Source organism: Acomys minous (assembly GCF_964271855.1).
Source record: "Acomys minous genome assembly, chromosome: 17".
Lineage (NCBI taxonomy): Eukaryota > Metazoa > Chordata > Mammalia > Rodentia > Muridae > Acomys > Acomys minous.
The window spans coordinates 59483238-59555028 of NC_140500.1; the positions used below are offsets into that span (position 1 = coordinate 59483238).

At 48.0% G+C, this 71791-nt stretch overlaps 3 long non-coding RNA genes and 1 pseudogene across 4 annotated transcripts; 1 reads left to right on the top strand and 3 right to left on the bottom strand.

The window, feature by feature from the left end:
• Positions 1 to 1393: 1393 nt before the first annotated feature.
• LOC311588212 lies at positions 1394 to 12471 on the bottom strand. Its single transcript, XR_014776111.1, has 3 exons — positions 12389 to 12471; positions 12086 to 12247; positions 1394 to 1996 (listed from the first exon to the last, which is right to left on the bottom strand). It is a non-coding gene; the product is annotated as an uncharacterized lncRNA (long non-coding RNA).
• Positions 12472 to 21394: 8923 nt separating this feature from the next.
• LOC311588132 (cofilin-1-like) lies at positions 21395 to 22535 on the top strand (annotated as a pseudogene). Its single transcript has one exon. The product of its transcript is annotated as a cofilin-1-like (transcript).
• A 15349-nt stretch (positions 22536 to 37884) lies between these two features.
• Positions 37885 to 40513, bottom strand: LOC311588134. Its single transcript, XR_014776098.1, has 3 exons — positions 40012 to 40513; positions 39336 to 39517; positions 37885 to 38390 (listed from the first exon to the last, which is right to left on the bottom strand). It is a non-coding gene; the product is annotated as an uncharacterized lncRNA (long non-coding RNA).
• Positions 40514 to 40569: 56 nt separating this feature from the next.
• On the bottom strand, positions 40570 to 43804 carry LOC311588133. The gene is made up of 5 exons (XR_014776097.1): positions 43758 to 43804; positions 43473 to 43592; positions 42202 to 42299; positions 41481 to 41542; positions 40570 to 40938 (listed from the first exon to the last, which is right to left on the bottom strand). It is a non-coding gene; the product is annotated as an uncharacterized lncRNA (long non-coding RNA).
• Between the last annotated feature and the right edge of the window lie 27987 nt (positions 43805 to 71791).

The window sequence follows — 71791 nt, forward strand, 5'->3', positions numbered from 1 at the left end:
GAATGAGTGAGTGAATGCATTAATGAATGAATGAAGATAAGTCCGTTTCTCCTAAGTACCCCACAAGGTAGGTACTTGACCTACAGTCCAGACGAAGAGTGAGGTCACACTATACATGCGTCTTATCTCTGGGCTCATCTTCTCTTCCTTCCTGTTCTCTGAGCCCAATTATCTCCTAGGTGATACAGATTCCATTATGAAGCCAAGGAGTTCTCCTCCTCGTGTTTAAGATGTGAGGAAGACACAGTCCAGCTCGGTCACTGTGTTTGCAGCCAGCTCTCACAGGTCCAAGGGTGCCATTTGCCAAACCCCTGATTGTCTAAGTGTTGAGCGCTTCTTCTGGCTTGGCTCTGTAGCATGGACATATTTGTTTCCCAAGCTGCCTGCCATATGGTGCCCTCAGATCTAAGTGAACAAATCTGGAGCCAGATGAGCAGATCAGTTGAGAACCCTGCAATGCCCCTGGACCATTTCACCAAGACTTCTGCCTACCTCTTCTGCCAGCTCCTTCCTCAACTGTGCCAGGGATAAGTAAAAGATGGGGGCTTTGTTATTATGTATAGGAACAGGCACAACCAAATAGGCACGATGCGATACACCTCTGAACTGTGGGGAAGAGCCAGAGGTCCCCTAAAAAAATCTCCCAGTGTTTCAGCACCTCCTTCACCCACTTTATCTGGCTCTGTTGGCTCCCCATCTGCCATTAAAAGATAAGACCATTACAAAGAGACTTTCAGTCGTCTACTGACTGCAGTAGAACAGAGGGAGACCCCAAGACAAGGTGTGTGTCTGTAAAGGGTGACACAGAACCTACGGGAGCAGGAGAGTAGCTCCTGGGGGCTTCCCAAAAGAGGAGACATGTGAGTGCAAGACATGGCAGGGACGAAGTGTATGACAGTGACTGGCAGAGACCTGGGGGCTGGTGCAGGCCTGGTGCACACAGCAAAGACGGGGAGGGTGAGGGGCTTAGCCCCCACAGGAAGCCCCAGCTTGTTGTTGGGTAACTTCTCCTCCTGTTTTCTGGGAACAAGCTATTTGCAGAAGAGGGGGAGGGAGCCCTTAAAGGCTTCCAGATGGGGGGCCCCCTGCCTGAGACCGTCTCCGGGCCGCCATGAAGTCTGTAAGTCTGTGTGTGCATGCTTTCTAAGAATCCCAGCACATGTCAGTCTGGAAGGCTCTGGGGAGGTCTTCTAAGCCGTTCTCTTATTCTGTGATCTCACTCTCCTCAAGGTTTGGAGGCCATACCATCCTTTATTAACAGCTTTATTCTCACGATGTCTTGGGTGGCTGCATAGAGAGCTGGGGAGAGGGCTCCGCGGGTAAAACGTTCGCGCCACACAACAAGAAGACCTAAGTCCAATTTCCCCAGGTCCCACGTAGAAAAGCTGTGCTTTCTACTCAGAATCCCAGAGCTGGGGAGGTGGAGACAGGTGACTTTCGGGGTCACTGGGCCAGCCAGCCTAGCCTACCCAGAGAGTTCCGGGGCAATGGGAGACCCTGTCCCAAAGATCAAGAGGACAGCTCCTGCGGAAGACATCTGAAATTGACTTCCGGCTTCTACAGTGTACCCAGTGTGACAGGCGGGACGGGAGCACGAGAGTTGCAGAGACACAGCTCTGTCCCTCCTATTCACTGCCCTCTCCGCAAGTCTTTTCATAAACCACCACATCTTCTCCACCCACTTGATCTGGCCTGTGTGGCAGGTAGGGCGAAGGTCCTGTCTCCTTCCCAAGAGGGAAGATGCATAAGAGAAAGTCGAGCAAGCCCAGAACCTCTGCAGAGAGGGACAGGGGTTTGAGGGCACGAAAGGAAGAATGGTGGCAATCAGGGGACGAGGATTAGGGCCACGAAGGATAGGCTGGCCCTCGTGCAGAAGTCTCCAGCTCAATCAATGACTAGCTTGCTTCTGAATGGCCGGCCATCCCACCTCTCCAGCCATCTTCCGGTGTTCACACTCAGGGCCATTCAACTGCTTGGCTCTTCCCCGCTGTCCATCCTGAAAACAGAGATGCTGTGTACTTGCAACCCCCATACCGGCTTCCTTGGGTTTGGGGGTGGGGCGGGGGAAGAAGCCCAGGAGGGACTGTAGAAGGCCTGGGGGAGGGGCATGGGTGTCACGCTCAGCCCTTCTTGTTTATGTCCTGCTGGAGTGGTGTGGAGAGGATCTTTGCAGGGAAAGCTCTGTCCCTGGGGGCCAAGCAGCTGTAATAGCAGGTAGCACTGCCCTTGGGTTCGACCTTGGAGATGGAAGGATTCTCCCAGGCCTGGCTACCATAAAGGTCTGGCTTGGTTGATAGGCAAGCCTACTGCCTGCTCCAAGTCTCAGCAAGAGCAGCAGTTTCTCCCCTGATAGCCTGCCCTGTCCCAGAAGCTCAAACAATGGCCTCTGGTGAGAGGCCATTTCCTATGAGTTTATGGGAAACACCAGGATGGGCCAGGCTGCAGAACCACAGCAACCTCTTGAGGCCATGCAGTTGACTGTCCTGATCAGCAGCCAGGCTTGGACCCAACTGGGAACATTCAGTTCTACCCACCCCCCCATCCCTCATCCCCCACCCCCACCCCGCCAGGGGTTCCCCTTAGAAGACAAAGTGAACTTTGGAATTGAGAGAGGCCAAGATTTACTCATCGTCTCTGCCCGAGAGCCTGAGGAGCTATTCTGGGACTCTAAAAGAGTCCTGTCCTGATCAAGTGGCACATGAGGGTCTGACCCAGAGAGTTCTCATCCTTAGACAGGACCCATCACAGGAAGCCAGTGAACATATCCCTGAAGCAGAGACCAGAGCTTGAATGTGGCCTCTTGGGCATGGCGTAGCCCATGCAGGGGTGTCCGCACCAGGCTTTTGCCTTCCCAGCAAGCCGTGTACATCTAGGCAGAGGTTTGGTTCCCTACTGGCAACAGATTGAAGCAGAAGGATCCAAAGAGGGCTCTGGTTCCTGTGAGTCTGCTCAGGCCTCCGTGTGCCTTGGGGCACGCTCTGTTCTATACACAGTAGTCCTGAGTAAACCTAACTGCCTGGGCTCCTTTCTGTAGCTGCACCTCCCTGGAACCTCCCCGACAGGTGTCCCTGCTTCCCCAGAGCTCTCCCCTGGTCCTCCCCACAGGGACCCTCCTTGCAGCTTGCCTGACCTCCCAGCCTGGCCAATCTGTTCTATCGTAGTCACCCTCTGCTTAATGGCACCTGCCTCTGCCTTCCTTTGTGCCAGAGACAGGCTTCTGCTCACCCTGGGCCTCAGTTTCCTTTTTCTAATGGGAGTGGGAACCACAGAGAAACTTAGTCCCACTTCAATTCTGGATTCCGTGAGTGTTAAGGCAGGCAATTTGAGGGACAAACACATGCAGATGAATATGCAAATGAGCGTCTCTAGGATTTATGAGAAGCCTCCATTCCAAAGGGAGGGGACAGCCTCAGCCAGGCTGGGCCCACTAAATCCTGGTCCATGTCAGTGCCGTAAAGCACCGTGATGAAGGTAGCTGCCAGAGAAGGCCCTGATTTATAGTTGCCCAGGCCTCCTCCCCACAGCCATGCAGGCAAGCATCACAGGACACAGGGATGAGAAAGGATTTATGATGCCCACTTTCCCACCCCAGCACCAGGCAATGAGAGAGTAGGCACGGAAGGTGACTTTCACCTTTCAAGGCAGCACAAGTTTCAGGCACAGCAGCCTCTCACACCACTCAGCAGAGACGGAAGATGGGAGGGACCCCATAGGCCCCTGCTGTATCCTTAGCCACTCTGAGAGGGACCCCATAGGCCCCTGCTGTATCCTTAGCCACTCTGAGAGGGACCCCATAGGCCCCTGCCATATCTCAGCTACTCTGAGAGAAACTCTGAGATTCCTGACACGCCCTTACCCACACTGCCAGTTCTAGATGGCCACCCAGTGTCCTGCCCATGCTGTTTAGCCCTTATACTGCCACCAACTGTCACCTTTCTTTCCTTGAGCAGGGACTGGACAATGTCATCAGCTTTGGAGTGCTCCAGGTATAGAAGACACGAAGGGACCTAGTTCTCCTTCCTTTACTTCCCACACACCAGATACAAATACAAGCATAACACACACACACACACACACACACACACACACACACACACACACACCATACACAACTCGGAGAAGGTAGCACCAACTCCTCACGTGCCTCACTGCAGGATCTTGGACCGACTCACCATTCACTCAGCCAGTGTTATCACATCAGGGTGCCCTACTGAGCACAGTGAAGGTACCCAAGACAGAAACCTCAGGAGTGAAACTGTCTGTCCCCTGAGGTAGTTATTAGGGCTATGGCCCCTGGCTGTAAGGGTCTCTGTCTCTCTGTACCATCCTTGCCTCCGGGTGTTACCTATCTATAAACAAAATCTCAAGTCCAATTTGCATATTTAAAAAAAGCATCCAAAAGATCCTTGTATAAAGAAAGGACTCCTTTGATGATGGAGACTTAATCCAAAGCCTGGTTCAGGTAACTATCTGCTAAGTTGCGTGTTGGGAATTGAAGGTTCTACCTGAGTACCACTGAGTCCTCCAGGTCTGTCTCCAGCTCTGTGGCATTTCCTCACTCTATAGGAGGCCTCTGGCCATGCTCCTTGGATCCTTTAAATAACCCATACTTCTCTCTGGCTCCGCTCAAGCAAAGCCTAAGTCCAGTTAGCTCAAATTGATGGAGTGCATCTCTGACACCTAAGAAGTCATTTTTAATAGATGCCAAACTGCAAAGACATCTCCACTGACTGATTTGATCTAGCAACTGGTGCCCACCAGAGTGGCAGAGTATGGGGAAACCCCAGGATGAGTGAAAAGGCTAGGGATGGAGGGACAAAGCCCATGCCCCTGACCTGCGCTGTGCTTGGCTGAGAGGTGCCAGGTGCAAACAGCATGACCACAAAGAACTGAACACCTTGGCAGCTGCCCAAAGTCCCTTGCTTAGGGACTTAGTCCCTTTGGGGACTAAGTTTTTGATATATGAATACTGGAGGATACAACACAGCATTGGAGATGTGCTTCAAACCAACTAACAGGCCACTTTGTAAGCCAGACTGTCACCCCCTGTACCACCAATGGCTGGAAAGAGAAAAATATTAGCACCCAAAATTGCGAATCTCACCTCCTCTGCCAGTGGAGTCTCATATGTCCCCAGCTGGCCTCAAATTCACAGGGTAGTGAAGGATGACTTTGAACTTCTGATTTTCCTGCCTCCACTTTCTAAGTGTTGGGATTATAGAAATGCACCAGCCTGCCCAGTTTATGAAGCACTGGGCATCAAACACGGGGCTTTGACTACTGATTAAGCTATCTCTCTAGAAAAAAAATTGCACAACTGCAGAGATTGCTCAGTGGTTAAGAGCACTAGCTCTTGCGGAATGCCTGGCTTTGATTCTCAGCATCTACATGGCGGCTCACAACTGTCCGTGACTCCCTCTTCAGACCTGCGAGAGCACCAGGCATGCACATTGGTGCACATACGTACACGCATGCAAAAACACTCATACACATTCAATAAAAAGGAAAAAATGTTTAAATTTTTCAAAAGAATTCACATGCCTCATCCCCCTATGGGACAGGCTTACAGGCGAAGGTGAGAGAGCAGAGTTGGGGACGCTGAGCGTGTATTGTCTTCACGGCTGCCATGTTGTCTCCCTCCTCCAGGAACCTGAGAGAATTTGAAATATGGGTAAATAGTGGACAGGAGAGATACTGAAGGACAAACTGTTTAAACATGAAGTAGACATAGCCGCTAAAGAAAGGCCACATATAAAAGGAATTGCAGACATAGATGCCAGCTTTGCCTGAGCCAGGCACCATCCAGCATGGCTCTGGGAGGCTGATGTGCTTCTTATGGCCCCATGGCCAAGGTGCACCCAGTAGGAAATAGAGCTGGGACTTTAGGCACCTGTTAGACCAAGAAAGACGGAAGGAAGAGCCCAAGCCCGACTCTGGCACTTGAAGGAATGGAGCGAGGTGGGTGGAAGTGTCTGGGCTTCACAAATCATCCGGTTTTAATGTAAAGGCTGGTTTTCCTGAGTCAGCGGCTTGATGACTAAAGCTCAAGATGGATGGCTTTGTTTTGCCTGCTTAGAGGTATTCTGTAGCCCTTCCCTCCGCTCCATGGCATAGACTCCACAGAACCCTCCCCCACTGCAGCCCGGGATGAAAGCTGGTGTCCAGGGCCGCCCACAAAGGCTGGGACCACTCTCTACAGCAAGAGTCGGGAGCCTGGCAGACTCTGGTGGCTGAAGGGGGTTCAAACTCCTGAGGCATGAGACTAGAGAGGAATCTGGGTTGCATATGTCCTGAGGGATTTTTGCCATCAACTCTTAGCTCTAGACTACGGAGGTACGTGGCATTGGCTCTGAGCTATCCGACCAGGCTGGAGCTGGGGCTGGAGGAAAACAGAGAGCTTGGGAGGAACGGGGGGGGTAAGAGAGGAAAACTGGTGAAGTGGGCTCAGGAGTATTGCTTGTATGGGTATTAGTAGGGCAGCTTTTTTCCAGCGAGGACCGGACTTGGGCAGACACATGCACCATGGACCCAGAGCCAGTGACTGAGACCCCTGGCACATACCAGCTGTGGTGCCTTAGATGGTAGATTGAAGATGCTGAGGCTGAGAACAACTAAGCAGTTTGTTCACAGTCGCATATCTAGTGGCCAGCAGAACTCAAAGAGAAACTGAGGCATTACCAAAGCCTGTTAGCATCTGGATCAGAGGACCAAGTCTCTCTAAGTGCTGCTAATCTCTGACCACACACTCCAAATAGCAGCTGCTTGCCCTTTCAGGAGTGTGTGCTTTCCTAGCCACTTCATGCATCTTGAGGTGTCTATGTCCTGCCTTCTACTGAGCATGTCTTCTATTCCACGTGATTTTTCTCACCTCCAGATGGGAGTGTTTCGCTGTCAGTGATAACGCCTCCCACCACAGCAGCCAACAAAGCTCTAAAGAGATTGCTTCGTTCACCTGGATCCCATATAAAGGTGGTGTTGAGCAGGCCTCCAGCCATGCCACCAGGGTATGGTGCATGAGAGAGAAAGAAATCTTCATTGTTTTAAGCTGCAGAGATTTGAGGCTTGTTACTGCAGCGTAACTTACCTCATCCTGACTGATTCACCTCCTTTGCCGGGAGGAAGAAACAAGTAAGCTCTCAATGTTCACAAATGCGTTCACCCAAGGAAAAGGACCGGAAGTCAGTTTCTATCAATCACACCATTGTGTTTCAGAGGTGTGGTAAAGATTTCCTGGCTCTAGACTAAGGAGAGCTTGCAGACAGCAGGGGGGCAAATCTGGCCCATCTGAGGCTTAGAGAGCAGATGCAAGGAAGCCCAGATGCAGGCTGGAGCTGGGAGTGCCCATCCCTCTTCCAGGGGGAGTCAGAGCCTGGGCTTGAGGAAGGCTGGACTCCCCACTCCCTGACAGCTGACCATCTGCTGTCCTTCTCCAAGCAATTGCAGATGGGCAACTTGGAGATTCGCTGAGTACGCTGGTGCCCAGACACTCAGCGTAGAGTTAGAATTCTTCCTCCAGGCAAACACTGTACACAGTTGTATGAGGTTCCAGGGAGCAGGAGATCTGAGGACATAAACCTGCTCTGAGTAGGCTCGAGCCCTGTGGGAAAGTGGGCAACGTATAACATGCCCTGGGCTGGGGAAATGGCTCAGTACGTAAAGCACAAAGACCTGAGCTTGAATCCACATAAAGCCAGGTGGGCTTAAACATCTGGAATCCCAGCCCTTCTACAGAGAGATGAGAGGCAAAGGCAGGAGAATCCCTGCTAGCCTGGCATGCGCAGCACACTGTGCTTCTTCTAGAAGATTCTGAGTGTGCTGGGTACTGCTGGGAGGGAGTAGGTAGGTCTTCTCAGACAGCCCTGCCGCTGGCAACATTATCAACTTGGAAGTTCAGCCTGAAAGCAAGAGCTAGCCGCTTATTAACCTGGGTTGTTATTGGTCAGAAGAAGACTATGGATCCTACAAGTTCAGCCTTCAAAATCAGCAGATGCTCAAGGCCAGCAAGATGCTCAAGGATAACGGCATTTGCTGGCAAGCCTAAGGACCTGAGTTCAATCCTCAGGACCCACAAGGTGGAAAGAGACATGTTCTCTGGCCTCAACACAAGCCCAGTGGCACGCTCCTCGAATGAATGAATGAATGAATGAATGAATGTAGTAAAACATTTTTAAAGAGCAGATGAACGTGGCTCTGATTCGTAATTCTGCCATGTGCCTGATGAATGAACATGGGCAAGGGATTTAAATAGTGCGTCTCAGACAGCGAAGCACTTGCCTTGCCTTTGTGAAAACTGAGTTGGAGTTCCCCAGAATCAACGTGGGTTTTTTGTTTGTTTGTTTCCTTTTGTTGAGACAAGGTATCTCTATTATAATGTCCTGGAGCTCACTATATAGATGACGTTGGCCTTGAACTCCAAGAGATCTGTTTGCCTCTGCCTACCAAGTGCTGGGACTAACGGCACACAACACCGTGCCCAATGAGAAGCTACATTGTTTTAAGTGAGGTTCTAGGTGTGACAGTACATGCTTGTAATCTCAGCACTAGGGAGAAGGAGACAGGCGGAAACCTGGAGCTTTCTGTCTAGCCAGCTCTGTCTCCCAGGCAAGGCTCAGGCCAGTGAGAGACACTATCTCAAAAACAAAACAAAACAAAACAAAAAACAAACAAACAAACAAAAACAAGGTGGCTAGGCTCCTGAAGAATGTCACAGGAGGTTGTCCTGTGGCCTTTAACACATGAACACAAGCACTCCCACACACAAAGGGAGTGAAGCACAGGGTCTGTCGGCCAAGGGCACACAAAAGCATACTGGAAGCATTTAGTGTGTACTTAAGAAAGACTGCTGGGAGTGGAAACAAATGGCCAGTTTGGTCGACTCAAAAGGCAAAGAAAGGATGGGGGGCCAAGTGGGATAGAGTCTACAAGACCCGGAGACCTCACAGCCAGCAGTTCTGAGCCAGCACAGTACCACCTCGGGCAGACATCAGAACGCATTTATTCAGTGTCCAGAACAGAGTGGAAAGCAGCCCTGGGAAGGAAGGCTCTCACTCACTGTCTCCATCCATCTCTGTCAGCACCCTTTGTTTCTGCAGTTTCATTGTGCGCTTCCTTTTCTGACCCTCAAGCGTGCTTGTGTTGCAGAAGTCAGCGGGGCATCCAGGCCACTCTGCCTGGAAAGCCCAGCAAACTGCCAGCTCCAAGAGTCCCAAGAGACCCAGAGAGGCCCAGGATAAACTAAGAAGGGCACAGGCCTTCAGAGCTCCAGGAAAGAAAAGAGGTCCCTCTTCCCGCATGGAAGGTAGCTGCCACAAACCCGGTCACATCCTGGCTGTTCCAGCGAAGGTCAGCTTAGGCTTAGGAAAGTTGATATGTGGACAGTACAACTTTCATGCCGAGAAGGCAGAAAAGGGCATGTTCCAGAACCTCCTCACCACCATCCCCCGACACCTAGAAATGATATGCCTGTGTATACACTTAAGAATAGATGCATACAAGACAATAAAGTCAGGACAATCTTTACAAATGAACGTATGAAAAGGAAGCCAGCTGGGAACTGACAGCAGAGAATGTTTGCTGCAGGCAATGCTGCTGTGGCAAGACTAGGCTCCCTGGCCTAGGCTATGGCTCAGGAAAGAGCATTTGTCTAGCAGGCTCAAGGCCCTGAGTCTGATCTGACTCTTAGCAACAAATTCAAAATAATATGTACACACACACACACACACACACACACACACACACACACACACTACACACACTACACACACACATACACACACTCACACAAACATATGCACACGCGCGCACACACACACACACACACACACACACACACGCACACGCACGAGCACGAGCACGAGCACCAGGGAACCATGAACACATAGCATGCCCACTAGTAGGTAAAGCATGGAAGGCCACTGTACCCACCAATCTACCCACATGTCTGGAATCATACTGCTTGTCCTTGCCCATAAAGAGTTGCCACCCAAGAAAGAAATGCCTCCCTGCACAGATGTGGAGTTCAGAAGACCCAAGATATGGGCATCTGCAGGGCACCTGTCTCAGAGCTCTGGACCCCATTATCTGCTGCCTGGCAGAGGAGGCATTTGGGGGGGCATGCCCCAGAAGAGCCAGCTGTGCAGCCAGATTATCTACCAAGAGAATGGAAACCAAATGTACAGCTTCCAAACAGGGAGGGGAACGTTCCTCAGAAAACAAGAGTGAAGGGGAAATAAAGAGACAAGAAGGGGCTGGAGGGAGGGCGTGGCTCTGGATGGATGGCTGTTCTTCAGCCCAACCGCGTTCAGTTCCCACATGGCAGCTCACAACCGTCTGTGGCTCCAGTTCCAAGGGCTCCATCGTCCTCTCCTGGCCACCTCTGGCATGAGGCAAACACAAGATGCACATGTATACATGCAGGCAAGACAGTCACACATAAAATAATTTTTTTTTAAAAAAAGAACAAAAACAAAAGAAATTACCCCATGGTAAATATAGAACTGAGGAATTGGGTCAACCCACCAAAACTCTTAGCAAGGAGCAAGTGGTGGCTGGGTTAAGCGTCTAGTCAAAATCAGAATTCCACAGTGGCTTTCCCCTGTTAGTTCACCCAAAAGCTATTTATAAATGGAATATGTATCTGTGAGGTATAAATAAAGTTTTAAAGACATGCTCATCTCAAACGCTACCCAAAGGGAGGTTTGTTGTGGTTAATTTACCAGTATGGCCTAATAACATTTATAATTAGGCCTATAATTATTATTACTGCAGTGTTTTCTAACCCGCTAGCGATCAATCAAGACACAGACATGTGTTATATTTTGAAATAGCCTTAGTTAACCTGAGGCAGGGCAGATATTAATCTCCTAAACTACTTCCCATAGTGGAGCAGGTATGGGATACCTGCCCCAAGCCCAGTCCATCTGCTTCTAATAATTTCTATCAAGCTACCTCCCATCCATAATCCCAAATGCTTGCTAATTATCATCATCTGGGCCATCTCCATGCATGCCGGCGATGTGCTTCTCCTCCACCTCTCCTCTCCTCCTGTCTCTTCCCCCCCTAAGATTCTCTCTGTCTCCCCAAGCCCTGGAACCTTAGACACACCTATCCCATTTGCCTTGTCCAGGTGTGATGGCCTGTTATTGGTCAAACGGCTTGGGACGCAGAGACAGCAAGCAGTAATTGGCATCAAAATACGTCAGACCAACCTCCAACAGAGGTCAGTGAAATCGTGTAGAATAAAGCGCAGAATGGTCCCTTCAAATGGAGCAGCAGTGTTAGTATACACAGCTGGCAGGGTGGATGCGAACTGAGCCCCGTTGACCAATATTTAGAGAAACTGTCAGCGCTGGTGACTCTCTAGAATGGCGGGAGCAAGCAGCCAGCCAGGGTTAGGACTGCAAGATGCCAGAACAACAAAATTACAGGAGCTTTGACAAACAGAGCCACATAGTACTTTGTATCTCAAACTACAGAGTACGAGCCCCTTTCAAGTACACATGATCAGTGGGCCACTTGACTTGAACTTCAAGTCACAGAAGTATCTGTGTGATACAGACTTCATGTCCTGGTTAGCCAGAGTATTAAAACCACGTCCTGTGCCCTAAAAAAAAAAAAAAAAAGGAAAAAAAAAATCAAGCCGACACCTAAGCAACAAAGGAGATAGTGAGGCAGTTATAACCAACTCATGAATATTCTAGCACCAGGAGGGCAAGGGGGAGGAGCCACAGGAGGGCAAGGGGGAGGGGCCTCAGGAGGGCAAGGGAGAGGAGCCACAGTCTCACAGCATGTCTAGACCTAAACTTGTTGATTAGAAATCAAGAACTAATTTAAGTAAGTGGACCGAGGATTCAACTCAGGAAGTTAAAAATAAAACAACCAGAAGGAGGAAGAAAAGGAGAAGAATCAGCATGAAAGCCAAAAATAATCAAATAAAAGGAACAAAAACTGAAAGCGGGTTAATGAAATAAAAAGTGGTTGCTTCAAAAACAAAGGCTAATGAGGTTTCTGGATCTCTGGTAAAGGCTGAGAAGGAAAAGCCAGCCAGGGCATTGTAAAGAAAATATTTCCTTCAAGATTTCCTTACTCTCAGAAATGGCCAAGCAGACATGACCGGGAACACATGGAGTTCTTTGGGGTCTTGTGGGAACTCCTTTGGACTTCATCATCCCTTCCGTTTTCTGGCTTTGGTGTTCAGCACACGGGCCTCCTGCTGACCCTGGGTACTCTGTCTCTCAGGGGACAGCACCTAGAGAGATTAGAGAGCTCGCTTGCAAGCAGGCTTCCTGCTCAGAAACCAGCATCTTGGCCTTCTTACTTTATCTGTATCTCACGGTCCAGGCTGCGCTCACCCATTACCCCAGACCCATTATTGTCCCAGAATACTGACGTGCTTAAAGCAGCCTGTGTAGTCCTGAGCCAGCCTGCTCTGTCCCCTGCTCCATCTCCTCCTGACTGGCCCTGAGAATCCCATCTGTTCCCTTTCACAGCTTCAGCTTCATGGGTACACTGTGGCTCCTCCTTGCTGGAGCTGTAAAAGCTGCCTTCTCAAGGACAGGCAGCTCCTGTGGGCTACTGCTGCCTCTGCTGCTTTCGGTGCACATGAAGAGTCATAAAAGCTACATCTTAAAAGAACTCTGCCATTATTCTGGAAGGAGAAAAAAAAAAGAAAGTAAGAAAATAGGTGAGAGAGAAAACATAAGAATTGAATGATTTCAGTGTGTGTGTGCGCGCACATGTGTGTGTGCACACGTGCATATGCAAAGGCAACCTTGTCATTCTTCAAGTGTCCTCTATCTTTTGTTTAAAACAGTCTTTTATTAGCCAGGAACCCACCAAAGTGGCCAAGCTAGCAGGCAATCAGGGCCTGGCTAATCTCCCGTCTCACTATCACTGGGATTGCAGGTGTATGCGTCTGGGTTATGTGGGTACTGGGACTCTGAACTCAGGCAAGGCAAGAGTTTTGTCTGCTGAGCCAACTCCTTTGTCATGAATGATCACCTTTAATGAAAAGGAATCACACTTATTCTCCTTATAAAATTTTTTGCATGTTAATGACGCATTTTAAAATTCTTTAACTGCTTGAGAGTAGAAGCTCACAACCAGGCTAACGAGAGTTGAGCTAGAATCAGACTTCTCTGGAGTTTTAAGTTTAAAAAAAGAAAAGAAAAGAAAGAAGGGAAGAAAAGAAAAAAAGCATATTTTAATAAATATATTATCTACAAAGTCACAAAAGTAAAAGACCCTCAGGCACAAAACTGGGTTCCATTAGTAACAGAAATGGAAAGACATTTTTCAAACATTCAGACATGTAGAGTAATAATGCTCACCCAGCCATTTAGAAGCCTTTGTTCTGACTAACGCACTAGCTGAAGAGAGAACAAATGGGAAAACAAGTACAAATTAAGTTACAAACTGGAATTAACCAAGCTGTATTTTTTAAAAGATATCACATGATTCTTAGGTTTTTAAATTTTATTTTGCATGTGTGAGTGTATGTCTGCATGTATGAATACATACCACATGCATGCAGTGCCTTCAGAGACCATAAAAGGACATTGGGTCCCTTGGAACTGGAGTTTACAGATGGTTGAGTCACCATCTGGGTGCAGGGAAGTGAACTTTGAACTTTGGGAGAAACAACAACCTGAGCTCCTAACTGCTGAGGCATTTCTGCAGTCCCTTAACAGGATTTGGCCAAGTAACATGAATGTTCAAAGCAATCGTTGGAAGAGAAAAATGAGTCATGTAAAAAGAAGAAGAATCTTAACCTACAATGTTAAAAATGGGAGGTGAGTGTGGGAGGAAGTTAAAGGCGTGAAGTCGTCGTCCACAGGAAGTAACTGAACGTTGTGTAAAGAATCTGTGTGTGTACCTGTGTGTGCGTGTCAATGTGTGTGTGTGTGTGTCTGTCTAATTGTGTGTGACTATGTCTCTGTGTGTCTCTGTGTGTATTATGTATATGTTTATGTATGTGTATGTGTCTCCTTGTTTGTTTGTGTATCTATACGTATGTCGTTGTGTTTGTGTATCTTTCATGTGTATCTATGTGCATGTGTGTGCTTCTGTGTGTGTGTGTGTGTGTGTGTGTGTTTCAAAGGAAGCAGAAGTAGTACACACACACACACACACACACACACACACAGCTGAAGTTTAAAAGAAATTGAACAGAATCACAGTCATAAAAGAAGGTTGAAAGTGTTGCCTTACCACTCATGAAATACCAGATGGATGCATACTAAGAACACAGAAAGGTTTAAAAAAAAACAACTCTTTTTTATTTAATGGAGCTGTGTCAAAGTGAGGTCCCTAGAACCAGACAGCATAGATTGGCTTTCAGTGGCCGAAGAGCATTTACATTTGATAATATCTTAATGCTGCAAGGGAGCCCTCCTTCAACTCCCCCGAGGGGGGGGAACCAGCATGGTGTATGAACCCTAACCACAGGGAACAACAAAAGAAAAACTGAAGAAACAGAAAGAAGCCACTGTGGAGGGGAGATGGTTTGAATCGCCTCAGAGCCAAGGAAGAGATCAAAACTGTAATTGATGATTGTTGGAGAAACAATGGATCTCTGGGACGCGACTGTAAAAAGGCTAACTGCATATAGTTTTGTGTTTCTCATTAAACAGGGGAAAAAATTAAATTAACTAAATGCTCTACTCAAAAAGCAAGCTGGAGCCCCCAAAGTAAACATTTAAACAGCTAGAGGAAAGATCTGAAGATAATGAATTAGATGGCCGTGAGTTAAAAACAATAAGCTTGCAGTGTGGACGTAAGGAGTCCAAGAATTGAGTCCTTATAAAGAATAGCAATTGGTTATGGGGCATTGCATTTAATGAGTGGATGCTCTAGAGAGACAGCAGCGATGGGGAGGAGGAGGAGAGGGGAAGGGGAGAGAGGAAAAGAGAGGAGAAATAGGAGAGAGGGGAAAGGGAGATGGAAGAGGGGGACGAAGAGAAGGAAAAGAGAGGGAAGAGGGGAAAAAGAGGAGACAGGAGAGAAAAGAAATGAGGAGGGAAGAGAAATTGAGAGGAGAATAGAAGAGAAGGGAAGAGAGAAAGGGGGAAAGAGAGACTACCAGCTCACATGATGGTGGAGGCTGGGAGCCTCCGTGGTGCATCCGGCTTTGTTGTCACCTGCCCCTTGTTCCTTGCTAGAAACAGAGGTGGCACATAAGGACACAGGGTACAGAGATAGATGGACCTAGGACAAAACACTTAGCTCTCAAGTCTGAATCTTGAATGAACACCTTTTTCAGAAAAGTAGGGAAGGAAAGAAGGCAGGGGGGCTACAGAGGATTGCCCTAGGTAAATGAAAATGCAGGCAGCTCAGTGAGCAGCGTCCCTCTTCCCTTTGCTCAGTCTCTACTGACAGGTGTCTGTTGCCTAATATAGTTCTGTCGGTGGCTTCATCTGTTACTGCCTTCTTTCTCTTTAAGCAGCAATTGTTTCAAATTTAAAGTTATTCAAGGAAAGTACAAAGAGCTTTTTGCCCTAAACCACTTGAGGATAACTTGCCAATGGAGTGTTCCCTGACCCTCCTACAACTTGAGTGACGTTCCTTAAAGGAAGATATCCCCCCAAGCAATCACAACAAGACCATAGGGACCAAAAAAATAACACTGCTGCATCTCTGCCATTAATTGCTGCCATGGGGCGCTGTTCCATGAGACCAGTGAGTAAGGGGTCTGACTTCATGTTTAGCATCATGCCTTGTGTCTAGTTTAGCTCTGTCTCCTCGCTCTCCTTAGGCACCTCACCCTTTCTCTGCCTTCTTAACCTTGCAAGCGATAGAAGATACGGGCCCCTAATGTGAAGACGTTTCTTTCATTTGGGTTGACCTGGTGTTCAGAATGATTCCAGACCTTTTTATCGCTGAGGAATAACATGATTTCGACTAATTAAGAGAAGGTCTGTCCCAGCCAAATGGCACTTCTTCCTGTTTGGTCAATCAGGACTTTGTAGGAGAGGGGAGAGGCTCTCTCTCTCTCTCTCTCTCTCTCTCTCTCTCTCTCTCTCTCTCTCTCTCTCTCTCTCTCTCTCCATCTCCCTCTCTCTGCCTGGCTATAGTTCTCACGTTAAAGATATTCTGTGGCTAGATCACTCACTGTGAGTAAGCAAATTGATATTTTGGTTGGTTGGTTGGTTTATTTTTGTGAAAGTATCTTATGTTTCTCTGGCTGGTCTAGAACTTACTCCATGTTAACATGACCTTGAACTTCTGATTCTTGCCCCTTCACCTCCCAAGTGCTGGATGGCAGAGGGGCTCCACTGCACAGCTTAATGACAGTTTTTAAATGGTTGTTTTCTTTCTTCCTGCCTTCAATGTTGAATGCTGGATTGAACCCAGGCCTATACCCATGCCAGGCAAGCTTTAGCACTGAACTGCAGCTGCAGTTCCCAAATGGTAATTTTTTTAAAACACCTGTTTTTTTTTTGACAATTTCATATGTGAGTAATGTATTTATATCATTTCCCCTCCCTTCTCCCCTCAACAACTCCTCCCACTTCACCCCTGTTCCCTCTCAGATTCATGACTTCTTCTTTAATTATTATTATTATTACATAGACATTTGTATATGCACACATGTATTTGACCTGCTGTACATACAAGTGTAGATATAGAGACACACACAAGCATATATAACCTGCTGAATCCACTTAATGTTGTTCATATGTATATGTGTTTAGAGGAAAACCTATCAGGAGGATTATCTCTGGATAAGATTAATTCATTCTCTCTCTCTCTCTCTCTCTCTCTCTCTCTCTCTCTCTCTCTCTCTCTCTCTCTCTCTCTCTCTCCCCCCATTAATTGCCTTCATCTAGGTAGTTGTTCATTTAGGATTAGGACTTGTGAGATTTTCATCATTCATGTTTGGAATGTCAACTGGTGATGTCATTGTTCAGGTCTTGTTTAGGGGACCATATTGTTGACACTTCATGAGTGCAGCCTCTCTGTTGTAAACAGAAGACACTACCTTGAGACAAATGCCCTAGTCCTCTGGCTCACCAAGGCTCTATGCTGCCCCTTCTGAGATGTTGCTGAGGTGTAGAGGTCATGTTGTGGATGCATCAGTTAAGGCCAGGCACCCCCATGGTCTCTGTATTTGGAACAGTCATGATCTCCATCTGCCATGGTCTCTATCATCTGCCATGGTCTTCATCATCTGCCATGGTCTCCATCATCTGCCATGATCTCCATCATCTGCCATGGTCTGTCATGGTCTCCATCAGCTGTCATGGTCTCCGTCATCTGCCATGGTCTCCATCAACTGCCCCAATGACCCTTGTTAAAATTCCACCTGCCTTCCTACCTGGTTGGCATTCTACTCTTAAAACAAAGTCTTTTACCATTTAAAATTCACTTATTTGTTTATACCAGTATGGATGCATGTACTTCTGCTTTCTTTAACTATTCAAAAACCAATAAGCCCCAGTTTGCTCCCTGTGGTGTGATAAACATCATGGGGCGTGGATACTTAGAGAGGAAAGGATTTCTCTCTACACTTCCAGGTCACAGCCTATCACTGAGGGAAGTTCAGAGAGGAACTCTAGCAGAAACCAAGAGCTGAATCATTCAGGCTCCTGTTAACTAGCTTCCTTACACAGTCCAAGCACTGCATAGTGATGTTGCCACTCACAGTGTTCTGATCCCTCCCACACCAATCTCCAGTCAAGACAATCCCTCACAGACAGGACCCCAGGCCAATGGAGGCAATTCCTGGGTTGAGGTTCTTTCTTCCTGGAGGTGGTGCGAGGTTTGTGTCAAGTTGTCAATTAAAACTAATCAACACCCAATCCATCTCCATTCTTGTCTTTTGTGTTATATTGTCCCGGGCTTGGCCCGTGGCAGTCATTTTCATCTAGGCTTTATTTCCTTCTGACCTGGAATTCTCTGAACACTTCTCTATGGTACAAAACATGCTCGATGTTCATGGTGTGCTTCTTGTGCATAGGCCTTGGCATCTGCCACGCCATCTAAAGCTGCGGTTCTCTGTGGTGAAGGTCCTCAAAGCCGGGGCTGGAGGGAGGGGTATTCACAGATGTCAGGCTGGATCACGAAGTCAAGAGCCCGCTGATCATTTAGGTGACCTAAATATTGTCCCCAGTGATGCCCACTTCCTGGATTTCAAGTTCACAGAGAATCTCCTCTTCACAGCTATGAACCAAGCTTTGCGCCTCACTCCTAACAAACAGATACAATGCAGGAGAAGAAAGGCCATTTTCAAGGTTAGGTTACAAAAATACTATGATGTCCAACCTCACCCCTCACATTTATTTATGATTTTTAAAGATTTTTTTAGATTATAATTGCATCATTTCTCTCTTCCCCACCCTCCTCTCACATACCTGTGTACCTTAGTCTTTCAAATTCATTGCCTTTCCTTTCACTAATTCTTTTTTTTATTTTTTAATTACTTTTCTTTCTTACATATACATTTATATTATTACACGCATATATAATAAACTGCATACGGCAAGAAGAGCCACGAAACAGTCAGGAATTATATGGGTGTTACATTCATAGTGTTTTGGCTATTTGTATTTGGTAACCTTGAAGAAAACATCTCGGCAAGTCACCAATTTTTGTTACAAGTACCTGCTCCACAGTCATCCTAACTGTCACACTCTGCCCCTACCCTAAACCTGTCTAACCCCTGAGCTTCCCTCCCCTTCCTCCAGCTACAACAATGCCCTCTTGGCTCTTGGTCTCCTGGTTCTCAAGTGTCCTCACTGCTCCCCGTCTCTTCCTCTCTCACTCCCCTCCCCCTGATTTCACGGCCCAGTTCATTCTGGACTCTTCCAGGTGTCTTCGGATGTTCTGCTCCTCATATCTACAATAAACCTTCTCCTCAACCATCCCTAGGAGAGTCACGTCTTCATTTTTTCATTCACCCACCCATTTATAAATGAAGCCACCCCTCCTAGCTCACTGCTCTGCCGATTAAACACATCAGGAAAAGGTAGACAAATTAAAACACCCTGGTCCTGAACAAGGACTCAGTAGAAGAGCTCACCAGGAAAAACATGTGTATGTAGCTCACTCTTAAGATGAAAATTAGATTTATTCCTTTCTTATACTTGTATTTCTCCCATGATTTATGGCAAATGGTGTGAAGGCACATTTTTTACTACTTTTTTTTTTTTTTTTTTTTTGAAGAAAGGCCTATTGAGCGTATTTATCAGCTCTGTTGGGTTTTCTTGTTTTGTTTTGTTTCTGCTTTGTTTTGTTTGACTTCATTGTTTTCTTTATTACTTTCTTTCTTTTCTGTTTCGGTGCATTTTGTTCTGAAGTTTCTTCAGTTGAAAGCTTTTTTTATTATTATTATTTAATAACAAAGTCCTTCTTGCCCATTTATTTTTCCAAAAGAACTTTGTATTCTCTTCAAGTTCAGAAAAAAAATAATCCTATGGGGACATTTATCGGAATTTTATTAAAGATATAAATTAATTTGCGGTGAAGTGACATTTTCACATATTGGCTCTTCCCCACATCGTGCCTTCTCAGTTATTCCTGTTTTATGTCTTTGGGTAAAGCCATAAAAGCTTTATTCCTAAGGGTCCCACACAGCTCTCTACAGTACAAGCTAAGGAGATTTTCATTCTAACCTTTGCTATTTTACATATGCTAAAGACACGCTTGATTTTGTTAACTGAACTTACAGCCCCTTCCTCTATGAGCCATCTTCCCTAGAAGTTTCAAAGTAAAAAAAAAAAAAATTACTACATGCAGTCTCAATCACCTCATGTCCTGTTTCTTAGCGTCTTTGATGTCTTAAATGACTGTGTTAGTGTGAGGTTTAGTCCAGTGCTTGACTCTGAGTGCTCTGCTTGTAAGGCTATATGCAGAGGTCTCATGTGCCCTCCACCTGATTTCCTACAAAGCTGCGTCACAGCCAGGAAGTGACACCACCAGCTTGCTAATCACATGAAGATTTCCCTGATCCTAGCCATGCTCCTGGCTGTGTGCATTTTAATACCGTGGAATTCTACTATCTGTTAAAGACTGTTCCATCCACTGCTACAGTGAAGACATAGGAGACATCAGACCTTTCAAAACACCCCACAGTGGTCTTGTATAGCTACACATTCCCTGTCTCCTACACCCTGCCCCCACTCCCGACTCCTGACAACCTCTACTCTGTTTTCCGCTACTGTAATTTTGTCATTTCCAAAACATTTTATAAATGAAACATATAGTGTATAATGTTCCACGGATTGGCCTTTTTGATTCACTATGATTCCCTGGCAGTTTGATCCTTCACATCAACATAGGTTGGGTCCTTTTTAACCCTATGTATAGATGTACCACAGTTTGTATCACCATTTACCTGGAAGTGCATCTGGTTAAGGTCACAATGGATATAGAGGCCCTTGAGAAGACTTTTCCTGTGCCTACTTATCATCTGTACACCCTCTCCATGTAAAACGCTGTTCATAACTTCCTTGTTTTATGATTGGATTTTTTTTTACTTGTTAAGCTCTGAGGGTTCTTTACATATTCAGGTCAATAGTCAGTCCCAACTGTGGTTTCTAAGTATCCTCGCCCCCCCCCCCCCAGTCTGTAGTTTGTCTTTCCATTCTCCTCACATGAGCTGCTTGTTTTGACAAGGTTTGAGATAACATATTATTTTTATTTTATGGTTCATGGGTTGGCATAAGACTTAAGAGTTCTTTGCCTGGCCACACATCTCAAGATCTACTGTTCTAAAAGTCTTATAGTTCTGTGTTTGCATTCTAGTGAGAGGTGGGACATTTGACAAGGTCCATGCCTCTCTGATGACAAAGATTCTCAGAGATATTGTGCAGGGGGGGGACTACATTAACTTGATACACAGTGTTTATTTTTAAGGCTCAGATTATTATTAATTTTCTATATGTGTGCCTGTGTGTATTTGTGTGTACATAAGTGCAGTGCCCACTGAGGCCAGAAGAGGGCGTCAGATCCCCTGGAGCTGGAGTTGTATATGGATTTGAAACACCTGATGTAGGTGCTAGGAACTGAACTCAAGGTCCTCTGGAAGATCAGCGAGTACTCTTAGCCACTGAGCCATCTAGCCCCATGCCTCATCCTCGGGTCAAACCAAGAATGTACTCTTTCCCTTGTGCCAACACAGTGCTACAGGTTCTACTCCTGAAATGAGGCAAGAGGAAAGGGTCAAAGCCATATGGCTTAGAACAAAACTGTCTCTACTCACAGCAACATGGATGACTTTACAGAAAACTGTGTGTGCTTTCTGTAAAAAAAAAAAAAAACCGTGGAGCTACACGAATGCAGGAAGGTTAAAGAACAAAAGATCCACACCAAAAAACCAGGCCTGGATGTTGCAGATGAGAGATGGCAACTGTAAACATGACATCCCTTGGTTCAGTCGGATCCCGGCAGCAGCTGCGGCGGCTCATTTCTTCGGTAGCTCTCTCTAGCTCCCTTTCATTTCCGGAAACATGCCTCTGGTGTGGCTGTCTCTGATGGTGTCATCAAGGTGTTCAATGACATGAAAGTTCACAAGTCCTCCACGCCAGAAGAAGTGAAGAAACGCAAGAAGTCCGTGCTCTTCTGCCTGAGTGAGGACATGAAGAACATCATCCTGGAGGAGGGCAAGGAGATCCTGGTAGGAGACGTGGGGCCGACTGTGGACGACCCCTACACCACTTTTGTCAAGATGCTGCCAGACAAGGACTGCCACTACGCTCTGTATGATGCAACCTATGAGACCAAGGAGAGCAAGAAGGAGGATCTGGTGTTCATCTTCTGGGCCCCTGAGAGTGCACCCCTTAAGAGCAAAATGATCTATGCCAGCTCCAAGGATGCCATCAAGAAAAAGCTGACAGGAATCAAGCATGAATGACAAGCGAACTGCAACGAGGAGGTCAGGGACCGCTGCACCCTGGCAGAAAAACTAGGTGGCAGTGCTGTCATCTCCCTGGAGGGCAAGCCCTTGTGAGCCGCCTCCAGCCCCCTGCCTGGAGCATCTAGCAGCCCCAGACCTGCTCTTGGGTGTTGCAGGCTGCCTCTTTCCTGCCAGACCAAGGGGCTGGGGGGATCACAGCAGGGAGAGGGCAATCCCTTCACCCCAGTTGGCAAACGTCCCTCCCACCCCCTGGAGTGTCCTCTTCCCTTCATCCCTGATGGTTCTGGCCTTCCCAAACTGCTTTTGATCTTCTGATTCCTCTTGGGTTGAAGCAGATCAAGTTCCGTCCTATGCACCCAGTTTGGGGGGAGCCTGTTTTGTTTCTGTTTTTTTTAATGACTCCCCAACTCCTCATCTCTCCCCATCCCATGCTGCCAACTTGTAACCACGATAGTGACTCTGTTCTTGTCTGATTAGTTCTGTGTGTAAATGAAATGTGGAAATGAACCCACCCCACCCCACCCCCACACCAACTGGTTGCTCCTCCCTTTCCCTTGATCTTGGCGTCTCATGGAAGCAGACCAGTAAGGGACCTTCAATTAAAAAAAACAAAAAATAAAAAAACAAAAAGCAAAAAACAATAAAAAGGCTAATTAACAAAAACAAACAAACAAAAAAAACATGACATTCCTTATAACCACAAAGAAAATGGAATAATTGGGTTTTTATTTCCCAGAGCAAGTATGGATAAAAATTATAGGTCTGTAATTAGGAATCTATATGATGACAAATTTAATCAAAGAAAACCCCAAAGTATACAATATTAGTGGATTAGATGGCACTGCATAATGAAGAAGCCAGTTACTTCCCAATTGATTCATACCAGTAAAGTCTAGTGCACTGCTTATCAGAATCCTAGCAAATTCATTTGCAGACACACAACTCATTCTGAAGTGAACGAAAAGTCTAAGCCTTAAAGCACACACACACAGAACCTTAAGAAACCAAAATTCAAGTGTGAGAATCACTTACCTGATTCTGTCCTGAGCGCTGTATATATATATATGTGTGTGTGCATATGTATATGATTTATTGGAATGCCTTACAGGCTGCAGTCCAACTAATCGAACAATGGCTAGTTGTGAGCAGAAAGTTCAAGAACCCAGTATTTGCTCAGTCCCACTGGGCTGGTTGTCTCAGCTGGTCTTCTGCATATGCCAGAATCTCAAGGAAGTAGGCTTCAATGCCCGTGAAAGAACGGGTGTGCTAGCAAGGTGAGGGCGAGTAGGCAAAGAGAGAAAGCCTCCTTCTTCCATGCCCTTATAGAGACTTCCAGAAGAAGGTGTACTCTACAGTAAAGGTGAGTCTTCCCGCCTGAAGCTCGGAACTGAAGGCCTGCGTCTTCCAGCCTTAGGTGCTGATCGAAGGCACATCTCTTCCTGCTTCAAGATCTGGGTCAGAGGTGTGTGTCTTCCTACCTCAAAGGTCTGGACTAGAAACAGAATCATTCACTTCAAACCAAGCAGAAAATCTCTCACAGGTGTGCCCTCCATTTCTGAATTGTAGTTCGTTCCAGTGTAGTCAAGTTGACAGCCCACAAAAGCCAGCATAGCCTTCACCTAGTTTCTTTTTAAATAAAGAACATGGAACATAAAATTTCACTCCCATGGTTGAAAAAAATAAATGGAAATAGTGGTATATTTTTGGTAGTTTTTGTTTTATATAAGTTATACCTTATTTCTTGATTTCAATAAATTTTTTTATCTTGTTAAATGTAGCTGAGTTGGGGAGATGACTCGGCAGAGGAGAATTGCTTGCTGCCCAAGTGTGAGGTCCTAAGTGTAGACTTCAGCACCCACAAAAAGCTGGTTACAGCTATGCACAAGTACTTGTAACCACAGCATGCTGAGGCAAGGACAGGAGGAATCACTGGAATTTATTGCCTGCTGGTCTGGCTCCTTATTCAGAGAGAGACCCTGTCTTAATTACTGCTCTATTGCTGTGAGAAGACATCATGACCAAGGCAACTTACAGAAGAAAGCATCTACTCGGGGGCTTTCTTACAATTTCAAAGGAATACTCCATCATCACCATGACAGGGAATATGGCGGCAGGCATACAGGCATGGTGCTAGAGAAGAAACTAAGAGCTCACATCTGCAAGTTGCAGGCCCAGGGAGAGCAAGACTGAGTGAGTATGGCCATGGACTTTTGAGACCTCAAAGCCCACCTCCAGTGACGTACCTCCTCCATCAAGGCCACACCCCTTCATCCTTCCTTAATAATCCACCAACTTCAAAGCAAATACTCAAAGATATGAGCCTATGGCGCCTCTCCGCATTCAAACCCCCACAGACATGACCTGTGGAGCATGATAGAGCAGGGCACCCAAAGTCCTCTGCTGGCATCCGTGAGCATGTGCACTCAGGTATGCACAGTGCATCTCTCCTTACTCCCCCTACAAACACATACACACCCAAATGTAATCATCGTGACGTGTCTAGGTGGCATCTCTTTTTAGGATCTTGCCTAGAACATGGTAAAAACCCATCTGGATACACACTTGGATTCTCCTTTTGCAGCACAAGATGGGGCTGAGCCATCCTACATTTCCTCAGGGGGTAACTGGCTGATGAGGGTCACATGCTGGTCTCTCGGTAGCCTGAGAGAACGGGGTTCTGGCTTGCTCGGATCCGTCATCGTAAGGCTATTTCTGTCACAAAGATGTCCAGTGCAGGGAGTTCCACAAGCAGAAAGGGGTTTGCAGGGGGCCTTGTTTCTCTGCTTGTGCCCTCAGTCAGCATTTTAACTCTATTCACTCATGCTCGTGGAAGAGCTGCTTGTGTTTATCTTTCATATCTCTAGAGTAATTTTCCAGTGCTAACCTCTGCCTCTCACCTCCTTTGAGTATCGAGTTTTAAGTTCCTTCCCAGTCCTTCCTTGAACCTTTAGTTTTCAGGTAGATGGACTAAACCCAACGATGGCTGCCAACCAGTTCTCCTGAAGCAAGCAACCGTGTGCTTTTTATCAAGATGGCGCAAGTCTCCTCCCCACACCTCCGCTGACTCTGTTATAACCAGTAAGGTGTGACAAAGAGGCTATCCTTGAGCACGTTCTGGAGCTCCCAGGGTTGGGAAATTTACTAACTCAAACTTAACAACTGATATTGACGTCTTCATCTCCAGCGCTGAACACCAGGGAACTCTGATGTCACTCACCATAAAAATTTCCTGACGGCAACCTGAAATGTTTTTATCTAGCTTCTTCATCCTCTCTCTAACTGGAACGCCTTTCCCAATAAGCCTTTCCCTTCCCACTTTGGGGATCCAGATGCCCTACAGAGACCAAACCATAAGTTTGGGGTTGGCGGAGGGCAGGGCATGATTCTCTAGCCACCAGGAGCCAGGTGGCTAAGGGGAGCCAAATTCAGAGGAACTCCTTGGCAGGCATCTTGGTGGCCCACCCATCTTGGAACAAAAGGTTCAAAAGATTGAGAAGGAACATAAAAGTTAGTATTTACATGTAAGGAGGCGAGGAGCAGAGGTAGCACTATGAAAAAAAAAATGGAATTCCGGATCCCAGCAGGATGGTACCATGTCTTAGGGCAGACCCCACCCACATGAGGCAAAGAAGTGCCTGGTTAAGCCTTGCATCCTTTCTACAGAGCATCGAGCAAAGGGCAGCTCATTGGCCCTCTCCTCAGTATCCGGTACTCGCCTGCTTCCCCTCTCCTCGCTTTGTTCTTTTCGCCTCCAGTAGCTTCATCTTGTTTCTCTCTCCTCCTTCTATTCAGTTATTCGTGAAGACCACACCTTTTGTTTTTTTTTTTTTTTTTTTTTTTTTTTTTTTTTTTTTTTTTGAAGTTTCTGTAGACTGTCAAGAGTTCTAAAGACTTCTAAAATTGTGCTGGTTGCTCCCTGCACCTCTGAGTCATCGGATTGATTGATGTTTCCTTTCTCACGTTCTGCAGTTTGTCTTTTTCAATTTTTTTTCTTTTCTTTTTTTCTTTTCTTTTCTTTGTTTCTTTCTTTTCTTTTTTTTCTTTTTTCTTTTTTTCTTTTTCTTTTTTGTAGACCAACTCATTGTTTTTCCTTTTTATTCATTTTCAAAATAAAAGAGACACACTGAGACCCTGTTTTAGAAACAGAAAACAAATGTGCATGCTTTCCTTGGCCCTGCCAATGTCCGTTTGGAGTCATTGTGCCTTCCCTAACTGTAGCGATGGGCCACTGTGGGATTGGTTTGTCTTGCAAGGTTGCAGCCCAAGTCTGAATCTGATTCCTAGACTTTCAGTTACATGTTATTACATGTGCTTCTGTGCCACAGGGAAGTTTTTTTTCCAACCCCTGAAACTTCCAGAATCTCTGGAGTCTATGAGGGTTTTTTTTTATTATAAATTGCTATGAGGCCCCTCTGTGCTTCTCTGGGACGGTCTGTCCCCACCATTGTGCCCACCCACAATGCTCTATGGTTTGCTAGGAGTTTCAGCTTCCTGAAGAATGTGGAATCATCAACGGCCAGGCAGAGTGAGCGGGTCCAGGCAACAGTGGGACAGCATGCTCATTTCTTTCATTAGTCTGTCTCAGTGTATGTTTGGAGAGATATGGGAGAGACTTCGTCTCACTCAATAGGAGTGTGTTTGTGTCACCTGTTTACAATGTGACACAGTTGTGCATGCACATGCATGTATATGTATGTGTTCAGGTATTCCACGTGCATGTGAAAGCCAGAGGTCAATGGCAGATATCTTTTCAATCCCTCTCTACCTTATTTTGAGTGTCAAGCAGAACCCGGAGCTTGCTGGTTTGACTAGATTATCTAGCCACCAAGCTTTAGGGACCCTACAGTCTCTGTCCCACTAGTGCTGGCATCTCAGCCACACACTAGTTTCCCTAACTTTCTTCTAAGTGTTGGAGATGGAACTTAGGACCTCATCCTTACATAGCTAATGTTTTACTGGCTACGCTGTCTCTCCCACCCCTAATTTTGGGATACGGTTTTATCTGTGTTGTCCAGTCAATTCCTCTTACCATCTGATAGCACTTCCATTTTTCAATCATGTAGTAATTCTCCAAACCCCATGTGCTAGTTAGCTTTTGTCAACTTGACACAAACCTAGACACCTCTGGGAAGAAAGAGCCTCGGCTGAGGAAGTGCCTCCCACAGATTGGCCTATCTGTGGTCATATCTGTGGAACGTTTTCTTGATTGTTAGTCGACATGAGGGGGCAACTAACTATTGGTGGCCCCAAGCCTCAGCGGGTGTCCTTGATTGTTATAAAAAAACTAAGCAAGCCATGGAGAACAGGCCAGTAAGCAGCCTTCCTTCTTGGTCTCTGCTTCAGTTCCTGCCTCCAGATTCCAGCTTGTGTTCCTGTCCAGTGATGGACAGTGGAGTGGAAGTATAAGATGAAATCAGCCCTTTCCTCCCACCGTTGCTTTTGGTTGTGGTATTTATCACAGAAGAAGAAAGTACCAGGATGAAGTACAGAAAGAAGCGGAGCCATCTGTGGATTCGACCACATGACGTAGCTGATGAGCTTTCATGGCCGCTGCTTGGTTATTTACTGCTGCATAACAGTCACCTCAAAGTTTACTGACCTAAGACAGCAAGCATCTTTTTGCACAGGATTCTGTAAGCTAACAGCACCCATATCACTGTAGAACGCTGGTTGGTGCTTTCCCTATCTGAGGGTTCTCCTGGGCCAGAGCATCCAAGATGGTCAAGTAGGATATCTACTGCCTGGGTTGGTCCCACTGGAAGTAGCTGGGGTTCTACCACTGTTTCTTTCTCTTTTCCTCCCTGATATAACACTCCATCCCCACCACACCCCCTTACATGACACTCTACTTCCTTGCACAGATGTGGGTCTGGTTTTTCATCTTCACTTGGAAATAGAAACAGACGATTAGCAATTGCCAGACATCTGGGGGCAATTCCCCGTGTAAAAACCCAGAAGTAAACAAACAAAAGGAGAATTTAGAAAAAAACAAAAATCACAAGGAAAGCAGAGGAAAACATCGAAAATACACAACTAACATTCTCCAAGAAATGAAAGAAAATACTGCATCAATGAAGCCAAAAGAGAGTCCGCGTGAAGGAGAAACCAGGGGCCATGCAGAACCACTAAAGGCTGGGTGCAGGAAAACCTGCATCACAACAGTTGGGGGCTACATTTTAAAAAGTAACTTTTGTAATAAAGGAAAAAAAGATAAAGATATGGACAATACAATAGAAGACCCCCAAAATTAGCAAATTCAGAAGATGCCTTTTCCATATACAGTAAAGAGAGAAAACAGTAAAAAATATACTATAAGAGAGGGGGGGGAGAAGAGATGAGAACACAGGAGAAAGTGTGTGCATGTACATGTGTGCATGCATGTGTGTGCACGTATGCAGAGAAGACTGAGATAGAGGTAGAAATAGAGGAGAGGAGAAGTGGAAAAGCAGCAGGAGAAAGAAAGGAAGGAAGAAAAGAAAGGTACCTCATGGCCACAAAAAAAATTGTGCTATTAAAGAAAGTAACTCTCCAAATTGAAGTTCAGTTAAAAAATAAAATAAAATAAAATAAACAACCCACACTAGGGCCCACTGCCGTGTTTTAGAATAACATCAATACAGAAAGAATCCTGCTCCTCCTTGACAGAAAAGGCAGCCCAGAGCATGGAGGTGGTGGTGGGAGCATCTCACTCAGAAGTAGGAGAGTCAGAGCAGCATCTCCTCACATTTCCCTCTGTGGCTCCATTTCTCACGAAGCTAATGAACATACACATTATCAAAGCCAGAGACTGTTAAGGAGAAAACGCCTCATGGGATTTAATTAGCAAACAGGATGGAGCGGGACCTAGAGAATGTCAGGGTCTTAGTATGGGAGGCAGGATGAGGCTGTGCAGAAGCCATTGAAAGAACTGAGACAAGACGGAGCAGCAGACACACAGATTCCAAACCAACACAACTCAAAAGTAAAGCAACAAACTATCTAGTAGGTTTGACCAATCAGAAAACTGTATGAAAGGTATTTTACATATCTTGGAAAGGAATGAAATACCTTAGATGTCCAAAGAAACCTAAATAAAAAGAGAAAAAAAAACAACAACAAGGCAATTACCAACTTCATGAAAAATGAAAAGTCATAGTTGAATGGACTGTAATCAGATTACACCATTTGTGTCCATTGTAAGCACAATTTATAGCCACAGCTAAACTCTAAAAAAAATGTTTTAACTAAGACCTTTATATCTTACCTGAGAGTTTATAGCCTCCCTCTGCAGAGGGTCTCCTTTCAGGAGAGTGATATTTGATGTCAGGCCATCATATCTCTAGCTGTTTTTTTTCAGTCAACCAAAAAAAACAAAGTATGCAGACTTCTCCATTCTTTTAGGTCACCACTGAGAGGGGTGGGCTATAGGGCCCCCCAAAACTGAAGATGAATTTGACAAATTTCTTTTTTATTAATATATATTGTATTAATTTATTCCTCTTACATCTCAATTGTTATCCCATCCCTTGTAACCTCCCATTCCTCCCTCCCTCTCGCTTTCCCCCTATTCCCCTCCTCTATGACTGTGACTGAGGGGGACCTTCTCCCCCTGTATATGCTCATGGGATATCGAGTCTCTTCTTGGTAGCCTGCTATCCTTCCTCTGAGTGCCACCAGGCCTCCCCATCCAGGGGACGTGGTCAACAAATTTCTTGATTCAGCTCTCAGCCAACACCTGGAGTCTGTTCACAGCGCACTTGTCACACAACTGAACTCTAGGCCGACTGCTGAGGTCAGTGCCTGGCTCTTCATAACTGTCCTCCAAGCTCACGCTTCAGCAAGGCCACTCGGTGGGTTGAAGGAATGAGTGGGTTTGTAAGCTTCGTGGACGGTTCTTGCCCTCGCTGAGTGGTGTGAACACAGCAAGGCTTTGTTAACTCACACTAACATGGCCCTTCTTACCACATGAGCCATTTGTCAGTGGCTCAGCATCACAAGGAACTTGCTAGAACTACAGATTCATGGGCTCCATCCGAGACCCGGGGGGGTGGGGGGGGAGGGGAGGGGCCAGCAATCCATCTGTTGAGAAGCCTCCAGGTGCTTCTGACAGTTCAAACGTGAGCAGCTGCCCAGTTATTCTCACACATGGGTACATGCGAGTGAGGCAGAGGCAGGCAGGACAAGAATACCAGCAGAAGCTCCATGTGCACTTTGCTGAGTGGGGTCCCCACTGCTTGATGGCTGGACTCAAGGCAGTTTCTTCTAGAGCAATGTGACCTGATTTGGTTCTGCAGTGGACAACAGTTAGTACAGAGAGTACTGGGTGCTCAGCCCTGCAGGGAACATTGCTAACAGCCCCACTAAGACTCAGGGAACAGCATGAAACAGAGGGCAGAAAGAATGTAAGAGTGCAAGGGGAGGAATGCTGTGACTGCTCTTCTCAACATGGCATGGCCATTGCACTCATGGACCCATAGCAGCTATGGTAACCTGCTATCCACCACACACCTGTGGTTACCTGTCACACAGCTGTTGTTACCTGTCACATAGCTGTGGCTACCTGTCACACAGCTGTGGCTACCTGTCACACACCTGTGGCTACCTGTCACACAGCTGTGATTACCTGTCACACAGCTGTGGCTACTTGTCACACAGCTGTGGTTACCTGTCACACAGTGTGGCTACCTGTCAAACCGCTGTGGTTACCTGTCACACAGCTGTGGCTACCTGTCACAGCACCTGTGGTTACCTGTCACACAGTTGTGGTTACCTGTCACACAGCTGTGGCTACTTGTCACACAGCTGTGGTTACCTGTCACACAGTGTGGCTACCTGTCAAACAGCTGTGGTTACCTGTCACACAGCTGTGGCTACCTGTCACAGCACCTGTGGTTACCTGTCACACAGTTGTGGTTACCTGTCACAGCACCTGTGGTTACCTGTCACACAGCTGTGATTACCTGTCACACAGCTGTGGCTACTTGTCACACAGCTGTGGTTACCTGTCACACAGTGTGGCTACCTGTCAAACAGCTGTGGTTACCTGTCACACAGCTGTGGCTACCTGTCACACAGCTGTGGCTACCTGTCACACAGCTGTGGTTACCTGTCACACAGCTGTGGCTACCTGTCACAGCACCTGTGGTTACCTGTCACAGCACCTGTGGTTACTTGCACAAGATGAAGTCAATAAGACGAGTCAACACTTCAGCTAGGATCACTGATCAAGAAGCTGGGAAAGGGGCATGCTGGGGGATATGGGGTAGTGGGAGAGGGGAGTTGAGAGTAGGTAGGCTCAAAATATGTTGTGTGCATGTACAAAGTTCTCAAAGAGTAATTTAAGCTGTTCAAAAAAATAAAGCCTTTTTTTAAAGGAAGGAAGGAAAGAAGGAAGAAAGAAAGGAAAGAAGGAAGGAAGGAAGTGGCCTGGTGTTCCTGAGTCCTATAGAGCACCTGTGGCAACAGTCCTGGGCTTCAGCAGCTGTTTCCAGGTGAGAGAGGAAGATCCTGGACCAGAGAAGCCAAAGAGGGCCTTGGTATCTCACAGCTGAAACCTCGGGGAGGGGGAGTGATAGACAAGGTGACCCAGGACCTGAAGGACAGGGTCAAGTTCTTCTGCAAAGGCCTGGAGCACCCTGCCTCTCCAGACCTCCCTCCCTCGCCTGCCTCCTCCTCTCTTCCTCCTCAGCCTTCGAGGCAGAGCCAGTCAGCAGCCAGCCAGCTCCTGGGCAGATTTATGGCTTTGTGCCATGAATAATGCAGGAGCCCGGCTCCCAGACAGGAGCAGGCTGTAAATCATTGCCAACACTGTGCCAGACTGCTTAATCAGCCATCCCGAGGTACCTCTGCAGACAGAAGGAGGGCACCCTGGCCACATTCAGGACTCCATTAATAAGACCCAAGGCTACAACCACTGACCTTTCCCAGCTAGACTCACAGCACAGCCCTGAAGAGCAGAGAGCCCCTGGAAGGGAAAACAGAAGGGCATGGATACGGGAGGAAGCTGGACCAGCCACAATCCACCAGACATGCCTGCTCCTAAGTGCAGGGCCTCTGTGCCAACTTGCAGAGGTCATTGCTTTCACTGCATAAGGGCATCAGAAGGAGGTGTGCAGATGTGCATGGGCTGAAACACACCCCAGACATCACCCACCAAGCCCTGCACTGCCTGAGATCTGTGCCCCACCACAAGGGGAAACCTGTTTATGATTTGTTCAAAGGTGTCCTCACAATGACAGATACACACTAGAACTTCCTTCCCAGCCCTCTTTCCTTGTCCGCTGTGTTAAACCAGCCTCCCCCCAGAACCTCAGCTTCCCTAGCTCAGGGACCAAGCCCCTGGTACCCCTCTCCATGCACCATCTCTTCCGAGCACAGTCGTCCCTAGACTGCATCTCTAAGACATGGGAACAGAAGTCCAGTTCTGCCCGGCACACACAAGCTGCAGACACAGAGCCATGGGTGCAATTCTGCAGGAGACAGTTTTCCTCAAGGTTGTTCTGAGGTCCCTGATTGTCAACACAAGGGATCCTGTCACTCTGGAGACACAGACAGTCCCGATCAACCTACAGCCAACGGGCAAGTATGGACATCTCCTTCCGTGTGTTTGCCACCAAGGTGCATTTCCCACTAGGCCCCTTTGGGTGAGTGTTAACCATACTCTAGAAGACAGACCTTAGACGGGAGGGCTAATCAACCTATTAAAACTCTGACTCATACAGCTGCCAGTGACCCTGATTCTCCACTGGCAAGAAGCCTGTTGCCTACAATAAAAGGGTATGTCCGGGCTGAGGAGCAGAATGGGTATGCCCAGGGGAGCCGACATCTGAAAATAGAGCTAAGAATTTTAGAAATGCATGGAGTCCCCCCCCCCAAACCATGTCTCCTGTCACATGACCTATTCGGTGTCTCCGGAAATCTTACATGGAAAATTGGACTGAAGCAGGGAGCCATTCCTTCCCCAGGGAGGCTGGCGGGCGGGCTGGAAGATGCTGATGAGAGCCTTCCGGTGGACTGGGGACGGTGGTTCCCTTGGACCCGCAATCTCATTCATGGGGCGAGGTTACCAGCTCTGGGAAATATCCTTGAGAGCCATTGATGGGAGGTTGGAGGGCTGTCTGCCCTGGCCAGTCAGTCACTTCCTGTCTTGGCCACTCTTCCTTTTCTAGATCATTGATGACTCCAAGAACCTCATGGCTCAGCACTAGCCCGAAGCCACCAAACAGAGTTTAGCAGCATCTCTGAGATGCCAAGGCAAACCGAAGCCCCCAACTTCCCTCTCCCTTACGAAACAATGTCACATCCTTTTGCGAGAAGCACAGGCTCTATCCTTGGTGGGCGCCTGATTTGTGGCCTTGCTGTTGGCTCCATAAAGCATTTGCTGCTGCACAGCCCCTGTGGTCAGACTCCATGGAGCAGGTAAGTCTACGGTCCATTCTCTATCTCTGAGTGAGTCACTTAGCCAGTCAACAAACATCCGGGGCAGTTACAATTTGTAGTGTGTGAAGATGAGCGATAATGGGCACCTTGGAGAAAATATGGCAGTCCCCTTCCAAGCACTCTACATGAATCAGCCCACGCCAGCCTGAAAGCTGGAAAGGGAGACATTGTTTTTTATTCATATCGTTTTCATTTTACTGACAGCTGAGACACAGATAGGTTCAGTCACTTGCCTAAGGCTGCATAGTAAAGCGGCAGACAGATTTTAACCCTCCCCGCACCTGATTCCGGGTTCCACTCATCCTCTGAGCAGCTCCAAAGCCTGCTCCTTGGACGAGGTGTCCTCTCTCAGGGAGTCCTGGACTGTGAGTGTGGTCTACCAAGGCTCCAGTACTGCCCTGCTAGCTCTGCCAATTCTGATGCCATATGTACCCAGGCTTTCCCCCAGGAGAGAGGTGTCAGAGGACAGAGGACGTGATGTTCCCAGGGAACAGCATGGTGTTTGTTCCCCATGGCTGTCATGTGGATCAGGTGGGCCATGAGGTCACAGGACGAGCTGAGGGCTGTGTCTGCCCATTCATACCCTGAGGCCAGGGTATATAGGTTCCCGGCTCATGGGCCATGGAGAGCCACTGATGCTACAAGCGGGAATGCCATACGAGCCCAAGCAGAGGGAGGTCCTGGACTGGGTTGGCCTGTGGCTGAGGACCCGGTGGTGGCCACTTCCTGGGCCTGGCCTGGCCTCTGCCTGCCCTGGCCTGGGGTGGGGCCAGGGGAGCCGGCCGGCTGTCTCCAGATGATTAAGGAGCTGGCAGCTAAGGCATGGTCCTGGAGCGGGAGCCAGAACAGCGCAGTCCGCTCTCTTTCTCTTTTGGCACCAGCCAGGCCTATTGATGTTTATCAGCCTATGTTTATTATTCTTAACGCTGTTCAGGATGTTCCTCCCGGCTGGGGAGACTAAAGCAAGCCAGTGGGAGAACGTGGGGCCATGACCTTGAACCTTGGCCCTGCTGCCACCCAGGCTGTGTCAAAGCCCCCATTTGGCCCAGCCACCTCATCCAACAGATTAAAAAGTTAAGGCCAGAAAGGAGGGGAGGTGGTTTACCTGAGGTCATGGCTGAACTGGCTGTGGAAGATTAGTTACGCAGGGAACTGAGCCTGAATCAGCTAAATTCCTATGACCGGTGCTTGGTGCCTCCGTCCTGCAATTGTCACATGTTTGCTAGGGAAGTGGGTTCTGGAAGATGGAGAAGGAGTTATGCAGAGGATGAAGGCTGAGATGGAGGCAGGGAGTTGGTAGGAAGGCTGCCGCGGGCAGGACAAAACAGAACAGATAAGAATCTCCCCTATAGTGATAGTGTACAGCTAGGAACTATCTAGAAAGCAATGAAAAGGTAGGTAGAGGCAGGAACTGTGCCTAAAACCCAAGATCTGGGGAGATGGTTGAGTTGGTGGGTAAGTGCTTGTGCTGCAAGCATGAGGCCCCAACTTTAATTCCCAGAGACCTCATGATTCACCAGGCATGGTGGCACTAAGGCAGAGACAGGAGGATCCCTATAGCTCCAGACTAGACTGATGGCTGGATAGATCTTGAGGAACAATGTCTTGAGATTGCCCACCACCTATGCACACACACACACACACACACACACACACACACACACACATGCGCATGCGCATGCACACACACGCATGCACACGCATGCACAAGTACACTCGAGCATACACAGAGAGAAAGAAGGAGAGGGAGAGAGGGAGGGAAGAAAGGAAGGAGGGAGGGAGGGAGGGAGGGAGGGAGGGAGGGGAGATGGAGGGGGCAGTCCTAACTCCTTTCTAAGCCTGAGATCTTCTTGAGTGACATCTGCAGGCTTTCGTGAGCAGAGACACTGTGACCACCTGTCTCAAGATCCTGTTCACCTTGTCCCTGTTGCCTCGGACTGCACTCAAACAGTTGTGTTCTGCCCAGCAGGCTGGGAGGACACCAGGGTGCTGTTCTAACCTCTCCCCGGGCACTGTCAGTCTCCAGGGCGTCCCCTCAGGCCTTCCCTCTGTTTCCTGTTGCTATAGCAGAATGCCTGAGAATGGATCATTTATAAAGGACAGAATCTCCTTCTGTCTGGAAGTGAGAGAGGCCAAGGTTGAGGTGGCAGCATCCAACCAAGCCGTGTTACAGGCACAACCCTCCACGTGCCAAGCACTGGTGGTACATGACCTGGGAACACGGACAGCTCTCCATCTGGCAGAGGAACAGTTCCACAGTTGCCTGCATATTGACATTACTCCATGACCTGGCCCGCTCCCACATCTTAACGCTGTTACAATAATAGCGACATGACAACGTGAGCTCTCCACCCTTAGCATGGTCAGGGGCAACAGTGGACCGAGAACTTGTTGATGAAGGCCATTCAGGGGAGTTAGATTCGTATGGAACCTACAAGCAAATAGGGCTAAAGCCTCTATCCCACTGACTGTGACCCAAGAGCCAGCCAGAACATTCTTTGCCCTGACCACCTCCACCGGAGATCCACAGGGGTGAGGCATTCCACTCCCCAAGCCCACATGGTGGCGCTCCAGCCCTGGCTCATAAGGCCCCTCCTGTGCCCCCATCTTCTCACAGTCATCGCCATCCTGAGCCTTCCCAGAGTGTAGGCCGCTTCCTGAATGTCTTCCTCAAGGGAATCCCATTTGGTTCTGAGAGCCTGGGTGGCAAAGCTCGTAGGTCCAGCACAGTGCAGTAGCTTCTGCTCCAAGTCAGGCTCGAGCTAACTCTAAACCCTGAGTTTCAAAACCCAAAGCTGCTTTTCCTGGACCTGAGGTCATTTGCTCCCTGCCAGGAACATGGCAGAGTATCGCCCACGAAGAGAAGTGACAAGTCTGGCAGGGCAGTGGACAGAGAGCTTAGGAACCAAGGGAGCATCGGCTGAGTGAGAGAAAAGCTGGACCGGGCTGAGGTGCTGCCTCACTTGTCTTGTCTCACTGACAAGAGAGACAGTGGTAAAAGAACAGCAAGGGAGGGAGAGGGGGAGGGCTCACGGGTGCATGCTGGACTAGGTATTAGAAGCCTGGAGCCCTGGGTCTGCCTATCCCACCAGCCCTGAAGACTTTGGACCAGGCCTTTGTCTCTGAAGATGTCAGCTTCGTGAAGACGTTGGGCCAAAGAGTCCCCGGGAGGCTTTGCCAATTTGACTTTTGTATTCTGTCTCAATGCTCAGGCTCTGTGATTACAGGGTACAAGATAACTCAACAGGAAGGCTCACTGTATGGCTCCCACGTCTCAAAACCAGGACCTGAGGAACGTGTGTCACTCAACACCCCTACCTTCACTTGGGGCTTGAAATGCTCAGGTTGGTGGACATAGAAAAGCACACGCTCCCCCCCCACCCCGCCGCCCAAAGAGCCAAGGTGGTACGATTACAACATCGACCCAAGCACAGAGCTTCTGTTAGTCATCCACACTTGAGGCAAGTGGTTAAGGCCTTTGGCTTGGGAGGCCAAAAAGGAGGCGATGGAAATAGGGCAGAGTTCAAAGCAGGGAAGCGGTTCCAGCACGCATTCCTGTGTGTGCCAAGGGCTGTCACAAAGGCAAGACTGAATCATGGCTCCATTCATCCCTCTGGCCACTCACCCTTCATTGCTTGAGCTCTTCCCATGCCATCAGGAGGTGGGCATCTGGACAGCCAGGGTGGCCTCTGCCCTGACGAGTGCACAGTCATGTAGGCAACGGGAAGGGTCACGCAGCCTTCAGGATGAGGCGAGCATTGGCACAGGCATGAGGGTGGCTCTGAGAAGGAGCACAGTAGAGGACCAGCCTGGGTCTTGGTGAGTAAGCGAGATTGGAGCTTGATGGAGCAGCAGCAGCAGCAGCAGCAGCAGCAGCAGCAGCAGCAGCAGCAACAGGCCTGTGCCCCCAGCGGGGTCTAGTTCTGCTTTGGAAAGAAAGAACCTTCATTAGAAGGCAAGAGGAGGCTGCAGGAGAGTTGGAAATGAAATGACAGGGAATGGTGGCGGGGTCCTGAGGCAGCACTGTGGTGGCAGGCATGGGGAGGAAGAAAGAGAGGCAGACATAGGCCTTGCTTCCTGCTGCAGGGTGTGGAGAAAAGTGCCATGTAAACCTAGACAGTCCTATTACTGGCCTGAGTTGCCTGGAGAGCTGATGTTGGGACACAGGAGCAGGCTCTAGGGAGTTGATTGGTCTTTACAGACTTGCAATCACACTGGCCGTGTTTCCTTCTAGCACAAGAGGTATCACCGACAGACAATCTGTGAGTGATCTCCGGCCCTCCTCTGTGTGTTTTATCATGTGGATTCTCTCCTGTACACACAGAGATGGGGAGAGACAGCAAGAGAGCCCTTCTGCCTGCCCTTGCCCTCCTACCATGCCTCCCACCAACACGAGTGGCACCTAATGCCTGCACTTGTGACTTTACCTGCTTCCCCCATACCATTCCTATGGCTGCTCTGGAGGTTTTTCGAAATACACACTTTGGGGTTAGGAGTGGAGAGAGACTTGACAGAGCTCACACTTGAAGGCACTAAATGTTCCCTGATACACACAGCGCTGCTGTGTGTATATACCGCTGAGGCCACTGCTCCACTGAGTCCGCATGGACAGGAGCACGCAGCAATGGGCAGAGGCCCCCTCAGGACCGCCGCGGGAACATTTCATGTCAGCCCATGGAACTGGGTGGCCGAGGATGCCTCTGCTGGCTGGCCTGAGCTCCTCCTGAGAGCTTAGGGAGCTGGAGATGAATGTCAGCTCTGAATCCCTGTGGAAGGACCTCCTGACCTCGAGTGAGGAGGGGTTGAGAGTTTCCCGGAAACCAAGGCCCCCGACTAATGGTCCCACTCTCTTTTCTAATAAATACGTGGCCCTGGGCCCGGCTCCCTTCTCTGCTTTGTCATGAGGGACCCGTTATTTATGACTTGGGAGTGAGTCACAGGCCTTGGCAGGGAGCTAACAGTTCTGGGCCCAATGTATTTTTCCACTCAGTAGCAATGAAGGAGGAGCTTGTAAATTCTGCCGTCAGAACGAGTGTGTAGGTATCTTTTCGGACGCTCCTCCTGGTGTGGCCGTAAATCCTTTCCCTGGCAGATGTTCCCGGTGGTCTTTTGGCAGCTGCTGGAAGAGTGGGTGGGGGCCCTTCCAGACCTTGGACTCCACTCCCTGGCCACACAAGTGACTCTGTGCCCAAGGAACTGCCACAGCCTCTCTAGAGATTTCCCCCAAGCAAAATGGGGGCATAGTGAGCTGGGGGAGGTCAGGACGATGAGTCCCAGGGAGGAAAAGGATGGAGCATGGGAGGGAGGTAATAAGAGAGTGCTGTGTCACTGGCTTCTGTGGCCCACGGGACCCTATCAGCCTCTCCCAACTCTCTGTGTTGGGTCCATTGTCACGCATCCCAGGGCCACCCTGGACATGCTACTCTCAACCCATCCTCCTCGCTCTACATTTTCCCCCATGCACCAGGTCCACTCCCCTCCCTTAGAAGTCTAGGCACCAGACAGAGTTGCGGGCTACTTCATATTTCCCACTTATTTTCCTTACAGATTTGTAGTTCCCAGATAGGGAGTCTTATGCCTCGTTTTACCATTTACCCAATGACCAGGCATGCGAAAGGTCTAGGGAAAGTATTGAAAACTGCACACTGAGTGTCTGCCCTTTGTGCAGGATAGTAACATAGCCAGTTTTCCAGATGGTGAGGGAGACCCAAGACCTTGGACTTCAAGAACAAAGGACAGATTTTTTTTCTTTGTACCAGTTCCATAGATCTAATTCCTACATAACCAGGAATGCTTGACTGTACACACTGAGGGCTGCATTATGGGAGGATCCTAGAGCCTGTGGGGCCTGGGTCTTTTGTAATAGGCAAAAGCGTGTCCAAGCTTAGCCCCGGGGAAGATATTACCTTTAGTATACAGAGCTGCTCTGTCCTTCCCAACCTGTTAACTACAAAATCCATGGAATGTTAGGTGCAAAGGGAGCTGGCTTTGTTGCTGGCCAGAAGCACAGAATGGGGAGACCCAAGGGGCCAGGAGCAGACCTACAGCTAGACAAGGGTCGCACCTTGCTTTTATTTGTCTCCTGGTAACTTTTCAGGCACAATGCTCCAGCCCAGGGATCCCCAGATCTTAATTGCAACTCTGAGTCTTGGAGAGGTTGAGGCAAAAGCCGAACGTAGCCATCGATGGGCAGTCCCAGCTACATGCTTGTGACTCTGATCTGAGGCATCGGGGACTGCATGTTCCCTAGAGTAGTCCTCAGCCAAAGTAAAGCGAGAAGACAGAAGTCAAATCCCTTCTTTCTTCATCCTCTGTGCCTGAAGCGACACCTCTCACTGTCTCCACTCTCCCCACTATGATGCTGAACTGTGCCCTAGCAGCAAGGCTTGGTAGGTGCTCGGTAAACCCTCCCCTCCCCCTGACACCCCCCTTTATGGGCCTCTCCCCTTCCTTTCTCGCTTCTCTCTCCCATTGCCTTCTGGGAACACTCAAGTCCTTGTCTCTGTGAACCTCTGCTAGGGCATAACATATGTGACATGTGACATAACCTAGGTTACAGTGGACACCCGCCACATTTGAAAAGGCCACATGTGTTATCCTCAACATGCAAGGTGTGAACAGTGAAGCTTGGCATCATTACTTCTGGAATGTGTAAAACTTGGCAGTTATTCCTTCAGAGTGAAGATGAGTCAAAGAGGGCAGGAAGGGAAATGTGGCATTGGGGGTGGGGGCATCCTCACCTGGACCCTGTGGGGGTTCCCAAGAACACATTGACTGAAACGAGAGAAAGCAGCAAGGTGACAAGGTAGGGTCACTGGTCAGTTAGAGTTTGCCTTTGGGGGTTAGAGAGATGCCTCAGCACTTAAGAACACTCTCTGCTCTTAAAGAGGACCCTGGATCAATTCCCAGCACCCACAGCTCAGCTCAAAACCATCTGTAACTTCAGTTCCATGTGACCTACCATTCCCTTCTGGCTTCTGTGGGTGTTACATGCACATAACGCATAGACATACATGCAAGCAGCACACACTATAACCATTTTTTTTTTAAGTTTGCCCTCAGACTTTCCTCCTATGGAGTTCTCTCCTTAACACCCAATCCCCGGTTAGGCCCTATCTTGGTCCAGACTCTTCTCTCACAGGAAGCTCGAGTGTCTGAGAAGAGCCAGGAGTAGCATCTGCAGGGCTCTGGTTCAAAGTGAGAGATCATCTGAGGAGTCAGTGGGTGGAAGTGGACAGTGTGAGATGGGATGACTTGGAGAGTCTCTGCAAACCGCTCACCTAATCACCTGGAGATGTCCCAAGTGTGGTTCCGCCACATGCCTGTGCGGTGCACATCCTTCCAGCATCCCTCGGCCAGGCATCCTTTCCAGCCAAACCCTCCTCTCTCTTAACAAGCAAATGGGCTCATAGGAACCGATTAGTGTTCGTTTGCAAGACTTTATCTGGATGGCCGGGCTGCTTCTCCCCGAATCCTCTATTTCTACATCCCAATCAAGACAAGAAAAATAAACTTAGCTTAGAGAACAAAGCTTGATGGAAACGCTGTCAATTAACATATGAGGGAAATCGGGGCTTCTAGACTAAGATGGCGGTGGCGGCAGTGGCGGCGGCAGCAGCAGCAGCAGCAGCAGCAGCGGTCCTTCAATGTCACAGAGCTTGTTAGCACTGCAGAGAATCAGAGGAGAGTCTTAGATCTTCTTGTGCATGCTAGGTGGGTGCTCCACCCCTGAAAAGCCCTCCCCACCACCACCACTAGGAACATCAGAGGCTGCCCTCGGTCAGACATCTAGAGTGTCAGGCCCTGCCTTGAGGTATATTCAGCAGTCAGCATGTGACCTTTATTGGGGGTGGGGGTGGGATGAGTGTGTGTGCCCTTGCTTATGCACACCAGAGGTCAACCTTGGGTGGCATTCCTCACCACCTATCCAACTTGTTTTTTGAGACTGGGATTCACAGAATCAGCTGAACTGGCTAGTCTGTGGAGTCCTGGGACCCTCCTCGCCCTGCCTTCCCACTGCTGGGGTTACACGTTTGCATCACCTTCCCCCTTTTTTAACTGAAGGTCTGGAGGATCGAATTCAGATCTTCATGGTCGGTCGTAGGTCTGGTGGCAAGCACGTTACCAACTGAGCTATTTTCGACCTCCACGCACACTTCCTTAATCCTCACCCTTTCCAGGTGGCTGCTTGCTGCCCCATGGTACTTACGAGGTGCCCGTGAGGTTCAGTGGCTTGCACAGGGAAAAGGGCCTGTATGTGAGGGCGGCTGGCTGGAGCAGACATGGACATGCATAGAGTTAGTCGTCACCCCCCCACCCCCGCCTCCGCCCCCCAAAGCATAAGCTCAATCAGACCTGACAACCAGATGTCTGGACTGGTGACGTCAAGGCTTAGGACAAGGGCTGGGGGACAGCCAAGCTCTGGTTGGTAGCCCCCACCCAGACAGCTTCCCATGAGCTGGGAGCCACATGGGAGGCAAATGAAAGACTGTGGCACTGCCTCCCTGCTGAGGACACCCTGCTGACGGGCCTGGGCTTGGGGAGGGTGGGGGGGGGGCTGCTCTTTGTACATCAAAAAGAGGCCAGGGTTTATGGGTTGCTGTGCCCAGACTTTAGCTCCAGCTCCAACAAAGGATCCCTTCCTCCTTTCTGGGGAACCCAGCCTCTATCCCACCCCAAAGCGCCTTCCTCTCCTCTCTTCCACCCTGCTCCCCTCCTTTCTCCTCTCTTTTCCTCTCCTCTCCTCCATCACAGCCCTCTCTGTTCAGCCAGCAACACGGGACAGTGCCTTTCTCTGCAATCTGCCTTATGGGACACTTTTTTCTTCCCTAAGACTCCCCCTGCAGGACACACACCAAGACTGGCTTCACCATCCAGCACACACACACACACACACACACACACACACACACACACACACACACACATACCTGCATGGGGAGAGAGGGAGGGTGCCGAGGTCAACTTCATTCCTGGCCATCTTATTTTTGTGAGACTTGGAGCTGCCGGGTTCATTCTCCTGTTGTCCCTAGCAGTAGGATTACAAGCTTGTGTCACCTCACCATACCTGGCCTTTTATGTGGGTTCTGGGAGGGATGAGCTCAGGCCTTCCTGCTTGCAAGGCAACATTTCGCCAACTGAATCATCTCCCCAGCTCCAACTGCTTCATTTTCCGAATATTTTGCTTGGCATGCCATGCGAGGCACCGGGTCACAGGTTTAGCTAGTCTCCTGTGGCACCCTTGAGCTCTGATATGTCATCCCCAGCAGCCTTTGGAGGTTTCTGAGTACTCAGATGTCTGCTGCCCACTACCTGCTGGCTGCCAGCCTCCAAGACTTCTACTCAGTTTGCTCAATTCCCTTGTAAACAAAAACACTAATTTAGCCTGCAGGAGGGAAGGGAGAGGGGAGGGAATAAATCAAGCACAGCGCAGAAGATACCTGCAGTAAGGGCTCCTCAGTCCAGAAGCTGACATGCATGCAATAAGCGACCATGGCTCACAGAATATTAATTTGCTGGTTGCTGATAGTAAGCTTGGGTATGAAACTACGGCCTACGGCACAGCACCCTCCACTGGCTGGGCACTCAGTCACTGAGTAGCAAGAGTAGGGGGCTTAGGGTATGGGTCTGAGTGAGAGAAGATGCCTGGACTCTGTCCAGCCCGGTGGGGGCTACACTCTCTTCTTGGAGATGGGGGTGGGGCCGACTCAGCTTCACTCCTGGCTGTAATGATAGGACTGAACAGAAGCAGAGACATGTGGGCAGGCGTCAGAACTCTAAACTCTTTGCAGCTTGAACCATATCAGCGTGGAAGGTGGCTATTCTTCCATTTCTGCATGTGCATGTGTGTGTGTGTGTGTGTGTGTGTGTGTGTGTGTATGTATGTATGTATGTATGTATGTATGTATGTATGCATGTTCATGTGTGCAGGTAGATAAGATGTGTGTGTATGTATGCATGTGCCTGCGTATAGGCCCACATGCACATACATACCCACATACATGTATTAAGGTTAGCAGACATCCTCTGTTGCCATCCTCAGGAAGCTTCCTCCTTCTTTGAAACAGGGTCTCTTGCTGGCCTGGAGCTCACCAATTCAGGCCAGACTGTTGGGCCAGCGAGCCCCAGGGATTTGCCTATTGCCACCTCCCCAGAGCTGGATTATATGGGTGCACCACCACCACCCTTGACGTTTTCTTACATGGGTCCTGGGGATCCAACTCAGGTCTCTCTGCTTGTACAGTCAAGTGAACCATCTTCTCATCTTAGAAAATGGGTATTCTTCATTCAGAAAATCCAACCAAGTCACAGCAGGCATGCACTGGGAGTCAAGAAAGTGCTAAGCATCACCATCAATCGTTCTGTCTCTTTCTCTCTCTATCTCTCTGTCTTCGTCTTTCTCTACCTGCCTGTCTCTGTCACTGTCTGCCTCCCCACCCCACCCCCACACACACAGCCTCCATGAGCTCTCCAGTGTTATACTTACTATTTATATATTTCCACATCATTCTCTGTCTCCATTTCTACTTTTAAAATGTATCAGTAGGGCTGGAGAGATGGCTCAGCAGTTAAGAACACTTGGATGCTCTTGCAAAGGACTTGGCACTCACGTGGTGGAAGTTAACAGCCATCTGTAACTCCAGTTCCAGGGGATTTGATGCCCTCTTCTGGCAATCAACCATATGCACACACACACAAATCTTTACAAATACATAACCAGCAAAGGACAGTGATTAGCCTGAAGGAGAGACAGCTGGTCTTGAGTCAATAAACTAGAACCAGAAAGGTAAGGAACGAAGGTGAGCCTAGTCTGGGAAGGCCACCAATGGTGGCCACAAGGGCAAGGTCATCAAAGACCAGAGCATCCCCTGTCTTCCATCAAACAGGCAAGGGACAGCAGGGAGAGATGAAGGACAGTAACCCCACAGTTAGACACTGTGCCTGACAGGAACAAGAAAGATCCACAGTAAATGTGAGCTGAGAGGATGCTGACCGAAGAACCGGCACTGGCTTAGGAAGTCAGGAAAGATGGCTAAAAGTAAACCTTGAAGGAGCTGTGGGTGTTGAGCAGGAAGAAGAGGAGGGAACGGAACTCCAGGCCGAGACAAGCAAACGACACAAGGTACAAATGTCTACGAGAGGAAGGAACTGGGGTGAGCCTGAAAAGCCTGAAGTGTGTCGCCAGAAATGCTTTTGCAAAGAGCCGAAAGTCCATCCGAGAGTCAAAGAGAAGCCATGTGATCGTTCCTTCAACAAACACCTTACAGATGGGGTTGTCTTCCAGTCTTATGCTGGGAGCTGGAGACAGGGAAGGCAGCACATGGTCCTGTCCTCCGAGCGCTCCTGGACAGGTGAAAGATCAACTTAATGCAGCAGCCCTGGTATGAGAGACACAGAGGCCAGGCTGTGGAAGCCAGAGCCCTGCATAAGGTCTTAGCCCTCAAGAAAGTAGGGAAGAAAGAGGGGTCCCCTGGGGCTTCCATTTAGGTCTTGCCAGTCCGGAGTGCTGAACATGTGCTAGGCAGCTGGGGAGAAGGAGAGACAGGCCAAGGGGTGGGGCGCCCACCAGAGGAAAGCAGTATGCAGATCTCAGAGCTTGGGTGCCTGAAGAAGCAGGGCAGATAGAGCAAAAACAGAGAAGGAGCTTACACTGCACAGCACCCAGCAGGCAAAGGGAGATGGGGGTGGGGCTTACCAACACAGGGGGTCGGGGGAGCTGGGATTGAATGAGGTGCACAAGCTCACACTTTTGCAGGTGTGTCCAAACCAAGCCACATGCAGCTGGGAATAGCAATGATTGCGGCCCAAGAGATCTTAAACTTACATGAAACATCATGGGGTCATTATATAATTTTTTTTGTAAATATATGGCACAGTTCTTGGACTGGAACTTTGCAGGTGACGTGTTGCCATGTCAGAAGGTTGAGTCTGGAGAGGCAGGTGGCATGAGAAGGCAAGGGGACAGTTGACAGGTGGCTGCGAGGCCACATGGGGAGCAAAGAAGACAGACTGAGGCAAGAGACATGGAGCAGAAGAACCAGCTCTGGGGGAGCTTGGGAGATGATCGCTCAAGAAATCCTGGAGAGAGAGACTAAAAGCTACTATGGCTGCTGCCCAGAGATGCAATGGTCACAATGAAGAGACACGGAAACTAATGTGTTAGGCTGAGGACACATTGAGTTTTATTTTCCCAGAGGGAATTAAACTGGTTGCAAGGTGTGAGTGTAGCCCGAGATCAGGAGGAACCTGCGTGCTAAGGATGGATGCTTCTCCATCTTGCTCTTTCTGCTCTGCTTCTTCAGGCTCCCAAGCTTCTGTGCCATCCTTTGGGGAGGGAATGACCCCAATGGAGTGCTCCCAGTAGAGAACATGCAGGCCAGGAGGACCTCCAGCACCCCCAACACCGGAGTGGCTGGCAGAGGAACCAGCTGATGTAACAACAGCCAGGAGCCTTCAGACACAGTGGCCTCCCGGTGTGTGCTCTCTCCTGGCATAGCCATGGACTTAACCAGACACATGGCTGCCTGGCTTCAGATGGCAGCCGATTGCCAGGAGCCATGTGCTAATGTCCTGCCGAGCTGGCGTGAGCTGCAGTCACATCACAGCCCTACCTTCAAAGAAGAACTGATGCTTCCTTCTCTCTCCTTCTGTGGGGGTAACCAGCTCCAAGCAGCTACTCCAAACTAAGAAATGGGAGTAGTGCTTTAAGACAGAACAACAAAGAGAGGGGTGCCCCATGGTCCTGTTCCCCCTTTGTGTGTCAAGCATGAGCCCAGCTTTCTACCAGACTGAAGCTGGGGATTTCTATCTTGCTTAAACCATGATTGAAGGTCTTTGGCTTAGATGGAAGGCAGAGAGGCCAAGGGGGAGCCAGTCCAGTCAGCTTTGCTGAGGTCAGAGGGAGGTCTGAGACAGACTTGGGGATGAGCCTCTGGTTACACAGGGAGCGGACTCCATAGATGGATGTAGGTTAAGTGAGAATCAAGTGAAGACGATTCCAAAAGGTGGGCCGTGAGTGAAAGGGGCTGTAGTGTGTGGGCAAGGGTGGATGCTGGAGACCAGCAGAGAAGGGAAGCCCCAGCAAGATGGCTTAGCTCGCAAGAGCAGAAGAGGTGTTGTCCAAAGGGATCACATGACACTCTGAGATCATAAAGAGGGCCAGAAGCAAGGAGATAATACCCGTGGTGTGCAGCTAGAGAGCTGGGTCTTTTCTCGTAGCTTGGAGTAGAATATGCCCAAAAGGGTTTGGAAAGATAGGCGAAGTTACTAGAAAGTTCCAAAGTCAGTACACACACAGGTGGTTCCCAGGGCTTCCCCTACAACTTGCTTTCTGAAGTCACAGCCTGCGTGGAATCCTCACCCCCCATGATAGAGATGTGCATTGTCTGAGCTGATGTCCACTAGACAGGACCAAGGAGGCCAGGGGGGGGGGGATGAGGCCTGGTAGGCAAAACAAAATGTACGAGAGGAGGCACCCAGCTTTTGGTTCTGGGCATTCCATCCCAGAATAGGAAAAGTATGGGGACTGGAAAGGTCTGGAAGACGTGCTGTGTAGACAGCCGGAGACCAGCCGGGTAAGACGCTCCCCCTGGAGAGTAGCTGGGAGACAGAGGCTCCAGTTCTCATGTCCCCAGGGTTGAGGGGAGCATGGCTGGAACGCACCACAAGTCAGTGTCCATCCCCTGGGGTGGCCGCTGGGGAACCTCCAACTCCGAAGTCGTCACCACCAGAAGAGCCTAGACCTCTCCATGGAAAAAGGGTCCCCCTGGGGCGCTTGGCGCCAGTGTGGATGAGCTCATAGCTGCTCCCTGTTGCTTCCCTTTTTTTCTAGGCATCTCAGATTTCTGGATGCTTGGAGCATCTGCTGAAGACAAGAAGGGGCTGGGATACAGATGCTAGGTGGAGATGGGGTTGCAGAGCCTCACTCCTTCCTCTCTTCTCAGCCCTGGGCTAGATGGGGGAGTTCTATACCCCCCCCCCCACTGCACACACCCCTCACCAAGAACTGTAGTGTATGGGAGGTCGCCACTTAGAACACACCTGTGAAGCCTTTGCTTAGCAATTGAGACCTGGACACAAAAAATAGCAGTAGCTAGAGGGGGCTGGTGGAGGGGACAGGAGCCTGGTGGCATCAGGACATCACTATAGGAGCCAAGGAGCTGTCATGGGATGATGCAGATGGTGCCATTACCGAAAATAGGAGGATGTGGGCTTGGCTTGCTCTTCTCCACTGATGCTGTGTGACCCTGAGGAAGCTACAGGAGCCCCCGTTTCCCGTCTACGAAATGGAAGCTTCACCTAATATTAGATAGAGAACTCGGAGAGTCCCAGTGATGAACGCTTCAACACCTTACAGCTCTTCACACTCAAAGGGAAATAATATTAATGCAGACAGTTTTAAATGTTGGCCGTATCATTGCACAATTTGAGGGACACCATCCCCAGGTGGTCCTTTAACTATGACGTCCCCCGCCCCCAATTGCGGTGTGATCAGTGATCTTAAAAGTGGTAAAGACTTGTGAGTCTAATCTTTGGGGAAAATAACTGTCTAGAGGTCACCTGGGTGAGTTCTGGGATGCTCAGCTGACCATGTGGATCTTCATGGAGGGGACCTGGAGTCCCTGGAGTCCTCTAAATGAGCGCGTGCTGCTTCACAAGGGGATGCTGCGGGAGAAAGCATCCTCACGCCAGCCCATCACCATCTCACAGAGACAGTCCTCCAGACCGGGCACCTGAGGGGTGACTTTAGACATCCCTGGAGGAAAACCCTGTCCACCCCCTTGAGAGTGTTGCAACTAGAAAGCCATGGAGTCATGGGCTGAGGAGATGGCTCAACCTCTGAAGTGCATGCTTTGCAAACAGTAGAACATGATGAGAGCGAGATGTGGTCATGTGCTTATAACTCCAGGGCTGGGCAGGTGGAGACATGGAGGTTCTCGGGGCTCCCTTGACAGCTACCCCCAGACAACTGGATGACTGTGCAAGTTGGGGGAGGGGGTAGTTTTGTTTTGTTTTCCTCTGGAAAAAGGAATAAAATGTCCCCCCCCCCCATCAGATTGGCCTATGGCCATATCTGAGGTATTTTCTTGACCAGTGATTGATGTGAGAGGGCCCAGGTCACTGTGGGCAGAGCCACTCCTTAGCATGTAGCCCTGTGTTCTATAAGAGAACAGACCGAACAAGCCAAGGACGTCAAGCCAGTAAGCAGCACTCCTCCATGGCCTCTGCTTTTTAGTTCCTGCCTCCAGGTTCCTGCCCTGGCTTCCCTTCATGATGACCTGCAAGCTGTAAGGAGAAACAAATGTTTTCATTCCTAAATTGCATTTGTTTATGGTGTTTGTCATGCAATAGAAAGCAAATGAGAAAGTGAGCTCTAGGTTAGTAAGAGACCAAGCCCCCCGCCCTGCTCAGACACACACACACACACACACACACACACACACACAGGGATGGCACTAGAGAAACAATACCTGAGGTTGTTCTTTGACCTCTGCACACATATAAACACATGTGCACACATGCCTCCCACATGTGTACCTACACATACACCATAAAAAAGAAAACCAAGGCAGAGTTTCCGGAGGTCAAAAAAAAAAATGTTGGACTGTCAGGGTCATTGGCAACCACAGGGTGTTTAGGTCAAAGGTACCCTTGGGTATTGAACACCCAAGCCTGGCCTCTTCCTAGAGGCAGAGTCTCCATTCTAAGGACAGGGGGCTCGGAAGATGAAAGCACTTGCTGTGAAAACCTGATGACCCGAGTCCGGTCCCTAGAACCCACAGTGGCAAGAGAGCATCAACGCCAAAGCCAGGCAGGGCGGCACATACCTATAATCCTAGTGACTGGGAAGTAGAAACAGCTCCCTGGGGCTCAGTGGCTAGCCTGCCTGGCCTACGTGGTGAGTTACAGGCCAGTGAGAGACCATGTCTCCCAAAATAAGATGGATACAGCCTAAGGAATGACAGCTGCTGTTGACCTCTACACACACACACGCACACACATATGTGCACACACATGCATACATACAAATACATACACACATATGTATTAAATGTACACACATACATGCACACATATGCACACAGGTGGATAGATGAGTAGGAGAGGAAATCCCTTATTTCCCTAATGATCTGTAGTATGTATGCCTCCTGTGGATGTCATGGCCTCTCTTCTAAGGTCTAACTACTTCGGGGATCCATGTAGTTTGTAGCCTCAGGGAAGAGAGACAGGAGACAAATCAAAACAATTGCTCAATCAGGAAAATAGATAGTGGGCGGCTGCTGAAGAGAACCCAAGGGCCCAGGAGAGGATTCCCAGGAATCAGGTAGAAAGATTGGACCTGAGCAGGCAGCCCGTGGGAATGGTTGACGACGTTTGAGTGCAGTATGCTGTCACGAAGCTGCATATGTTCTGCCTCTAAAGCATGATAGACTGCACCATCAACCCATAAACCAAAATAAACCCTCTCCACTTGGGTTGCTTTCGTCACTAATACACGTGACAGCTGAAAAAGACCTTAATTTTTAGACAAATTTAGACTGTGAGGTGGCTGAAAAAGTTATGGACACTGGCCCAGTGGGCTAAAAGCAACTGGCCTTTGTTCACTTGCTCCCAGGCACAGATTCCTGTGTGATTTGGTGGTTGATATTTCTAGCCACTAAAACCTTTTGGAAATAGGGTAGGCACCCATAAGAGTTCCTCCTAGGTAGACAGGGTCAAACAGAGTGTCCTTGGAAGCAGAATTCAAGTCTCAGAAGGAGGTCGGACCACGCCCCCCCCAAGGCCATTCCCATCCCTGATAGCTCACAATTCTAATAAAGTAGCTGAGACCGTCGCCCATGTCACTGAACCAGTGCCCACCTTGGTGTGGCTTCCTCTCCCTGAGGAATCCTGGGAACAGCACAGGCTTCATTGTCACTTGGGCTCTTCAAATATTTATTTATTTATTTATTTATTTATTTATTTATTTATTTACTATTTATTTGAGACAGAGCAGCTCAGGCTGCTTTGGAGTCAAGGATGACCTTGAACTCCTATTCCTCTTGCCTCTACCCACCAAGTGCTAAGATTATAGGCATCACGTCACCACTCGAAGTTTAAAAGAGCATTGGGCATTTGACTGTCCTCCAAATGCCATCCCTCTTGCTTTGGAAAACACCTAGACCATGACCCCAGCCTCTCTGACAGCTAGAGACTTCCACATGGCTAAGTTGCCTCCTTCCTATCTGAGGAGAGGTGTGCACCATTTCCTGGCCTGCTCCTCACCCTCTCTCCAATTCTATCAGCCAGGGTTTTGGCAATCAGGGTGACTCTGCAAGCCGTGTGCTAAAGAAAGCAGTTGCCAACACTGACGGCCTTGTGGAAAGAGTTAATATCCAAGAGGCATGTGGTGTCCCCCAAGCTCGTTTGACGAAGGCCAGCTTCATTTGTGGTTCATGTTGCAGACACTCTCGGTGTGGTACCTCAAGCTCTCTGTGCTCTGCTAAACAGCTTTTCCATTCTTATCTCGCTCTGCAAACCAAACTCCCAAGTCGGCCAGCTATCTGGGAAGCCAGAAATTCCAGGAGAGGACCACTGGCATGCAGGTTCGCCTCTTGCTCCTGGAATTATCTCCTTCTCAGTGAACTTCCCTTGTCCAGACCCCTCCACCTGACCAATGGCTACTTCCCTGATGGCTCCTCTGTGCTTCGTGCATGCTCTGAGCTGATAGAGCCTGGGGTAGCTACAAGGAGGTCATGGGTATCCCCTGTTCTCTTCTACGACAAGTAAGACTACATGCCCCTGGGTCTTTAAAATTAGTTTTGGGGGTGCCAAATACAGCTTTGTGGTAGACTGCTTGTTTTGTAGGCATGGGGTCCTGAAAAAGGACACCAAAGGAAAAAAGAAGACAGAGATGGGGGGGGAGAAGAAGGAGAGGAAGGAAGGGAGAAACAGAAGTGATAGGAGGGAGAGATGGAGAAAGAATAATTTGGTCCAAATGATCCACATTTCCTAGTAAAAGTGTTGTCACAGATGGTGGCTTCTGAGCAAAAACTTGAAGAGCCGGCACGTGTTTAGCCAGTCTCTCTCCCTGCTACAAACCTGGCAGAGGTACAGATGGAGGCCCCAGCATCAGCCTGGATCCCAGAATGGAAAGGCTGCAGGGCAAAAGCCACAGCCAGCCCACAAAGGATGGAGGGTGTGAGTGAGAAGTTCTGTCATCACGTACTACAGAACTTTGAAGCCTACCGTTGCCATCACCCACCCTAGGCCGAGCAGACCAGCACAGATACCACACAGAGTCCATCATAGGCCCTTCTGGCTGCCGTGGTGATCAGAAAACATGTAGTAGACCATCCATCAACACAGAGCTCATGAGTGACTGTGAGAGCAGGCCCCTTCCAACTCGTCTCAAACTCTAGACCTAAAGGTGAGTTTGGGAGAGGGCTACTTTACCAGTTGGTAAAGAGTGTTAGATGCACAAACATGAGGACCTGAGACCCAATAAAAAGCAGGGAAATATTGGCGGGGGGTCTAGCGCCATATGTATTCAGATGCTAAATTCTGGGCCCCAAGATCTGGCTGTAGTCCAGACAAGTGCATTCTCACGTACACTGAACAGTGCTGTGTAAACTTTATTTCCCAATTATCTCTGATTGGTTAATAAAGAAAGCTGGACAGCCTGTAACTGGGAAGAAGAGAGGTAGGCAGGGCTTTGGTTCCTGAGCTTGGGGGTCTCAGGTAGGGCTCATGAGGATAGAAAAAAAAGAAGAGAAGAGGAGGAGGGGGGAGAGAAGAAGAAGAAGGAGGAGGAGGAGGAGGAGGAGGAGAAGGAGAAGAAGAAGAAGAAGAAGAAGAAGAAGAAGAAGAAGAAGAAGAAGAAGAAGAAGAAGAAGAAGAAGAAGAAGAAGAAGAAGGAGAAGAAGAAGAAAGTCACCATTGGGCAATATGGAACATGAGCACATGATGGCCGGCCTGACGGGGGAAGAAGCAGCTCAGACAGTAACAATATGGCAAGTGATAGGGTGTAACAGAGGGGAAATACCAAAATAGCTTAGAGGGATGTTATCTGACCAACTCTAGTGCATTAAAGCTTATTAAACGTCTAATAAATTTGTGTGTCTTTTATTTGGGAACTAAGTGGTCTAAGGTGCGATAGAAACCCCTAATAGATAATTAGAACTGAAAGGGGGCATAGCATCCTACTATTTCCTCAGTATTCCCAGTATGACCCCATCATAATTTGCAGTGTCTTCTCATTACACAAAATGCCACTGTCGGGGCTGGAGAGATGCCTCAGGACTTAAGAGCCTCTGGACTCAGTTCCCAGCACCTACACTGCAGCTCATAACTGTCTGTAGCTCCAGTTCCAAGGGGTCTGACACCTTCTTCTGTCTCCATGGACACTACACATATGTGGCACACATCAACTCATGTAAGTGCTCACAGGTACACAAGAAAAGCAATATTGATGGGGCTGAGGACGTAGCCTTCTTCTTTCGGAGGACCCAAGTTCAGTTCCCAGCACTCATATTAGGCAGCTCACAACCACCCGTAACCCCAGCTCCAAAGGATCTGCTGCCCCCTCTTCTGGATCCCACAGGCACCTGCTCTCACCACACACACACACACACACACACACACACACACACACACACACACACACACACACACACACGTCTTTTTAAAAGTGCAATTGTCCCTTTCTCTTGCGCTATCCTTGTTGAATCCTGGGACTCTCTCACCACTCTCCCCTCACAAACTTTTAAAGTGGTTACGCAGCTAAAGACCCTCTGGTGGTGCAGGGAGGCGGTCTGTCTGGCTCACGTGGCTACAGGACGAAGGCTGAGGCCTGCTCCCCTACGGAGAGCCTAATCATCTCTCCTTCTTCTGGTCTTGAGCCCTTCCCCCTGATCCTCCTCTTCCATGTGGCAGCCACATGGTCTTGGAATGGCCTGAACCGTGGAGCTTCCTGGTTTCTGGAGCTCCTTTTGTGGCTTTCTGGGGAGTGTGGACACATCCAAGACTTGGGTTTGGACCTGGAGGCAGTAGATGGAGCAGGTCTTTAGAGAATTCTGGTTCTGGGCCATTTGGACTGATTTATTTGGTCAAGACATTTCTCCACGTCATCTAGCATGGCTCACTAGCGTTCTCATTTGTATATTCTATTTAAATCTTAGGGTTTTTTTTTTTATCAAAGTAATACATGTACTATTTTGAAAGTAAAATGTCTACAAGGTTCATAATGAAAAGCACAGTTCCTGGCCAGTCCTGCTTGCTTCTGGGTCCTCTCCTGACACAAGCACTTTGAAGTATTTTAGCTCCGTCTTGTCTTTATTTCCATATTTCCAAGTAGCATGGTAAAAAATGGACACTTCTCACAACATTTCCCACCGGGTTCTATGGACCTGGTGACATGGACAGCAAGCTTCAGCCCTCTCATGGCACCACTCTCCACAGACCCAGCCTGTCTCACTCAGAGTTTGGTTGCTGTGAAGAGACACCATGACCACACAACTCTTGTAGGAGAGAACATTTTCCTGGGGGCCTGGCTTACAGTTTCAGAGGCTGGATCCATTATCATCACGGTAGGGAGCATGGCAGCAAGCAGCCAGAAGTGGAGCTGGAGAAGCACTTGAAAGCTGCATCCTGATCCAGAAGGGAGCTGGGTGAGGGAGGGAGGAGAGAGAGAGAGAGAGAGAGAGAGAGAGAGAGAGAGAGAGAGAGAGAGAGAGAGAGAGAGAGAGTTGAAAGCCCACCTTCCAGTGATATATTTCCTCCAACAAGGCCACGTCTCATAATCCTTCCCAAATAGTGCCACTCCTTAGTGACTAAGCATTCAAATATATGGGCCTGTGGGGGCCACTCTTATTCAAACCACCACAGTGCCCCCGGGCACATAAACACACGTGTTGCGTGTTGGTACAGCCATTCTCAACCCTCGTTATCTTTAGTACAGCTTTCTGTTTTCCGTACCACGTGCTGTACAGGAGCAGGTCCATTCGCCCCTTCATCCTAAACCCTCCTAAGGCCTCATGTTGTGGTGACTTCCTCCACTCGCCCCCGCCCCGATCTTAACGTTATTTTCATTGACACATCATAACTGTAATTTCGCTGCTGAATTTCATTACGAGTCATGATGTGGTTCTCCATGTTTTCCGATGGTCTCAGGCGACCCTTGTGAACGCGTTCTTATAGGTTAAGAACTCCTGTAACAAAACAAAACAGAAAAAGAAAAAGAAAAACAAAACCCAGTAGTTTTTTCCAACTATACATTGTCGTTGTCTTTGGTGACCTTGCTCCTAGAGCCCTCTGTGGTTAGGACAATGTAGACAAATTGTTCTGTACATATCACGAAGATCCTCTTCCTGAAGCTGTCCTTGGCTGTGACGCTGGGACTTCTCTTTGAATTTACCTGAGTTCTAGGCTACTCGTCTCTTTCTCTTCCTAACTAAAGTGGACAGCATCCTCCCAAGGGTTGGTTGAGAAGTAATACTTTTCAATTATATTTTTAAAAATATATGAGGGGCTGGAGAGGGGCTCAGCAGTTAGGAACACTGACGGCCCTTGCAAAGGACCTGGATCTGGCACCCACGCAGTGGTTCACAATGGTCTTGTAACTCCAGTTCCAGAGGCTCTGGTACCTTTAGCTGATAACCTTTAGCTGGCTTCTGAGGGCATTGCATGCACACGGTGTACAGGCAAATACTCATATACATGAAATAAAAAGTTTAAATCGTTTTAAAAAGTGAAAAAAGGTCAGGTGTGTACAAATTTACATTTGTTTTTCTTGTCAAGCTTTATTGCCACAGTGGCTGAGCGTGACACTGTGGCTTGGAAGACCTGAGCATCAGAACGTAAAGGTACCCTCGTTTTCTTCTAGTTTGTAATGTAGTTGTGGAGAAAACTTTGAAACAATTTGACTACCCATAATTTTTTGAACAAACTATTTTTCTCCTCTCTGAAAAGATCTAAATTTTTTCTTCTCTAGCTTTGACATTTTACTTCAGTGTGCTTTTGGCTGAAAAATTTTTTTCTTTTTGTTTTAAAATTGAGTTTACCATGAACTTTTAGAAAAATTTCAATCTTTAATTTCATGGTCTCGGGCTCTAGAAAATAATTGTCCCCCCTCCTTTTCTTCTCCCTCCTCCTCTTCTCCTCTTCCTCCTCCTTATACACTTCCCCCTCTTCCCTTCTCTTCCTCCTGCCTCCCCCTTCTTCCCCTTCCTCTTCCCTTCTCTTCCTCCTTCCTCCCCCTTCTTCCCCTTCCTCTTCCCTTCTCTTCCTCCTTCCTCCCCCTTCTTCTTCCTCTTTCCTTCTCTTCCTCCTTCTTGCAATTCAGGTCCTTCCTTGTGAATGTCTCCAGAACTTCCATTATTAGACGATACTCATGGATAATTTTTGTATTAAGTCATATTTCTTTTGAGTTTCATTCTTCCTTGGGAAAAATTGTTTTGATGTTACCTATTTTTATTTAGGTTTGGTGTTTAACTCAAATATGGATGTTGTATTTCTATTTTCTAGGAACTTTCTTTTTCTTGCTCCCTTTAAGAAAATAATTCCCAGTCCTCATTTAAGAGCCACAACCTTTGATCATCCTGAAAATATTAATCTTTATTTGTGCTGTTTTCTCTTCGCTGTCTACTCTGGTTTCTGTGATCTCTTGAAGGTTTTCCTTAACTATGAAATGATTCTCAGCTGCCTGCCTTTTCATTCTTAAATGGGAGATGCTAAAAATTCTAGATGGAAGTGGCCAGAGGTGAGGAGAGAAAAGTACAGGCACATGTGCTTCATCATAAGGTGACAGAGTGGGACCTAGTTATTGGGGGGGGGGACAAGTGTCTTTTGTTTTGAGAAATTTAGTTTTCTCAGGAAAAATTCTTCCAAGGTCTTCCTGTATGATTTCAACATCCCAGAGCTAGACTGAGGAAGACAGCCTTGGCCTTCAAGAACTGTATTCACCCTTAATCCCCCACCTCACAGCCATGCGTGGTGCCTCTATGTCCAGAACCTTGCTGGAAACTTTGCATTTTCTGAGCATGGGAGGGGCTGATTACATAGGTGCCCAGGGTGGACGAATATTGCTGGGACAGCAACAGTCTTCCTGCTTCCTGTAAGAACTCATTTCCAGCTGCCAAGTTTTGCAGCCTCATTCCAAATCCCTGCCTGCCTTCAGAAGGAGCCAGTGCTGTCCATCCAGGCCACTCTGGGACTCTGGGGCCCCAGTGGTTTTGGTACCTATCTCTTCCTGCTGCCTGTCCCCACACCTCATACAATGGATCTTCTCTGTCTTCTGTGGCTTGGGCCTCTCTGTTCCTTGTGGTCTGCTAAGTCTGGCGCCATACATCCATGTACTTTCTAATTCCCAAACTGCTAGCTCCTCACGCTGCTGCTGTTTCCTTTCCCATTCTCGTTTTCCTTGTGGGTTTATGTCTTCTTCTTTTCTTTTTAACATTCCATTAATGACATTTTAGTGGAACTTCTGGAGGTAGCCAAGATAAACATGTGTGTTCAATCAACTATGATTAAGCAGTCTAATGTTCTCTATTATAGCTTAGAGCCCAAGTAACAGTTAATCATGCAGCCGCCTTCTACCTTTCCTTGCCTGCCTCCTCCATGCCTTCATCTACTAAGTGGATGACTGGCTGGGAGCAGTCTCATCACGTAGCACCATATGTCACCATGAGGCCACATCAAGTGTAACCTAATCTGTCATGCTGAACAACATGAGTTCTTGTGACCTTCACATGGCCTGCATCACCATCAGTACCATGGCTTTCATCGTCATCACCACTGCTACCCTCTCCTTCACATCACAAATACTTCCATCTTGGCCTTCATCACCATGACGACCACCACCTCTTCCATCACCCTAACCACGTTCTTCATCAGCTTCTCCATGTTTCCCATCACCACCATCCCTTCCACCTTCACAGCCACACCCTCCACTGTCATTACCTCATCATGATGGATCCTATCAACTCTACTGTCACTGCTTCCAATGTGTTCACCAAGACCTCCTCCCTCGCCCACTGTGATCGCCCCCAAAGTGATGTTTTATGCAAAATGTTAATGTACCCTCTTTCCACAGGGATTTCAATCAACCAGATGCAGTGTCATAGGCCTTGAAGTCACAGCTACTCGGAAAGCTGAGGCAGCAGGATTGGTGGAATCTAAGAATGTGGAATTGGCCCATGGAAACATGGTGAGGTTCCATTTGAAAGAGAGGAGGAGGAGGAGGAAGAGGAGGAGAAAGAGAGAGAGAGAGAGAGAGAGAGAGAGAGAGAGAGAGAGAGAGAGAGCAGGAATAGAAGTAGGCAGCAACACAGAGGAATGATTCTGTCTCTGAACACACACGATATTCTTCTGTGAAAGGAAATATTTAAAACGATGTTTCCAAATCAAGCATCCCCCGAGCAGCATGAGAGAGGCAAAGAAATGGCACGGTGAGCCCTTCCTGGGCATTGAACAACACAGTAGATACTTTTTGTCATGTATTTTTCTCGGATAAGGAATACCACCCCAGTTTTAAAGGAGGAAACTGAGAGTCCCAGATGTGGAACAACACGGTCAAGGCCACACAATTAATAAGCTGTGGAGCCAAGATCCAAACCCCATGTGACTTCAAAGTCCATAGTCTTCCCATTGCACTGTGCTGGCGAGAAGTCCCAAGAGCTTGGTGTAAGCACCGTGGGACATTACCAAGCAAAGAAAGCCCTGAACTCAGTGAAGGCTGGTCCCGTGAGGCACAAAGAAGCCCCTCTCAAAAGAGGAAGGCCACCACAGTTCTCTGAAGAGAAGGTTCAAGCACTCTCTCACAGAGCTCACACCGTGCTGAAGGTCCTACCCCAGCAAGCCCTGCAAGCCTCTGAGCCTCCCCACCTCTTCCTGACCCCAGTTCCCAGAGGGGAAGGGAGGGAGCATGGACAGCCAGTCCTGGGAATGCCTGGGGTTGGGAAAACCGGGTTATTTTGGGATTGTTTACATTTGGAATCTTCCTCGTCTTTGGTCCCAGAAAAACACCCACATGTTGGAAAGTCTTCCGAGTTATTCACTGTTGGGTTTTTTTTTTTCTTTCTTTCTTTCTTCATCTCCTTCGACTTTTTCTTCTTCTTGGATGGAAAAAAAATATGCTAGTGATTAGTCACAACCTGTGAGGCTCGGCTCTTGACAGCCCCGCTGAGAAGGCAGAGTCAAAGTGGCTCAGAGATGGGGCCCAGGGCAGAGGCTTCTGGGAAGGAAGTGTTCACAGCACTGAACCCCCGCTGCCCCAGGCCATGGAGTGGTCCGCTTACCTCAAACACCCAGGGATCCATCGCAGCCCAGATGTAGGGCCTTTGCCTGTTCCATTCTAAGGCTGAATCCCAGCACCACTATGGAAGTCCAGCCAGCATGTGTGCTTCAGTGAAGGTAGAAAGTCAGGTCTGGCTGCAGAGGATTCCCGGCCTATGAGGTCCCCTTGCTGAAGACCTCCCCTTCTATGACTTCCACACATCTTTAAGGCCTTAGCAGAGTGATCACCTTTTGGTCTCGTGGACATTCTGGGGTGTCCGCAGTCTTCTTGACTCTTCTTCAAGAAGGTTAAGGGGTTGCGAAGGACAAAATCGTGTCCACTGGGCCAGCACAAAGAAAGATTGCTTCAGCCGAAGGACAAGGCTTGTGAGGCAGATCTGGATCCAATTTTAAACTCTAAGGATTGTGAAACATGGCGGGAAGGAGTACTAAAGGGAATCTGGGCGCTCTCCCTTGGTGTGGGTCTTTTTTAAAAGAGATCTTCAGGCAACTAAGGACAAAATCAATTAATACAATAAGAAGCAAGATGCCTTAATGTCAGGGGGTGACAGAAGTGCCCCTGGGGTGACTGGAATCTGAGCAAAAAGGAATTTTCTCACCAGGCTTCTGCTGATATAAATAATTTGAGTCATTCAAAAATTAAGATGTCAGCACCACTCTGGGAGCCCAGTCTCGTGTGATCACACCCACACGAAATACTCCACCCACCGGGGGGGGGGGGGACCCATCTACGCACCAGACTCCTCGTCTAGAACCAAGTGTGGCTATGGGCCCCATGAGGACCCCACAGGCCCTGAGGCCCACCCTCTGTGGCATATGGCTGACCTCACACATGGGGCTTGAAGATCGGGAGAATAAACAATTAACAGGGGCCCACCCAGGTTTCAATCCAACCTCCAGAGGCTCCAGCTAGGAACCGCTGCCCCTGGTCAGATCCAGCTACACGGGGGAGTTGCGGGGGGGGGGGGGTGAGTTACAGCAGTTAAAAGAAGACACTCCAAAGCAGGGGTCCTTGTTTCCCAGTCATGGGGAAGTGGCAGGACCTCTGAACAAATACCTTTTATGTCTGCAGTGGAAGGCACTGAGGGAGGGGGCACCTGTGCCCACAAGTGTAGAGTTATTTTTTCTCATGATGATAAAAATATCTAACAAAGGCAACTGAAGGATGGAACGGTTTATCTGAGCTTGCAGACCATCATGGTGGGGTGCAACACCATGTGACACCGTGTTGTAAAACATCCACAGTCAGAAAGCAGAGAGAGAGATGAATGTCAGTGCTTAGCTCCTATCTTAGAATTCAGCCCAGGGCCCCAGCCCGTGGGATGGGGCTACCCACAGTGGAGCTGTGCTTTCCCAGCTCAGCTAACCTAATCTAGATACAGACAGAGCTAAGTCCCTGTGGTAGTTTGAGTTAGAAATGTCCCCCATGGGCTTCTGTGTTTGAACCCCTCCAGTTGGTGGTGCTGGGGAGTTAAGGAGCTTTTATAATGTAGGGCCTTAAGGCAGAAAGTGAATCACAGGGGCAGCTTTTTAAGGGTGTAGTCTCAGCCATTTCCAATTTTTTTGTTTTGTTTTGTTTTGTTTGCCCCTGCTTCGTGTTTGCAGCTAGCCATGTGATCTCTCAGCTTCCTGCTCTGGCTGCCTGCCGCCGTGCCTCACCACCGTCGTGGACTTCCCCTCTGCAACTATAAGCCCAAATAAACTCCTTCTATAAGTTGTCGTGGCTGTGGTGTTTCATCACAGTGGCAGAAAGCGACCAATACTGGCCTCTGGGTGATCCTAGGCCCAGTCAAGGTGATGTTGCCCATCTTCCCAGAACTTCATCCCACCCTGAGGAGAAGGTGTGGCTAAGTGTCTCTGGGGTTCAGGGATGAGGATGGAGCAGATCTGTAGCTGTGTTCCAGAACAAGTAGTCATCTGTGACTTCTCAACAGTGAGGGGAAGGTAGGAAAGAGCAGAAATGGAGCAGATAGGAAGAAACCTATCTGGGACAGACCTACATACAGAATGTGGGGACAGAAGCCACTGCACTGGTGGGCTTGGCTAGGTTTGGTGGCACCGGGAGGCTGGCAACAGGTCAAATTCCAATACTCTTCTGCTCAGAAAGTCATTGTGATTGAGTACAACAACATTCCTTTGGACCAGGGATCTCTACTCTTTGGCCATTGGGGGGAAAAAAGGTGCTACCATCTTCAAATGTGTTGGTTGCATTCAAAGCTATCCTGGGATGCACAGCCCAATCTCCCACTTGATAATCCACAGAGTGAGGTCAGTCACGATTCCTGCCGCTCCATAGAGAAGTTAATGTGATCAGTGTTACCATGTCTCTTCCCTGTCCCACCCTTGTTCTCAGTAAGATGCTCAAGGGAGCAGCATGGTGCCTGTGCTGTGGTAGATGACTATCTAGTCCACCTTACCCCAGATGGAATAAAGGGAATCAAAGGTCAAAGGTAGCCATGGTCCAGGCCTGGAGAAGGCGTCTCCAGGAAGGAAGGGCACTAGGAGGCAGGTCGACCCTGCGGTCCAGGCATCCTTGCCCACCCCGACCTGCCACTGTTGCATGGCCTGAGCCTGAGCCTGGAACTTCTCCAGGAGACCTGGGACCTCAAGAAACAGCCTCTCGCTCCTCTGGGGAAGCCTCCAGCCTCAATCCAAACATGTGGACTCAACGATATCCCCTTGGTCCTGAGGTAAAGTGTGGGCCTGGCCACCACCACCAGACTGGGAGCTCTCTGGGGCAAGTCTCACCCTAATCCTCTTTCTCCCAAGACTGTTTTTCTCTGTTTACTGCCCTGTGATCTTTTCCCAGAAAGAGCTAGCATTTGACAATGGACAGGCTCTCCTCCCAGACAGCCATTCATCTGACTTGGATTTTGCTTCATGGACAGAGGCCCACCACCTGTTTACCATGGAGCTACTGGTTCTGAGTGTCCCTCTTGACCAGGGACAAAGCTGGTCTCAGAGAAGCCAGGCGACTTCCCTGCTGGTGATGTTCTCTGAGTGGGGGCCCCTGGCCTCCCAGCCTGAATTCTTTCCCCTAGACAACCTCGGGGCCTACCCGTCTCACCCCAACCTCATGGTGGCCACCCCCACATGAAATCCCAGAGCTGGGACAGGAACCGGGACAAAGAGGAGGACACCGGGGCCCCAGCCTTGACCCCAAGTTCCTATTTATAATCCTTATACCGGAGACGGCCACTTAAACACACATTCCTGATAACTGAATAATCTTTGGCACCAGGCAAAAAATAGCCTGTGGCCCAGACCACAATTGTACAGCTGGATCGGGGTGAACAGGGACAGCAGGGACCCAAAGATGCAGGACAAGCTGGAGGTGGGAGGGGCCGGGTTGGGACAAATGAGCTGGGACAGCAAATATAGTCAGTTAAATATAGCCCTGTCGACCTGAACATGATGCGGACCTGATGCTGTGCCAGCCTCCTCTGCCACAAGCCTTCTCCCCCGCCCACCCCCCCAACTCCCCCCCCAAGATGGGCTCAGATCTGATGTTCCCAATGGAAGGGAGAACAGAGGCCAGGTCTGGAGGGACCAGAGGGACTCTGGTGACAGTGAGCCAGGGGCTCTGGAGAAGTCATCAAACAAATAAGGAACAGAGAGCAGAGGCTCAGCTGGCATTCTCTGGAGCTGCTAGTCTGTTAGAGGGACTGTAGCCATGTGCTAAGGCAGGAAATAAAGGTCCTTTCGGCTCTCCGAGCCAACTGACAGAATCCTGGTCTGTGGAGAACACCAACGTCTCCTCTATGGAAGTCTTAGAGAGAAATGCTACTGCTCCTTGGCGTTCCCTAGAGAATTCTTAATACTGCGCATGCCCCACAACATGGCAGTCCATACCTGAGCTCCACAAACCCCAGCACTTCCCCCTGAGGCTGCCATTGGCACTTAGCTTACTCCTGTGCGCCTCGCCTTCAGCCTCCTGACGACTAGGAGAGGGAAGCCCCTTCCATGTGACCTCATGATTTCTTTTTTTAATAAGGTCATCAGTCACACTGGCTTGGGGCACACCCTAAGACAACCCCCACCCTCTTAACTAAGATCCTCTCTTCAAAGGAGTCCACGTTCTGAAGTACTAGAGGTTACGTCTCCAACAGCTGAGTTTGAGGTGGGAGATGAGCTTGAACCCATGCTTGCAGAAATCTCAGAGAACGACCCTGCTGGGCCGATGAACACTCAAGGGGAGGTGGGGGGTGCGGGGGAGGCAGGGTGGCTTTTACTAGGGACAAACAGGAGGAACAGACAAGTTTAGCTTTGCACATGAGTTTGAGGAATGCCCAGCAAGTGCCTGGGCTCACATCCAGGAGGCTCATGGGAGGGTGTGTAGACGTAGGAGCGTGAAGTGTCCCAGGAAGCAACGGAAAGTCAAGAAAACAGCTTCCTGGTGCACATGGAGGAAGAGGAAAAGCAACGGAAAGCCTGTGTCTCAGGAGCATGGATGCCTAAGGGCATCTAAGGCCTAGGCCAGGGAGACTGTGAAGTGACGTGGAGAAGAAGCGGCTGAGATCTGAGGTAAGGGTGCCTCATGAGGCTGGGGAGGCCACGCTCATAAGAGAACAAGTTGTGTTCCCCTGCCTACGAGCATGAGCATGGGACTGAACTGGAGACAGTGAGCCTGCGGAACTGACCCATGCTTCCTGGATCAGTTACACTGAGGACAAGGAAAACAATGTGGGTCGTGTTTAAGAACACAGTGTGGGGGACGGAGAGGTGGCTCACAACCATCGGTCACTCCGGCGCCAGGGGTTCCTAGCCTCCCTGGTCTCTGCAACACCTGAACTTGTTGGCGAACAGACACACACAGCCCCATTCAGTGTTTACATACAGCATAAGCTTGAACAGCACAGACCGGCTCCCAAGAGAGTAAGGAACAGTGAGGCCAAATCCAGAGGTGGAAAAGACTTGCCAGTCTGAGGGAAAGCTCGGAAACAAAGCTGTGATTTTTCACACATCTCCCAGGCAAGATGGGGAAGATGAACGTCGAGGACCTTCCTCACATCTGGCAGGCCTTCCACAGATAAAGCGAGGGTTCTGAAGAGATGGCACAGGCTCGGGAGACAGCGCAGTGTGTAAAGCACTTGACATCCAAGTGTGAGGGCCTGAATTTCAATTCCCAGAACTCATGAAAACCCAAATGCATCTGTGACTCCAGTGTTCCTATAGTGACATCTCACTATAGGTGGAGACAGGAGACTGCCTGGAAGTTCACATGCCATCTAGCTTGGCCTATGCAGCCAGAAGCAAGAGGTGCTGCCATCAACAACGTGGAAGGCAAGGATGGGTATCCAGAGTGTCCTCGGACAACACATATGCCTTGGTTTGCACACACACACACACACACACACACACACACACACACACACACACGTATACACACACATACACACACATATACACACGTATACACACACATACACATATACATACACACATACACATATACACACATGCACACACATATACATACATACACACACATATACATACACACATATACACACATACATACACATACACACACATATACACATGTATACACACACATACACATATACATACACACATCCACACACATACACATATACATACACACATACACATATATACACATGCACATGCATATACACACATATACACACATACACATATACACATACACATATACATACACACATACACATATACACACATGCACACACATATACATACATGCACACATATACATACATACATATACACACATACATACACACATACACACATGTTAAAAGGCTAGAGCACAAAATGATGAAACAGAAAGCAGACACAGTTGGTATGATGGAGGCAAGCATCGGGTCTTTAAATACGAATAAAGCAGACATCCATTCCTGGAAATGACAGCAGGGAGGAAAGGAGTGAGAAGAGATGACCCCACGTCAGGGCAGGGAAGAAGCCATCTCTGCAGGGGCCCAGACAGTTTTACAAGCTAAGAAAAGGTCAGGAGAAACACTACACAAGGGAAGTTGCATGTCACTGAGAGGGCAAGTGAACTGAAGGCTCCTGGGAGCACACAGTGACAACCAGCAGCCTGTCCTCCCAGCACCTGTCCCCTGCAACCAGCAAGGCCTTAAGGGCTCCACCTCCCCCAAAGGACGATCTGCTTTTGCAGGCCTAGCTCAGGGAAGAAGGCGGCTCTCGGGACACCTTAGGCACAGATTTTGAGTAAACCAGTTCAAGCTAGCCAGAGTGCTAGCCAGGTGCAGTTTGCTCTTCTGCCGTAGTGTGATGACTGGTTGCATTCCCAGTGCCTGGGATGTGTCTTCATGTGGGGCACACTCTCCTGGGGGACAGACCAGCTAAGTATGTTAAGTCTGTGGGGTCAGGATCCAGGCTGCCTGGGCTCATGCTCTCTCTAACAAGTATTTATCAGTTCTGTGTTAAATTTATCTTGACTGATATAAAAACCGTAAAGATAGATAGATAGATAGATAGATAGATAGATAGATAGATAGATAGATAGATATTCATGGGTGCCATGTGATTTTTTTTCAGGGTACGCATGTTTTGTGCCTTGTTTTAATGTTTTCTTAATGGTACTAAGAATTGAACCTAAAGCCTATTAATACACTCAAGGCGGGTTCTCCACCACTGAGCTACAGCCCAGGCCTCTTTTCAGTTTTTAATTTTGAGACACAATCTCAGGGAGTTGTCCAGGCTGGCCTTGAACTGAGATCCTCCTGCCTCATCCTCCCAAGGCACCAGGTCTAGCTCATTGTGTCAAGTTTAAACCAGGTTAAACATGTCCATCTCTCTGTACACTGGTCACTTCTTTGGAGTGAAACATTGACCCTTTTGTTTATTTTTCTTAAGCGCACAATGTATAATTGCTACGTATTTTTTAATCTCTTCTGCAATTGCACCCCACAGTTTGTTTACTTCTTGCTTAACTGTGATTTAGTGTCAGCTGATCCGTCCTTCCCGGTCTTCCCTCTCAGCTGCTCTACTCCCTCTGAATAGCCACCACGCTCCTTTCAGCTTCTAAGAGATCAAGGTTTCTAGCTTCTGCGTCTCAGTGAGGATAGCCATTGTTGGCTTTCTATGCCTGGCTTATTTCCCTGAACATGATAATCTCTAGTACTAGCCATGGTGTTGTAGGTTTCCTTTTACTTGTGAAGGATGCTCTGTTGTATTTCGATATCACCTTTTCTTTACCCTCCCGCCAACTGATAGACGCGTGGTTTCCTTCGGTGGCTTGGCTATTGCAAATAGTCAATGAAGGACAAACACACTGATATGCCTAGCCAACAGCAGGATTGCTGGCTCATGTGACAAGGCCGGTTTTAGTGTTTTGAGGGGGTCCCATCATGGCTGTACTGATCTGTGTTCTGGCCCACAGCGTTTGAGTGCTGGGCCCTTGGCGCCTCCTCCTTGACAGTGCTTAGCTAGTTTGCTTTTCTCTTTAGGGGGATTAGTAATAGTAACTCATTGTGGTTTTGTGTTTCTCAGATCATCATGGTTAATCTTGATTGGAAAACTGACAGATTTAGGATTACCATGGAAACAGGCCTCTAGGCATGGCTGTGAGGGGATTTCTAAGTTAGGCTAATTGAGTAGGAAAACCCTAGGTGTGGATGGTTCCATCTATAAGATGAGGTACTCAACAGAGTAGAGAGGAGAAAGCCAGGGCATGGTGGCTCAGACCTGAGGCAAAGGCAGGCAGGTCTCTGTAGTATTTAGATGCCATTATGTTTTGGGTGGTTTTTCCTCCTGGCCCTTAGCTTCTGGGATAATGACTCATGCGACTCATTAAATGTAACACAAATAGCTATGCCATATAGCGAGACTCTTCTCTGACTAACTCATATCTTAAATAACCCATTATAGTAATCTAGATTCTGCCACATGGCTGGTTACCTGAGCTAGGCACCATGTATCCATCTTCTTCACATCTTGGCACTGAATCCCATGTGCCTGTCTCTAGCTCAGAATCCCTTCTGCCTTCCGGAAGTCCCACCTACTTCTGGCCTCAGCCATAGGCTATAGGTTTTTTTAATTGACAGGCATTGCATCCATACAATACACAAGAGATTCCTTCTACACTTCCCCTTTTTAGTCCAATAAAAGGCTCTTTTATTTTAATAAATAAACCAATATACAATAATATTTATGAAATAGTTATGAAAACTATTAGGTAAGATTCACATTCACAAAGTCTAGTCCAAATGCATTGGCAACTTAGGAGAAAGTATTCTATTACCTATGCTATCTTGATGAGTTCAGAGTTCTGAACCTAAATCTGTTTCTATTATACCTTGTATTTAATAACCTAAAAACATCTTCTAGATCTAAAAGCAACTTCTTAAATCCTAAACAACTTAAGCTTAATTGTAAGACTATAATTATTTAGTCTTCAACAACCCTATCAGAGATTTGAGAAGGAAATTAAATTATTACCCAAGTAATCAGGAAGTGCAGGCAAGAAGCTTCCAAAACTAAGAAATGACAGAGATGATTTACTGCCTGGACAGTCACTCAATTTTCTACATAATATTGGACCAACAATCTTCAGTCTTCTGGCCCACTATAGCTAACAGACTAAATATTAGTAAAGCAGGAGCTATGAAGGACTTGCTTACCCTGTCTTGGCAGAGCTTGGCAGTCAACTTCCCTGCATTCAAATTTCGCCCATATTTGACAGAATTCTGTCTGTAATGAAATGAGGGCATTCTTTGCCCGGTGGTTACCTTGCTACATTTGAAACCATCTCTCAATAGAAACTCTTTGATGTTCATCATCTTCTTTCAAATTGAATGGGGTGCTGCCGGGAACTTATGTGTTTCATAGCCAGAAAAGCCTTAAAATAATAAAAACCTATTTGAATGCCATATTCTGTAGGTCTCTGATGTTTTTGAAGGCCACCTACCTACCTACTTACATTTACATAGTGTTTAATCATTATTTACTTGTCTATAGTAAATCTGAGTAGGCAAACATTGTTTCAAGCTATTGACTATGTTTAACCTAGGATGTATAATTCGGTGAGACTCTAGACTAGTAACTCACATGACTATGAGTTTGATTGACTAACTATTAACTTGCATTATTTAACTACCCTAAACAGTAGTAATAGCAGCTTTTAAAAATACTTGAAATAAACATTGCATTTTAAATAAGCTATAAAGGTCAAACACCTTATACAAGAATAGAAACGTGTGTGTGTGTGTGTGTGTGTGTGTGTGTGTGTGTGTGTGTCAAAAATAAATTATGTATGAATACACAATAAACCTATGCCAACATATCAAAAATAATATTATTTCTGTATCAATATAGAAAATTCTATAACAATGTATCAAATATCTGAGGAAGACAATAGTTTCATAGTTAAAGGGACTGTTCAATAATCTACCTTTTTCTCCTATTATTCCTACACGATATTCCTATGTTGCAGATCTCTATGAATTTGAAGCTACCCTGGTCTACACAGCAACTTCTAGGCCACCCACAGTTATACAGTGAGACCTTGTCTCAAAAATAATACTAATAATAACAAAAATAAAGAAAGGACGAGAGGCAGTGAGTTGAGCATCAGAGTCTGTCTCTTGTCTTCCTCTGCCTTCTGACTAGGAACCTAATGTGACCAGCTGCCACCATGTGTTCCCTTCCATGGTGCTCTATACCTTCAAACCAGCAGCTGGAATCAGTCATCTCTTCCTTAAGCTGTTTCCGTCAGGCTTTTATCACAGCAATGAAATAAATACTAACATATCACTGATGAGTGGGGTCTTCTTAGCTGTGTGGGCTCTTAATGTATCATTAGTGGCCTTCCTTAGATACGTGGCTACTAGCCTTGCCAGGTGGCAAACTGCAAACCTTCCCACCTTCTCAGGGCTGCATCTTCAGACATGCCCTGCGCAATAGAACCCCCATTTGTCTCTTTTGGAGTATGTCTGATTTGTCTGAAGATTTGTCTGAAACATTCTGTGCTCATCAGCACTGCTCCTCTGGTTTCTTCTCATAGTTTTAAATTTTCGCATCTTCCATTTATGTCTTTAATCTATTTCATGTTGATTCTTGTAAGTAGTAAGATTTAGGGTTCTAGATCTATGCGTGGCTGAACAAATTCTCCTTCCTCCAATGCATGTTGTTAGTTTAGATATTTCTGTTAAAAAATCAGTTGTAGGTGATCAGAGTTTACTTTTACAGTCTCTATCCTATTCTTTGGCCTTTTTAAAACTTACTTTTCTGTCAATGTCCATGCCGTTTTAATTATTGTAGCTTTGTAGCATATTTTTAGGTAACAATATGTAATATTTCTGCTTGGTTATTTGCTCAGAATTGTGTTTGTTGCTCCTGATTGCCTTTCATGGTTCCAAACAAGCTGTAAAAAAATTTTTTTTTGACTCTTTAAAGAATGTCATGGGCATTTTGCCAAGAATTGTGTTGACATCACATCTATATTTTGGTAGTGTGGACATTTAAACACTATTGATTATCCTAATCCATGAACATAGGATGTCTTTCTGTTCTTTGTGCCCTCCTCAATTTTTTATTAATATTTTATACTTTTCTATATGTTATAGAAAAATATAGTTTTCATTATAGAGTCTCTCTCAAAACTTTGATTAAATTTCTTCCTCGAGAATCTTCTTTGCATCCGTCACAGAGCTGATTGTCTCTTTGATATCTTGTTCAGATAACTCACTGTAGGCACACAGCAAGGCTACCAATTATTCAAAATATTTATTTATGAGTTCAGGTGCCTTCAAAGTCCAGAGGTTTCAGATTCCTCTGGGAGGAGGTTGTAACCAGCACAGTGTGGGTGCTGAGAAGTGAGCTCTGGTCCTATGAGCTCTTATGCATTGAGCTGTCTCCCCAGTCAGGGGGCCGCTGGTTTTTTAATGATGCTTTTGTATCTTAACATTTTTTTCCTGTGTTCTTTTATTTAGGCTCCAAAATTTAATGTATACTCTCCAGACTTTAATTTCCTCACTTACATATTTGGAATAGTACGTTGTCAGGAAGGGTTATAGAGTCTAGGACGCTGGTGGCCTGCGCACCCAGCAATCATCGACAGAAGCAAGTGCTGCTCTGCAGGGACACAGATCGGTTGCTTGGGACACTGCTCAGGGAATATGGAGGGGACAGGAGGCATGGCAGTTAGGAGGGAGACTTTTCTTTGCTCTGGAGAAACTCAGTAAAATATCCCAACTCCGTATCAGATGCTCCCCCAGTGTCTCCCACGTATCAGGTCTCTTGTCCTTGAGCGTGGCCAGAAAACACTAACCTCTGACCTTTTCCAGCCTGACCTATCCATCCCTCCTCACCTGTGCCTCTCATAGGCAAGTGTGGCAGCTATAAACTCAAAGGCTTTCTTACTGCCCAACACTTTTCTTTTTCACGTAAATGCCATAAAACTATCTCCACAATGGGCCGTTGTTCCAATTATCACCAGTTGTAACCAACCTTCCCCATCACAATGGCTTAGAGGTCAGCAAACCATGGCCCTACCTGGTTTTTGTAAAACACATGACTTGGCGTCATTTAAGTTTTCAAGAGGAAAAGCATCACAAGAAGAATATTATTCCATGACATATTAAATTATATTGAATCAAAGTGTTGCTGTACATGAGGAACGGTGTATTGGAGCCAGACCACACCCACCCATTTTCAAGTGCCCTGGCACTTTCACCAATCCTGAGGCAGCTACCTGTTCATGCTTTACAGAGGTGTTTGCCAAGCCCAGGCTAAAAACATCCACTGTCTTTTTGCTTACAACCTTTCAGCATGGGTCACTACTGCTCTTTCTGGTGTCTTCTAGGCCAGATCAAGGCAGAGACTGCCTCATTGTCTAAGGTAGGCATTGTCTCTCTGGTTTGGGGAAGGGCTACCAATTGGCAGAACGCCTGGAGGTTCCTTCTCTGCGTGACAGCATGGCCTCTGAATCCCAAAGACAAACATTCTCAAAAGACACAAAGCAGTAGCTCTCACTCTAAAGAGGTGGCCTTGAGACCAGCACAAGTGGAGATGTTACTTTTCCTTTGTCCTACTTTCAGTTCCAGTGTTGTGATTTTTAAAAAATCTGACCAAATTTTACTTGAGGGAGAATGGGTTTATTTGGCTCACAATTTCAGCTCTGGGGAAAGTCAAGGCAGAAACCTTAAAGCAGCTAGTTGCGTCATATCCACAGTCAAGAGGCAAGAGAAGCAAGGGCACGTTGGCTTTCTCCACTGTTAGATGCTTCAGGATCCCTTGCCTAGGGAATGATGATGCCCACAGTGGGCTGGGTCTTCCCACATCCATTGACATTACCAAACAAGACAGTCCCCCACAGACATGCCCACAGGCAGACCTGATCTGGAAGATGCCCCACTGAGACTCTCTTCCCAGGTGATTATCCTAGCTTGTGTCAAGCTGATAGCCATATTCAACCCAATTATTACAGAGCACAGGCTATGGGAGAGAGGTGGAGTTACAGACACCACCTTCATTGGATTTAAGGCTAGAGAATTCAGCAAGTGTGTTTTCTACACACCACAGTTGTAAGGATTTTTGGGCACGAGGCAGGAAACCTTTGAAGGGTGCCTATTATCTTCACTATTGCTCAGCAGCATCGTGTCTGGTGATGCTTGGCAGAAGGCTTTGCTCACAGAGCTCAGGAGGCATCCTGCCTCCTCCACTGGGATCGATCCACATCATTGCTGTGACAAACTGGCCAAGAATAGAGTTCCCTTGGTTTTGTTGTTGTTGTTGTTGTTGTTTTGAGACAAGGTCTCACTGTGTAGCCCTGACTATCTTGGAATTTGCTTTTGTAGACCAGGCTGGCCTTGAACTCACAGAGATCTGCCTGTCTTTGCCGGCCTCCTTGAGTTCTGGAATTAAGAGGCGTGCACCACCACATCCAGACAGATGTCCTTAGTTTGTTTTTGTTTGGTTTGTTTGTTTTTGTGTTTTGTTGGTTAGGGGTGTGTGTGTGTGTGTGTGTGTGTGTGTGTGTGTGTGTGTGTGTGTGTGTGTGTGTATGTATTGAAGTATAGATTAGATGCACATGAGTGGATTGGTATGCTTACAAATGTGTATGAGTGTTCAAGTGTGCCCTGGTGTGGATATGTGTGTGGAGGCAAGAGGTCATCCTCAGCTGTCGTTCTTCAAACACTGTCCATCTTGCCTTTTGAGACAGGGTCAATCACTGGCCTAGAACAAACTAAGTAAGCCAGGCTGGCTGTCTTCAGGAATCCACATATATTCCCCTTCCTAGAG